This window comes from Vigna umbellata, chromosome 7 (assembly GCF_029865625.1).
Source record: "Vigna umbellata cultivar VRB3 chromosome 7, Vumbellata_1.0, whole genome shotgun sequence".
Lineage (NCBI taxonomy): Eukaryota > Viridiplantae > Streptophyta > Magnoliopsida > Fabales > Fabaceae > Vigna > Vigna umbellata.
Genome location: NC_142171.1, coordinates 439,035 through 511,123, shown reverse-complemented (window position 1 = coordinate 511,123; position 72,089 = coordinate 439,035). Strand labels below are relative to the sequence as shown.

Here is a 72,089-nt window from a genome sequence, read left to right as displayed (position 1 = left end):
CATTAACTAAGAAGTTCTTTGATAGGAACTGCATAAATAGGGTTGAGCTGTCAGCAATGCATGCACCCCCACCACGCAGAGGAACCTAAGCCCCTCCATCAGACATGCTTACTGATTTCATGCGCCAGGTTTCACTGTAGGAGAGCATGCATTATCGAGCAGTCATTATCTATCCCTGGGCCTACTAGATTTTTTGATGATGGATTGATGACTGGGACTTGTTTTGCATCCCATATCCCTTGGCCTGAGTCCAGATGAGGGAGTGCATTTGCAAAGAATATTGATCTTATGGCCGAAGATGGTGACGATGAGGAGGAAGAACTTGATCCATGTTGGACACATCCACCATAGTGGCATGAGAGTCAGTGGAGGTCCAGACAAGACGATTCTTGGTGACACAACAACAACAGATGGAGAAATAGTTTTGTTATGTGTTTTCTTATTTTAGTTATAATTGGTTATGATGTTTGGAACTATGTTTATTTTGATTATGTAATTTGGTGTTAAGACATTTGATATTTTGATTTAATGGATTATGTGATTTCTGAATTAAGTTGATATGATTTTGCAAGATGAGAACATGTATGATTGTGGTTGCAATGTGCTTTATATGTGATCTTGTGCATGAGTTGAACTATGACCAAATGTTGTGGAGAGTTTGAGAGCATGAGTGAGATTGAGAGAGAGGAGATGATAAATCTGTTTTAGATATGAAATTGATTTTTGCATATGATTGTGCTTCTTCATACACACTTTTGGTTAAGGATGAGTGTTCTTATTGACAGCTACTTGGCCAAATAGCTAACCTTGATAATATTTCTTCCACTTTGAGCCTTTTAGATACTATCTTACCTTACACCTTAGAAGACAACATGTATTATGTTTTGATTGAGGGTATGGTTGAGTTAAAGGTTAGGGAAAGAAAATGTGTTCATTAAAATGTCAAATGTTTGCACATTGAGTTCATAAAAATGTTAAATGTCTATTTTGTTTTTGGTTTTGTTATTTGACGAGGACATGAAATAGTTTTGATAGGTGTGAAAAATACTTGTTTTCATACTTATAAATAGCTTAATGTTGTATTTTTTCATGTGTTTCTTCATTGAAAAGTTGTAATAGGAAGTAGAAAGTGTGTAAACAATTGTACAGGAAATTCTACATTGTTGGGAGTGTTGACATCCCTGTTTCACTAAGCGCATTCCATTAGTCGCTCAATCGTACAACGCACCAGAACTATGTCCTGAGCGAATTGAGGCAGTTGGAGGTGTGCAGTTGAGATTTTCGCTCAACGCATGCACATTTGTGTGCTGAACGAATTAATTAAATGAAATTGGTTTTTAAAGTCGAGATAGAAAGAAGACATCTTCTAACAGAAAACAACACGAAAAATATTGGAAAAACATTAGAAGACGATTCCAAAGCTTCCAGACATCATTTTCTGCAAGGGATTGCTTAAAAGATTATGTTCTAGATGATTAGGCGTGACTGATTTTACTGACTAATGACTCATAATTAATGTAATTTTTCTGTGCAATATATGTTTATGTTCATGTGTTTTTTTTGACTTGCTTATATTATACGGAAGTATGATTTGATTTAAACATTTCTTTCTACTAGGAAGTGTATTTGAACTTGATGTAAGAAAAAGCAACCAAAAGTAACGATGTTAGGAATAGTTTTTGATCTTATGGTCATTCTTAACATTGGATTTTAATGCAAAGTATCTGTTGAATTAATTAAGGAATTAATAATTTAATAGATATCTTTAGAACTTGCTTGAAGGAATTAAATCAAGATACATTGATACAAATGCTTGAATATATATATACTATAAGAGATTATTAGTAAGTCATGAATCCAATCCCAATGAAACTTTCATTTAAATTAACAATCTTAAATTTTACTTTCATTATTTTCATGCAATTTTTGAAATATCAAATCAATTGTTATCATTACTAATTGATCTTGATAAACAAACCCGATTAGATAACGTGACTTAAATTTCTGTAGGAGACAATATTTTTACTTATTCACTTTATTGCTTGAGACGATTTTGGTACACTTGCCAAAGGGTTATCAAGTTTTTGTGGTTCCATTTTACCCTGATTATTCAAGTGAGCCATGTTTAATTTCTTCATTTTCACTTCAGTAGATTTTTGTTCTTTCAATTTTTCCAAATGTGAAACTTCCTCAACATCAAATTCCTCATCTAAAGTTAATTCCTCACATGCATATACTAATACATGCTTCAAAGGAGATTTCACATACATTTGACTCTTCACTTTTTCCACCACATCATCCAAAGCCTCTAACTTAAAACAATTTCCTCTATCTCTAGGATGTTGCATTGCTTCTACAACATTGAAAGTTATCGTCTCATCATGTAATCTAACCTTGAGATGCCCATCATCCACATCAATAATCACTTTAGCAGTTTTCATGAATGGTTTACAAAGTATAAGGGGGATTTCAGTATCCTCTCCATATCTAGAATAATAAAAACCCACTTTCCCTGATCCTCGTGCTGGTGGCCTGGTGGGTACCACTCGGCTTAGAGTTATACTTCGTTCGCTCTATGTAAGTGGTCTTGTCACCCTCAATAGTGGGGTTTTCCCTGGTGGCCCTTGCAGCATTCTCGGCTCTTAGGTGACCAACTCTCCCTTGTAGCGTTGTTGCATCTCCATAATTTGTTGTTGAAGCGCTATGATAATCTCTATTGGGTCTTTTGAGCTGATGTTTCTCGTGGTCACCATTGGGTCTTCCAGATCAGTCGATTCTCCGGTGGGCGCTAAAATGTTTCGGGTATAGGGTCGAGAATCACTACAAAGTACACCTTCACACTTTACTCCATATTAGCTTAGGTAAACCTGCAGCTTAGGTAAACTACATATCTCAATCCCAAATCCTTCTTTGTTCACATTCCAAACTATCCGGAGGTACCTGTTAAAGGCACTCTGATTCTGAAGTCAGTATTTGGTCTGACTAGGGTCAGAGAAAAATCTTAAATTCACAATAAATGAATCTACTCACCTTCTTTGGCCTCTTTCTATAGGTTTCAAGATGGACCTGACATTAGTGGAACCTTAACCACAGCCCAATCATGGCCTAAAACCTACTAAAAAATGCTTACCCATAATCTTGATTTGACATGGTGTTTAAGGATGGTTGATGCTAAGAGACGTATGTTCGACTTCCTTTCCTTCTCGACCCTTTGGTTGATGAGATGCATAATTTTAACCTGTAGTTGGTGGATTGCTTGACCGGTCAGGTTTCTCTGGTGATCTCATCTGATCGATTATCACTTGATCGTCTGGTCATGTGATACAATTTTATTAATTTTTTTATCTTCTATAAAATTTAAAAATCACTCTTTTTAAATTTTATAAAATGACCGAAGTTTGATTTTATTCCCATAAAATGATTTTCACCTCTTTTACATTTCTAAGATTCATTTTAAGATAAAATAAGTAGAGTTCTTTTAAGATAACACGCGCTCTCGTCATTATCATTGTAATGTGCACTAGTCGGAAGGATCATTTAACTTTTTCTTTTCAATGCATAAATACTTTATAGTACTGTATAATATTTGTGATCAAAAGTGATAATTTTCAATTTTAGAGAAATATGAAACAAAAAATATTCCTTGGAACTAAAATAAAAACTAACTCATTTTATAAAGACCAAAAATTAGATGTTTCTAAATATATATTAGAATAATCAGTTTATTTGAAAATATAGTGTTATAAAGTGAGACTATCATTTTAAATTGATATAGATCCAAATAACCATAAAAAACATCATAAAAAAAAATTATTGATACTAACCAAGAAACATTGACTGACATTAAATGATAAATAGGATCAACATACACCACTAATAAAAATGTTAACATTAATAATTTGACATAATTATAGTTAATTTTAATCCAAAAAGTATTTGTCAATAATACTAAAAAGAATAATATTAAGTGGACAATACTTTAACCGTGTCTAAGTTGAGATAGAACGAATATTTATCCACTAGAATGAAATCAAGAAAAGAATACCGATAAAAGTATAAATGTGAATTAAAAAATATATATATAATACTTCAAATTTTATATTTGAAGTAAAGTTTAAATAAGAGAATATTTTCAAAGTTTATAAAATTTCTAATTCTTTTAAAATACACGTCTAGATCATATAAATCTAAAAATTATTTCAAATTTTATTTAAAAAATATTTACCCTTTAATATATTTTTAAAAAATAATTGAATTTCTCAATTTAAAATATATTTACTATAAATTTCAAATCAAAATACGGTCGTAATTAAAATATAAAAGTATTAAAATTAGACTTACAAAAGAAAATAACAAAATCTTATATATAAATTATTATTAAAAAATAGTTAAATATGTTTTAATTGTTTAACTTTATTAAAAGTTAAAATTAATTTATTTAAAAAAATTTAATTTTATAATTTTAGAAATACCTAAATTTAAATTTTGTAAATAAAATTTATTGATTTTATTCAACATTAACCCCTGTCGTAATAATATTTGAATTATTTATTTATAATATATTTACTTTTAATATTAATTTTGAAACGAATTTGAAAAGTTAGATAAATTTAATTAAAAAACTTAATCAAGCATTTTTTTTTAAATTCAGAGAGTAAATTGGATAAAAGAAAGACTAATTTTTGACAAAAGCATATTTAATAAAGAGAAAAGGTACAATTATGATTAAGATTAATGGAAGAAGATTTAACATGCAGAAGGTACATGTGCTGAATGTTGGGAAAGCGAAATCTTGGAAGCTAAAAATGGGACCCACCGAATGTTACAGTTCAGCATTTATCCACTGAAAGAACGCGCGCGCACACATCATTCCCTCCAACTCTCCGTTTCATGGCTCAAACTTAATCATCTTCACGTCTTTCCCTTCTCCTTCTTTTATCATGCACCCTTTTCCGACAACTTTACGCTTCCTACACTAAAATCGGCTGTCAACTATGGCACGCGGGCAGACAATCTCCCACCGCCCTCAACGGTGGCCACCTTCCTCAAAACTCAAACCACCATCGACCGCGTCAAAATCTTCGATGCCAACCCCGACATCCTCCGCGCCTTCGCCGGCACCGGAATCTCCGTAACCGTCACGGTGGCGAACGCCGCCATCCCCTCTCTCTCAACCCTTCCTGCCGCGCAAGCTTGGCTCTCCCAAAACATCTCCCCCTTCCTCCCAGAAACCGCTGTGACGCGTATCTCCGTCGGGAACGAGGTTGTGGAAAGCTCCGATAAAACACTAATCGACAACATTGTTCCAGCTATGAAATCCCTGCACAATGCTCTCTCCCTCGCCAACCACACTACCGTCCAAGTCTCCACTCCTCACTCGCTCGGGATCCTGGCCTCGTCGGAGCCTCCCAGCGCCGCCTCGTTCCTCCGTGGCTACGACAAATCCATCTTTGCGCCGATGCTGGACTTCCTCCGGCGTACCAAGTCCCCCTTCATGGTGAACCCGTATCCGTTCTTCGGCATCGCCCCAACCCAACCCGAAACCGTGAACTACGCGCTCTTTAAACCAAACAGCGGCGTTTGGGACGCGGGCACGTCGGTGAACTATACGAACATGTTCGACGCGCAAATGGACGCGGTTTTCTCGGCGATGAAGAAACTGGGGTATGATGACGTGGAACTGGCGGTGGCCAAAACGGGTTGGCCCTCTGTTGGTGACCCGAAGGAAGGGGGTGTGAGTTCTGAGAATGCGGCGTCGTATAATGGGAATCTCATCAAGCACGTCAGCTCTGGGAAAGGGACCCCTCTTATGCCTGATCGGACTTTCGAGACTTTCATCTTCTCTCTGTTCAACGAGAATCTCAAGCCCACAGTTTCTGAGCGTAATTATGGCTTGTTTAATCCTGATCTCACCCCCGTTTACGACGTCGGCCTTTTCATCGACAAAGAGGTACATTTTTTTCACTTTTACAAAATTCCCAACTTTTCATTCAATGCATTTTTAACATGTTAGTGGAAAACTAAACATTTCTTAGTTATTTTTTCTTGTTAATGATGGAAATAATGAATTGATGGAAGAGACATTTCTAATTAGGGAAAATGCATATTGAAGAAGGTTGCCATGGTCTAATGCAGGCATCTGTTCCCACGTCCGGACCCGGACCCACATCTGGACCCACAACTGGACGTAAATCTGGACCCAGTCCCACGTATGCACCCGCATCTGGACCCAGTCCCACATCTGGACCCGCATCTGGTCCCACGGCATTAATAACACCATCAGAGGCACCTTCTTCTTCATCATCATCATCGTCTTCGAAGAAGAAATGGTGCGTGCCAAAAGGGGATGCGAGTGAAGCAGCTTTGCAGGCTAACATTGACTTTGTTTGTAAAAGCAGTGGAATAGAGTGTGGGGCCATTAACGACGGTGGGCAATGCTTCAAGCCCAACACAGTTAGGTCCCACGCGGCGTACGCCATGAACGCATATTACCAAGCATCTGGTGGTAACGATTTGGAATGTGATTTCGGCAACACCGGACTCATCACTCACACCGACCATAGTAAGTTTTGTTATTCAACATTGGACATGCATGGTGCTGTGTTGTGTGGCGTCGTGTGTTTTACTACAATCATTTTTTTTGTTTTGTTGGAATGACAAAAAGTGTTGTGTCTGTGGGTGGCAGGTTCCCAGGAATGTATGTCTCCAGATGCCGCTACTGGGCTGAAGGCCAGAAAACCCGACGGAGCTGGCTCAGTAACACGGACCTTCCACAACAATCTCTTCTTTATTTGTATTTCAATTCTAATTTCTTTCACTTTTTTCTAATGTTATTGTCTATGTCCCTATTATTAATTATATGAATGCATTCATATATATATATATATATATATATATATATATATATATATATATATATATATATATATATATATATATATATATATATACTTTTTCTTTGTTTAGTTTTTAGTTTCACACATTAGTTAAATGACCACCGATTCTGCGTACTATTCTCTGTTCTCTTCCCTTTTAATATTTATTTATGAGAGCGAAAATCATAATTTAGCATTCTCATTATTATTATTATTATTATTATTATTATTATTATTATTATTATTATTATTATTATTATTATTATTAGGCTTAATTGCTTAATTGGTTCCGGGTTTTTTCAGTTTAGTATTCGCTTTTAAAAATGCTTCTCTTTTATTTCAAAATAGTATAAATTGTATCAATCCAATCTCTTTCGTTAAATTGTTTAAACAGAGTTAAATCGTAGTGATGTGGCCATGAAATCTGATTTTTTCCCTCTCTCTTCTGTTAGCAACGTGCAACTTTTTCTCTCTCTCTCTCTTCTATTTCTAAGACAGACAACTTATCAACTTCATTAACCGATATTTCCTTATTCCCCTTATCTTTTTTTTTCCTGGGTGCACAAAACTTCTTAAGCAAGAGCTTCTTCACCATCCTCGACCCAAACCTTTTGGAACCACGATTCTACCACGGAATCGAAACCACACGCTGCCCCACGTATTCTAGAAGTAGAACCGCGATCGTCGGTGATTCCAATGGTGAGCCTCTTCACGCTCGTGACCACAATCAGCACCATCAGAATCTTCACAACTAAAATAACGTTCAAAGAGCACTTCGCGACCTGATCCGAAACCGAAACGACGACATTTTGTTCAGTCTGAGGGTTTGGGAGACGAGGATCAGGTTGCGACGGCGGCAACGGTGAAGAGTTGGCCGAAGAGGGAGGTGGGGAAGCCGGTCTCGACGACGATGGAGCCGCCTTGTTTTGGTGATTGGAGATCCGCAACGATTTAGGAGATTCGAGGGACGCACACGATTCTTCTTCTAGGAAACGACGTGGTGGGAGTTGAAGACTGGCGATTCTAATGAGGCCTCTTTGGTGAGAGAACATTGTTACCGTGAACCAATTTTTTTTTGCTCACTATGGTTTTAATCTTATAGTGAAGGAGAATGTGTGTGTTTGTGTAGTGTTGATTCTTTCTCCTTTTGCAACTTTTCAAAACAGGGTTGGATTAAACATTTCAAAACCAACAAAAACCAATACAACTTGTTAAAGGGGAGGAAAAGCAATGAAAGGTTAGGTGACCATTTACCCAGCCCAAAAACATTTTAAAAAACCCAAAAAAAATCAAACTTGATAGGTTTTGAATAACAGAAAACCACATAATGATCAGACCAAAGGAGATTGAAGAAAAGGGTGAAGGAAACTTACAGAAGAAAATGAAACAACGCTGATCTAAGGGAGAAAAATCATAGGATGACTAATTGAGAGAATAAGTAAAAAAAGCACCCCACCCCATGTTTTGTTGTGGATGTTTTTTTTTTCTTTTATTGGATTTGTTTATTCTTTCCCAGAGGTGAAAAAAAACTAAGAAATGAAAAGGGGAAGAAGAAAGAAGATCAAAGAAGAAAGGATGTTGTTGCTATTGGTGGAGGATGAAGAAATGATATCAAAAATTTATGAGATAGGAAAAATGAAAATCTGTGACGCTAGAGTAAAGAGGAGTAATAATCTTCCATTAGGAAATAAAATAAAATAAAATAATGAAAGAAGAATTATGCCAATTTAATGGAAAAAGTTATGCAAAAGAGGAATAAAAATCCTACAATTATTATACCATAATGAAAGGAAAAGCTGGACATTGCATGGAAGAGCAGAGGAGAGAGAAAAAAAAATCAGATTTCATAGCCACGTCACTACGACTTAACTCCGTTTACGTACAATTTAACGGAAGGGATTGAATTGATACAATTTATACTACTTTAGGATAAAACAGAGGCATTTTTAAAAGCAGGAACTAAACAGAAAAAAAACCCTCTAAATGTAGGGACTAAATAAGCAATTAAGCCTTATTATTATTATTCGTTAATTATTGTAATGCTGAAGATAAAGTTAAAGAAGTCTAAAATATGTAGAGGATCATAAGTTAAAGTACGTAGAAGTTGATTTTCTCTTTATGTTTAAGATTTATTTATAGAAAATAAAGTACTTATAATCATCTTGATTTATCTTTTACTACATATATGAGTTTAAGATTTAGGACTATTCTAGTAAATAAGTATGAGACCTAACGGAGAAAAAAAAATCACTTTTAAATGTTAATGAGACTTTTAAATCTATTAATAATAACAAGGGATATTATGGGTAAGGATTTGAATAAAAAATGAAGGAAACTTCTTTTTTGTAAATGACTTTTATATTTATCTAGTTAATAATGATTCAATAATTTCTGTAGAGGTTACTAGTGTTTTTGATTTAAAATAATGGGATAAGGTCTTTAGAACTGAAATTGAATCAATTTAAAAGATAACACCATGCTTTAGTAAATTTGTTTAAAGGATTGGTTGTAAGTGGATACTTAAGAAAAAGTATCATCCTGATGAATTCATAGAGAGTTATAAGACAAAGTTAGTAGCAAAAGGTTTTACTCAAACTCAACATAGATTACTTTGATATTTTTGCTCTTGTGACTAGGGTTTTCTCTATTCCAGTATGTTTAGCTTTAGCAGTTATCTATAAGCTAGTGATACACCAAATGGATGCTAAAACTGTCTTTTGGAATGATGATTTGGAGAAGAAAATTTAAATGACTCAACCTGAAGGATGTGTTGTACCTAATCAAGAGAATAAAGTATGCAAACTTTTAAAATCTTTGTAAAGGTTGAAGCAAGCACCAAAGTAATGACATGAAAAAATTAATAATGTGTTACTTTATGATGACTTTTTACCTAATGATGCTGATAAATGTGTGTTGTTCTCCCACAAAGCCTATGATATGCTTATTGTAAGAGACAATGAGGTTCTTAGACAAGTTTATCTTCAAAAAGGCCTTCTAGTACAAGATGTTAATTGAGCTCCCTTGGTTGATCAACACCTTACTAACCCCATATCGAGCGATCTAAACTGTGATGACCATGCGGTCATCTTGGTCAAGTCTAGCACCTTGAAATCCCCATATATGAATGTGACGGGTGACATTGTCTTCAGCCTCCTGCGATCTTTAGTGCCTGCACGTGTCTTTTACGAGTTGAAGAGGAGCAACCACCTCCTGCAATTCTTCTTGAGATGATATTTACGTGACCGTGCAATTGGTGGTCTCTACTCCTACGTCGACTCCTACTTCTACATCTAGAGTCGCGTCAGCCATCAATCCTAGAGGAATGATGGGAACACTCTCTTCTTACTGGACTTCTTCTATGAGAAGGACTTCTATCCTCTTGCTCGATTTTAATGTACCACTTGAGGTGACTTGCTCGGATCAACTCCTCAATCTTGTGTCGGAGGGTGATGTAGTTCTCTGTGGTGCAACCCATGTTTTTGTGGTAGAGATAGTGTTTGTTGGCATTTGCCCCTAAGGGTGTGACCCTCATCCTCTGATGGGGGATTAGGTCAACACTCAAGTCCTCTTCGAGTATCTTGGCTCTTAACGCATTCAACAGAGTGTATTATTGAAAATGAGGCACACAGAGAATGTCTCTCACCCAAGACTCACCTCTCTTTCCCCTGTTGTTATTTGACTTCTTTTCATCCTTTTTCTCGCTAATGGCAATCTCCTATGTTGCTTCTGGAGTTTGCGAAAGTTCTGCATGTCCTCTACTCACATATATTCTACAACCCTCTCTCTTAGCTTCTTCATTGTCTTTGTTGGCCTGATGCATAGACTATCAGCGAATGACCCAGGCTTTGAGGTTGTGATCACCTGAGTTAGAGCAAACTCATGACTTAAATTTTGGATTTGGTGAGCGGTCTTTCTAAATCAGTCTATAAAGGAGCTTATAAACTCCTCCTTCTCTTGCTTCAGATTGACCAACACAAGGTTAGTCAGGTGATGCGAGCTTTTTGTAGCAAACTGTGTCCCAAAGAATGGGTTAATGGCCATAAAGTTTTCGATCAAGTTGGGTGACAAGGAGTTAATCAATGCTATCACCTCTCCTTTGAGCGAAAGAGAGAATGTTCGACACCACACTAGGTCACTGGTTGTGTAGTATGCCATCTGGTTGATGAACATTCTCATATGTTTATTCAGGTCAGTCGACCCATCATATTTCTCAAACACAAGGGGAATTAGGGGCACAAAAGTCTACATTATAGTTGTTGTGAATGATAGTAGGTCGATTATCTTTGTAGTCTTCATCGTACGTACGAGCGAGTTTCCCTTTCTTGCCCTCGTGCTGACTTCATTTGTCGTTTGACATTGGTCCTCTTTAAGCCTGGAAGGGACAGGCTGGAACTGGTGTGCTGACGCTTGGGGCATAAATTGTTGAGCATTCTCTTGGCGTGTGATTGTGTTCTCGAGCCTAAGGGTCGCTATCTCCTCATGCCTCCTTTGCATCTTTTCCATCTCACGTTATAAGGTTCTCATTATCCCCATATGGCTAGGATGACTTTAATCTTCCTCTCCTACCACATTGCTAGTCATGTTTCTAGTTGTCACCATTGGGTTTTCTTCTGGTTGTTGAATACTCGGTCCCACGGTGGGCAATAGAATGTTTTGAGGTGTAGGGTCGAGGTCAACTCCCACAAGCAATATCACAGTCCAAGGTATCCAAATGCCATCCTTTCCTTAAGGTCCTTCGTATCTGTTTGTTCAATATCGTTCAAAGGGCACCTACAAAAGCTGTTTTGATACCAAAGTCAGTTTGAGTTTGACAGTTTAGATATTAAATGTGTATGATAACACTCTAGATTTACATATTTTTCTCTGTTAAAAATCATTTCTTAGATTTCTTTAGTTTTTAATTTCTTAGAATTAGGCTAGTTTCATGTTTTTTCTCTTAATTCTTTAGAATTGTAAAATTTTAGTTAAAATTAGGTTTTTAGATATAATTTTTAGTTTCTGTTAATAATTAGAAAATTAATATTTTTTTTAGAAAATCTTTTGATAAAAAATTCTTTTCTTTCGTTTGTTATTTTTTCTTTTCTTTCTTTAATTTTTGATTAATTTTTTTTTGTTGCTTGGTGAATCTGATTTCAGGAATTGGGTTGCTGTTGCAGAGTGTTGAATTGTGCTGCTAAGCCATTGTTGTTGTTGCTGCATTGACTGAACCATTGCATTGGAAGATTGGGCCGCTGTTTTGGGCCATTGTTTTAACATCAAGATGTTGCAAGTGAAATTGAAGGCAGCGCTGGCCTGCTACAATGGTGCTGCAATTGGAAGACTACTGCTGATTGGATAATTGGGCTGCCAATGCTAGTATGGACTTAAGTGAAACGGTGAGTTTCAATGGAGGCAGCTTTTGGGGGTCATTGCAGAGCAGCTCATTTGAGAAAATAACATTCTCTCGAGCACATTCATTTAGAAGAGAGTAGAACCTTCGAGCTAGGGCAGAGAGCGAAGTGAAAAGAGGAGTGCGGCACTCTGACCATAGCTGACCGGAGAAGAAGAGCTGACCGGACCTAACCGAAGAAGGTGATCGGAGGGCTGTGAAGCAAAATGAAGGATTGGTCGTCTGATCAGAGAGCTCAAAGCGTCACAGCAAGGTTCCCCTCTCCCATTTTTTTCGTTTCCCCTTTCCTTTTCTATTGTTTTCTTTCTTCGACCCTATATAAAGGGCTTTCACCATGTATACGAGACACTACTTCATACACTTTTGAGATGCACTTTACTTTTCGCTATAGTTTTACACTCTTTAGGTTAGGGTTCTTTTCCGCTTTCGTAGAAGTAGAGTTCTCGACTTTTGGATTTCTTTGAGACGATCGCAAGGGTGACAGGCCGCGAGAGTCTTGGTGACTTCCGGTAGTGTGTAAAATTTCCTTTTCATGTTAATAAAGTTGAGTTTTGTGTTTCTGTTTTGTTCTTGTTTATGTCTCGATTTTGTTCTTTGTTTTTGATTTCTGTACTTGTTATGTGTTGAGAAAATGATTTGGATTCTGTAACTCTGCAATTCTATGGTTCCTTTTGGAATTGAATGACTCCACAGTGAGCATACATTTTCGGGATGTCTTCTCGAGTCAGAGATGATTCAAATCGGTTTTGTGTTTCTATTCTTTTTCTTTTATTAATTCTGATTCGTGTGATTTTAATGCTGAAATCTCAGTGTTGTAATCCTGTTCTTGTGGAAGTGTGTATTGATTGAATAATTGAGTGAGAATTTCCATTTGAAGTTCTGAAATACGAACTCAAAAGACCCCAAGGAGGGCTTAACTTTCTCGGAATGTCTTTCTGAAGAGGAATTGAGAATCTTTCATTCAGTTTATTGCACATTTGCCTCTGTTGTTTGCTTTTTATCCAATATCTTTAGTTTGCTTCTTCATTTTCAGTATTTCTGTTGACTTTATATTAGAATAGTTTTGGTTTTGATATTGATTTTATTTTCCTTCCATTTAAGTTTTGTTATATGTTCCACTGTTCTTAGCACTCTTAGTTAGTTTTATTTTCTTGTTTTCTTGCATCATTTACCTATTGCAGTGATAATCTTTAGATTCTGTTATTAGGCAGTAATAATGCTCATTAGTTTAGGATCATTTTAGTTGCATTTAAGTTCTCATAGTAGTTTCATTTCTGTTTCTGTTTAAGTAGTTTAGAGTTCTATTCTCATTTCTTTTCTTTTATTTCAAATTACATTTTCTTTCTTCATTTTTTTTCTTTTATACAGATTTGATTCCTTCATTTTTTTTCTCTTTAATTTCATTGTTCATATTTCATTTCCCCACCTTGCATTAGTAGTTAATTAGGTGTTAAATAAATACAAGATTTAATTCTACACTTTAAACTTAATTCTAGCCGAGTCTTTGGATTGATTCTCTGGTTGTCCTATACTACATTAGTGGGGACCAGACTTTGTTCTGATTTTAAGCGACAAAAATCAGTTTAACAGTGTATTAAATGCAATCACCTACCTATTCACCTCAAACTTATATTTATAGATTTAAGAGTGAACATGTGATTAGCGACAACCTAATTATGACCTATTGATAGTAATTACACTTTTTCTTAAGTTATCTATGATTAGGGTTAATCTCATTAGAGAATAGATGCTTGATCCTCGTCCTGGACATTATTAGGTCTACGTTTAACTAGAACAACGTCGAACGAATGTTGACCATCTAGATAAAGCGCTAAATGCTATATGTAAACAAGAGCATTGAACGAAATTCTAGACGTTGTAAAACATCGTTGAATGAAATGCTAGATGTTGTAATGAAATAAAACGTTGAACAAGTACATCGTTGAACGAAATATAGATCCTCTAGGATAAGTTAAACGTTATAAAATTCAAATATCCTAAATGCTACAAATGTTACTTTAATATACTATGCTAAACGCTAATACGCAAAACATGCGCTTAGGATCGTCTAACACTTTAATGCATGTATTTTCAAGTACTTTATTGTCTATTGTGTTACGCTATCTTTTTATGTGCAAATTACCAACTTTATCATAAAACCTATTTAGAATCAGAATAACGATAAAAGATAGATATACGAAAATGTTTTCTACATACATTCTGTTTGTTTTTTTTGTACGCGCAACATAATTGTCCTACCAGGACACAATGTAACTTTTGACTCTAACTTGAAAATAATATTGGAAATAGAAGTAAAAAGTTGGGTAACGAATTTTTTTAAAAAAATTCTATATAAAAAAGTTTGCATAAGAAAATATAACAATATATATTTAAATAATAGTTATATATATATATATATATATATATATATATATATATATATATAATAAAGTTAATTTTATCCGGATTAAAAATTGTGATAAAAATTTTGAATTAATATAATATACGTTGAGAAACTTTTTATGACACTCCACAATTTAAAAAAGAAAAACAGTGTTCCTTTTTTTCATTTTTGTTTTCGAATTAGACTTTTTAGAAGGGTTGTTCTGGCTTTACAATCTAGGAAATAAAATTATATATATGTAATATAATATGGAACTATAATTCTACTATCTCTCTCACTATTAAATTGAAATCCGAACCCCTTTCTATTTTCGCAAGTTGTAAGTATCATGCCACTTGGCAAGCCGTCTAATAATGTTTAGCTGGATTAAACTTTCAAAAGGTTCTAAAACTAACCGAGTTTGGAAGATTCTAAATTCTGTTTTCAAAACAAATATCTCAAAATATATTTTTTAAATCATTCTGATAATATTAAAATATTTTGAATTATTCTGAAAATATTATTCTATGATTAAACATTATAAGGTGCTCCATAAAATTAAACTGGCTAGAATATGAAAAATAAAATCCAAATTATATATACTCTAAATGATATTAAAAACTTCCATTCCTATTTTAAACGTTCTAATATATAATGAAGTGTATTTTTCAAAAAGCCTAAACATTTGCACAAAGAAAATATATATAGCATTTAATTAAATTCGAAGTGTGGTTGAAAAATAGTTGAACTTGCACTGAAATGGTGTGTACTCTAAATAAGTAAAATTACAAGAATGATGATGAGAAGATGGAACTACAGTAGACAAACAAATTAATATTTCCAAAAGCATTCTTATATGATACTGTAAAATCTTTAAAATGAAAAATATAAGAGATCCCATATTTTTACTACATACAAAATCATGTCATCCATTCATTCCACATCTTTTCCTCATATATAATCACAACAAGGTCAAATGACTCCGTGCTTATTTTCAACAATTGAACCCACGGCAAACAGAGAGGACTATTATGAGGATCAGGGCTATCAAAATTGCCAACACAATCAGCTTTATCTTCATGTTTTGCAGCCACATTTTTCTACGGATTTTCGTCCCAGAATTCCTGAAGTCTTGTGCCTGACTCAAAAAAGGGCGAAAAGTAAAAAGGAAGCAGAAACAGTTCATTTTTAAAACACCGATAATATGTTTTATTCCGTTTCGATCTCCACCCGTTTTCTGAGATGGAAAAGTGGGTAGACCTTACCAGAAGAGACACTACAGGATCAAAGCAAATAGTAGTTCACCAAAAACAAAAAAAAAAAGAGCCCAGAAGATGAGAAAACATTCATTTATGATCTTGAAGCATGGAAGATGAGTCCCGAGTTACGGAACAAATAACCAGCAGATGCATATGTATGACATACTAACCTGGTTATGAAGATTTTCAGTCTTGTCTACCAGAAGCTCTATCTTTTCCCCTCTGTCCAGAACCTACATTAAAGTACGAGCATGTCAACATAACATGAATAGATGTCCTTCTGCATTACATAATCCGATCAAAGGTATTGCACAGCAAAATACTGACTTTATGTTTTCCTTTACTTATTTTTTTCTAGTATGTATGGTTTAATCTCTGATTTTATATTCCATACACATGTTATAACGTATTTCATTATGGCATAGAAAAATTAGAAAAAGCACAGAAAAATCATCCATTATTGCAATGCGCAATTTAAGAATGCAGAGGAATAAGTAATTGGTAGTTGGTGAGGCGATTAACTACTACAAATCCACAAAAAAACCTTAGCTTATTTATCTGACAGAAAAAAAAAGGTGTACTTAAAGGCACTCGGATCCTTTCTTGTTATTTTGAACATGATATGATTGTGTTAGAAAGGAGACACTTATTACCAAATATGAGTACTATAACTAACATGGTAGATTCTTATTGGATAAAAAATGGGTCTTATCCTCTCCAACATTTCTCTCCAAATTTCAATTTGTGTGCCTTCAAAACTCTCCTAAAATATAAATTACATATACATTTTCTTCAAGAAGAAATCACATTAAGTGTTTGGAACTGGTGTCATCGTAGGTAGTACAAGATCAATGATAGAGCAGTGATCTAATTACAATACGATAAAAAAAAAAAAAAAAAAAAAAAAAAAAAAAAAAAAACAACTGGCAGAAGCTTATGGAAACAAAGAGAAACAAGAAAAGAATTGGAATGCCACCCTGTCCATAGGCCGAAGCTATCCAATAACAAATCCCCCTCCTCCCACTCTCCCCTTGCTTCTCACACGCTTCTCCAATGTCCAGCTGCCACCTATCCATTCTGTTCACGCCTTCCCTTCCCCAAAAATGGATTTCTCAAACATAATTCCCTTCCTGACCCTTCATTTCCTGCCTCCCCTCTAGAACAAAAGAACTAAAATTGGAGGCCTATCGAAGAGTCTAGCTTTCAGTCAAACTAATTTTAGCTAGATTCACTTTAAGAAAGTAATAGGCTAATAGTCTCGAGGAACATAGCATAGAAAAAGGAATACACAAGTCAAAATCCTACTTCAAAAAGGATCTAGAATCATCAGTAAACCAGAGGTAGGAGACCATTATCATGGTCCGTACAAAGACAACCCCTTTGCCTAACTTCCTGATGTCCACAAAAGAAAGCCCATGGCTCACACTAATCACAATCCGAGAAAGATCGATACAGACATCTACATTTACTTTCTCAAACTATAATTGAAGTACTTCACATTCACAAAACCCGATGTATAAAAGCCTAACTTACCCGAACATACGGCTCCTCATAGTCAACTTCACGCTCAACTACATATTTTTTTCTTCTACACATCATCCACTACTTCATTTGCTATTAAACCAGAAAATCTTATATCCATTTGCTGCAATGAAGACATTTTGATTCTGAGTTGGCGTCTGACTAAAAAGAAAACACTAAAATATGACAAACAAGAAAATGGACAACCAATGTGGGAAATGTGGTTCAATGTGAAAAGGGGATGGAGGACCTACTAAGTTCAAATTTTCTTAGCTCCTCTTTGGCTCCAGTTTGGATGAACCTTCCTTTCCCCTTAGGTAACCAACTACTTGTATATAAACAAAATCCCCATTCATCTTTCAACTTGTATTCAATAAAGTTTCAAGATTACAAATATGAATCCCAGTTCATTTGTTGTTTTTTCCTTTCAAAATTTTGGTGATGAAAAGAAACTTTCATGTCTACCAGAAATAGTTCATATCTATCCTGGACAGTAGTGTGCAGCAGTCAACTTCCAAACTGCTATTATAAGATAGTGGATAGCAAGATGACTGCAATACTGAATATTCTAAATACAAGTTAAATATATATATATATATATATATATATATATATATATATATATATATATTAAATACTAAATAATTTATACCAAATATAGAAAAGCTCAAAAGTAGAATATATGGTAGGATAGCAGCCTCAAATTACCACAATTTCGGGTACATTAACTATGGCTCACTATTTTCAATAACCATCCAAAAATGAAATGAAAAATAAATGGATGAAACTATCCTAGATCCCCATCTGATATACCTAAACTGGACTTGTAGAAATATAAAGACTTTAGAACTTTAAAACAAAAATCACAAATCAAATTTTGCTATTTTTGAATACCAAATTATAAGATTTAAAGACACAATGAAAAACAGTTTGAAATATATTGTATTATATGGTGAATAGTTCTCAATGTTGAAATTTTAAACTACCAATTAACAAAATACCCTTAACCATAAATCTCAACAAAATCATTAGTCATAACTGAGTCTCATGAATCTATAGAGAAGATAATATCTAGAAAAGTTAACATAAAACATAAACAGCCACCTAAATTCACAAGTCATAACTACTTGCGTTCCTACTAAATGGTAGTTCATCCTAGCAAACCACCCCATTTGAATTTGGAAATTGAACATTTATTACATTTTGTGTAAGTGTTGCCTATTTAAGGGTATTATTTCATCAGGTAAGCATACAAAAGGAAGCATTCGCTTCATGCATCAAATCATAATTCTGAGTGATCCTACTAAATATCACTTTGTTTCTTCTTTGCCCTTGGAACCACAATTGTGAATGAATGAAGCCTTGCTTTCAGAAGAATTAGAACAAAGATATACCAAAATAAGGCATGCATAAAGTCAGTAAGTGGCTGTGTAACTGTGAAGCCTCTGTTTCAAAAGAATAAAAACAGAATTAAAAGGAACAACAAAAAAGGATAAGAAAGTGAGTGACAGCAAGGAGTACTAAAAAACAAACCAAAAATGCAAAGGCCAAAAAGGAGCAATTTTTTATTGGATTGGATTTTGGCTCCAATTTAAAAGACTAATATAATCCAATCCAAACCAAATTAATATATAAATATGAAATTAGCTTATCAACTATATTTATACAAAATATGCATTTATGAAATTACTGGTTTGTCTATTCTATGATCTTATCATCTAAATTACATCTTATTATTTTAATATATATATATATATATATATATATATATATATATATATATATATTAGCTTAAAATTGTTCTTATGCTTCTTTTGTGCAATAAATTATGTAATTCATGCAAAAGTTATTGTAAAGAAAAAAAACAAAATAAAAATGATTTATTTTTTCCTAACCACCAAAAATATAATTCAAAACATTTTAGATTAGATCCTATCATATTTAAATTTAGAATAAAATTGATTGGACGGTAAACAAATAAAATAAAATAAAATTCTGAGATTGGATCCAATAGTTTTTCTCGTTGGATCTTATATACTCCTGGAACAACCCCATATGTGAGATCTTCCTCTTAAGAATGAAAACCTAGCAATGGACTCTAATAATTTTTATGAAGGTGCATTCAGTAGTATTCGTTTAACTTACTTTCATTTAAGATTTTAAGCTCATATAAACTCGAATTTACTTTTTTTTTACGAAAATTGACAAGTAATAAATATAACAATGTGCTGATATGAGGGAGTCGCCCTGGTTAATGCACATATCACAGCAGTTAAAAGTCGCGTGTCATTTTAAACACTCCATCTGCAATACAGCACGAACACAATGCCGTATATTCTAGAGAATGCTGACCAGACTATTTTATAAGTGCCATACAAGAGGTTTACGTAGTCACACGTTTAAGTTTTCTCAAAGATCCCATTGTGTTTATTATAAAAAAATCCAAACAAAACCACAATTATACTTCCCTCTAACACAACTCTTGAAATTTCTCAGTACAACTAAACTTGATCTACAAAAGTTAATGCTAGATCTATTTAATTTACGCAGTACAGTCTTCTGAATATGCATCTTTACCTTTTCAATGTTCTCCATCATGACACCTTTAACTTCAGAAACCTGAGCCTTCACCTTAGCAAGCTTGCTTATCTCTTCAGGGTGCTCAACACAGTACTGCATATGCTCCTTCAACTTGGACCTGCAGCAAGCACAAATCAGACCACGTACAACCTTCCCCCAAGCAACACAAATCACAATCACCACAAATCCGGCATTATCAAGCTCACACAGCATAGACTCAATACCCGAAATCCTTGTTCAGGCTGTTGGCGGCTGCCGTCGCCGCCTTCCCGCCGCCGTACTTGGCAATAAAATCATCCTTCACGCGCTCCAGAAAAGCCACAGGCACCTGTCTCCCAATCGACTCATCCGCAACAACACAATACGCTACACAAAGCGAGTGCAAGCGACAGATACTTTCAATTCAGCGCAGAAAACAATTCACAGCAACACGAATTTCATTTCATTTAACTTCATTTCTATTTTCAATTCATTTGCCTAAAGCACGTTTGCTCGATTTGAATTTATGTTATATGGATCGGCAAGAGAAGTACTCACTGAATCCGTTGTCGACGAGGTAATTGAAGGTGTGGCCGTCGCAGTTGTAGGTGAATTTATTGTTGGAGGCAGGGAGCTTCTGGAGGCACTGAAAAGCGATGGTGTTGAAGTTGCCGCTGAATTCGGTGTACTCCGCAAGAATCACGGTGCCGCGAGAGACGAACGCGTAGATCAGAGATCTCTGGTTCTGATCGTGTCCCATCCTCTTCTCCCAGATCTGTCTGCAGTGCGCACTCTCTCCACCTACACTCTCTTCTTTTTCTTTCCCTTTTCTTTTCCTTTCTTTTTAGAGAGAGAATGTAGGAAGGAAGAGAAATGATGAGTGAGAAAAACGAAAAGAGTTTACTACGCTTATAAAGCAGGTCTTAACTCCGATGTGGCGTTTAATCCGTGAAGATTGATTAAACATGTCTTTTAATTATAATTATATTTTAATTAATTTAAGTAATTATTCCAATTATCAATAATCTCGCGGTGGCGGTGGCGTTACGACGACATGGAAGAGTGGTAGAACCGTGGGGGCACAGAAAAAATTAGTGAAAAATAAAAGCGATGATAATTTATTTTATTTAAACATTGGTCCTTTCGATTTGAAACATCCAACTCACCCTCCTGACTGCACCAGCTAATCCAACTACAACAATGACATTTCAATTTTATGACATTCACTAAAATAGTAATGCGATTAGTATTCATTAACTTTTAGGTTAAATGTACTTGTAATCCTAATTAACACTTCCTTTTCAATCTCTCAGGTATAATTGTAACTAACTTTTAAAGATTATATAATTGTATTTAAATACATTTTGATTTTAAATGACGATCTGCTCTAGCATCACGCAATTTATATGTATGATTTATTTTATTAAAAATTTAAGTTGCTGTAAAATTTAATATAGAAAAAGAAATAAGAGGGCGCTTGTTGTAAGAAGACGTGAATTGAATTTGTGTCTGAATTCAAAAGAGAAAGAAAAACCAACATGTAACACTTTTATTCTAATGAAATTTGAATGATTGAAATGACTTTTCAACCACGCATTGCATATACGAGCAAATATGTTTCTTTCAAAATATGTTTCTTTTTTAAAATCTGAACGATATCATCTCTTGAAGAATGCGATTTCTTAAGATTCTACACAAGAAATTTTTCAGGTTAGAGGTGATTTGTATATCAAGTTTGAATTACATTTGAAATTTTATATGATACTCTTACATTTTAGTATTCTTTTTGAAATAAATAAAAGTTATAATAAAATAGATATATTAAAACAGCAAAATTCTATTACTATATATTAATTGTTTAGTAAACTTTCTAACATAAATATGGTTTTCAATAATAAAAAAATAGCAAGAATTATACTTTTCCATAGAGTTACCTTCTTGTATATAATTGGTATTAAAGTGGTGGTATTTACAAAGTTTGAGATAGAGAAATTTAGTAGAAAAAGTAATTTCAATCTATAAAAGGTGAACATAATAGCTTTACTTAGGTAACAAGAATCAAAGTTGTCATTGGAAGGGGAAACAAAGTTACCAATGATTTTAAATATTCACAAAGTGTGATAATGAAATATATGTCTTGAGAAATCTCTTAAATAATACTACGATCACCGGGTGATGAAGTCCTGAGAGAAATCTCTTGAAAAAAAGACAATTACTATGTTTTGAGAAAAGAAGTTAAAATGTTAGTACATGATAAAGTAACTTACAATTGTCACTATTTGAAAAAAATAATTATACACCATGCAAATACATTAAGGTGACTATATTCATAAACATATTGATCATTTCAACTAAAAGAAAAATAGTTTTAAAACATTGATGTTGTGGTGGATATCAATAATAAAGTACTTCTCTTCAATTGGATATGAGCTTATGAAAGTTTTATAATATTTTCGTAGAGAAGTTTATTTTTCACATAAAATGAATTTATAATATTGAAAATTGAAAAAAACTAATGATCAATGTTAATTCAAGTTTACTTTTACGTTTGTTATTTTAGATTTTTTTTTATACATATATATGATAAGTCATTTATATTGATTGATTTAATTATAGATGTAAATTTGCATTTATAAGAGACATAATTTTATGTTTCTTGTAATTGCTTTTTTTCTTTGTTTTTTTAACCAAATTTTGAACGAACACAAGAAAAAAATAAGTTTTATATAACAACTATTTTTTTTTCTAAACAAATATTCATTAACTACTTAATATCATAAGGTGTATGTGAGATTAATAATTATAAGTGAGATGATTCACAAATCTTAAACTAGATAATATTATATTTCCAAATACATTAAAAATAAACTCATTAGTACTTCAAGATACTAGGAACTCATTAAAAATTAGTTTCCAACTAATTTTCCAAACTCATTAATAAACTCATTAGTTTTCAAATACATTAAAAATAAACTCATTAAACTAGGAACTTAGTGTAGTTTTACAAAAAGATTAAACTAATTATCTAAGATACTAGTATATTAATCCTTCAGTTCTCCAATCCAACTCCAATGTTAATATTACTATCAGCTCCTATCTTTGCTCCCACATATAATATATGATTAATGCAAAAGAAAAAAAATAATAGATATAAACGAAAAATTGCTAGAGTAAGCTAATTATCACAAAAAATAATAAAATTTAAATTTGAAGATATCGTATTTTTTACCAAAATTTGTTGAAATAACTCTTTGAAAGTTAGCTTAATATTTTGTAGTTTTCCTTTACTACGCTATAATAGGTGTAGAGAATATCCAAATCAGTCTTACTATGATCTTGTTTTAATTCAACAATCACATTATAGCCCTCAAGAATTAAAGAAACCCTCAAGTTATTTCATTCAATGAACATTTTCAATAAAAACTAGCCAAAAAGCACAAAAATAATTTTCATTCATCAAAATCAACTATCAATGTCAATTCCCACAACTTTATCCAACCAGCTCATTCAAATATCAACCTAAACTTCTCAAACAACTTACCTATAGAAACTGCTTCCAGAAAACTAGAGTATTGAATAGATTCATGAAACTCCACATTTGTCATACTTACTCCCAAATCCCTCAATGATGTTGACCAGCAGCATCGCAAGAAAACAATTTTATTTTTATGCAGCTTGAGAATTTCTCATCTCCCTAAAGTCTCCATTTCTACTCCACATGTAATAATAATCACATAAGCACATTACATTCTCAAAACAAACATTAAGCTAAATAAGCTCATAAATTATGTAACCATACACCCAAAATTATTGGTTTTTTATATCTCTTTAGACTAAGGCACTCAAGTATTCTAAAGATGGTAAGAAAAAATTATAATACATAATAAAAAACATTCAATCCTTCAAACCTAAATAGTAACTTCACCATAATATCAAAGTCATGCCCATTCATTTCTTTTCTTATAAGCAAGTTCTCCCATACACACACATAAACTTTCCTGTTACTACATCATAATCACACTTAAAACTTTTCTATTTCAACAATTCTACTACAATTCTATAACTTAAGAGTCCAAACCAACTTCTCTTTCATTACATTTCTATGTTATTATCAAACATCACGACTAATTTACCGTCCAACAACTCATAATTCTTGAAAATGAGTTCTCAATTTCAACAAATGTAAAACCAACATCTATCACACAATAGTTATCTTCAATAGTAAGACATAAAAATCATCATAAATTAGCTTCTTTTACTAGATAGAGTTTGTCTAATAGTGCTCTCCTCTCTTAAATAGCTTCGTACAATAAATTACTCTATCTACACAATCAGAGGCTCGATTAATGATCAAGGCAAAATTTCTAGGAACATAAACTAAGAAAGTTTCATTAAGAGAGAAAAAATGCAACATGCACTCAGAAAATGAACCATGTAAGTAAACATAGTGTTCTCGTAAAGATAAAACATAATTTGAATTCACCAAGAGAATAGAAGAAAATTCATCTAAGCTTTAATATAGTTTTATGCACTTATCATTGTTGTGGTGTTAAATCATCAAAAGGATGAAAGTTGAATTATAAATTTTTGGAAATTTTTGGGAGAAGTTTGAGGTTTTCACATTATCTATTCATAATATAAAATACTTTTTATATTTCTATAATAATTATCTTAAAAGCATACAAACTAATATTCAGTATAAATTGTAAGACTCGTGAAAAATATTTATAATAATAAATTTTACCATTTTATTTGTAATAATAATTTTATGTATAGAAAAAAATTAAATTTTTGGATATAAAATTATTGTAATTTTAGAGGTTCAAATTTTTAACTTATTCAAAATTTTTAAGAAAAGTGAATAGTGAATAGTGAATAGTGAATAGTGAATAGTGAATAGTGAATAGTGAATAGTGAATAGTAAAAAGTGAATAGTAAAAAAAAAAATAAAAATAAAAAAAAAATAAAAATTTGAAAGGATAAGAATTCCTACGTAGCATGGAAGGAGATATGATCAGATTGATCAAGTTGTTCATTAAAATATTATTTCTAAAATAATATTAAAATAATAAATAATATTAAAAAATTAATGAATAGTAAAAATTTTTACCTATAAATAGAGATCAGAGGAATGAAGTTTTTGCACCAAGAAGTAGAGAGAAATTAGGAGAAGAGAAGAAATTAGGAAGTTTTTGGAGTAGGAAGAAATTTTAGAGTAGAGGTTCTGAAGAGTTTTCGGGGAAGCAAATTCAGAGCAAGAGAAGTCTGGAATAGAGGTAGGGGAGCTAACCTTTCTAAGCTTTTATATTCTGATTTAGTATTGTTTTATTACTATTCATGTCTTGAAATTCTGTGTGAATACTGTTAATGTTTACTGTGCATCTATCTATATTGAATTTCTGTGTTAATATTATATGCTGTTATTTTGAATCTGTAAATAAGAAATTTGTTAAAACTAGTTGAGGAACACTTTGGCTAAGGAAAGACTTGGTACTTAAGTTGTCCATTGTGACGCACCTCTCTTTCCTGGAAGTCTACTCGACAAACTTTTAACTTAATTCTTGTTGAACAGATTATGTACTGTTAAACTATTGTTGGAATGAATTCATGTTATTGTGGTAGATACGAAATTTATGAATTTTAATTGTAATTTCTTATATTGGATTTGAATTTATGCGTCGGAACATGATATGAGTATTATGGGGAGATTTCGTAATAGTATAATGTGAGTTGAGGAATGTGAGCATTGTATGAGTCTCGTGGAGAGATTCTGTATTGATGTGGTAATTGTGTATATGTTGATGTTGAGGGTCCTGTAGTTGGAGGTTATCCTGATACTCTAATAATCATCCAGTCTCAAGTAGAGAAGGATGAATTATGTGGTGAGAGGAGCAGGAGGTCCTGGTCTATGTGCCGGTTTTGGACATAGTGAGGGGACTAACCTTGTGAATGGTATGAAGTATTTTGGAAGTGTATTTGTAAGAAGAAGTAGAAGTCATCACAAGTGCATAACCTCCCGTGACCGCTCATCAACGTATCATCCGGATGAGTGTCTTTTTGGGTATTGTGGGATGAGTGTCTTTTTGGGTATTGTGGGATGAGTGTCTTTTTGGGTATTGTGGGATGAGTGTCTTTTTGGGTATTGTGGGATGAGTGTCTTTTGGGTATTGTGGAACGAGTGTCTGATATGAATTATGGTATGATGGTTTGAGGGTGCATGACATAATTATTATATGATGTCAATATCAAATCAATTATGCATGTTTTATAAATGAGTGTTGCATGTTAGCTCACCCTACTTGTTTGTGTTGTTTGTGTTTGGGTATGTACGATGATCGTATAATTCGTTATACGGGAGTAGATGAAGGAATGTCATATGATCCAGTACCAATGAAGAAAGAGATTGAAGAATAAGTTAGAAGAATTCGAGTTATATTTAGAAGTTTATAGTTGAAATCTGAGTTTAAAATATGTATAGATATATATCAGCTGGAAATCTTTAAGTGTGAGATTACGGAATGTTACCGTAAATGTAATGTTACAATATATAAATTATGAATTATCCAGTGTGAGATATTGGGATGTTACATTAATGGTATCAGAGCCTAGCCTCTCCCAGTACGGTGTGGTTCGAGGACGAACCAGAGTATAAGCTGGTGGGCATGTGACACCCGGGCACGGAGACGAGGGCGGGGAGTGACGCCGGTGCAAGAGGCATGGTGCAGGGGGCACAGACAAGGAGCGGCTCCTGGCAGCTTCGGGTGGAAGGGGTACATGGACGAATCGAACATACACCGGAATGAGAGGGATCTGGAGACTGTATAGGTATGGGACTATACGGTTGAAGGATAGCTTAAAGGAATTGATTTGACTACTCATATCACCAAAATGCATTTGCTTTTCGGTAGCCTGACTCATAAGAACTCCATGGTTAAGCGTGCTTAGCCTGGAGCAATTCTGGGATGGGTGACCTTCCGGGAAGTTTTCCCAGAAAGTGTGCGAGTGAGGACAAAGCACACTGGAAAGCCTGGTGGTGGTCTGTGGGGGCAGTCAACGGTCCCTGTGAGTTGCCGGGGCGTTACAGATGGTATCAGAGCGGTTCGTCCTTATGACGACCTAAGAGTTGTGGATTAATCCTTCTCTGGATAAGGAACATGGAAAAGATTTTTGAAGCAAAGAGGTGTCTACCCGAAACTAGGTTGGCATACTCTGAGTATCAACTATCTGGGGAAGCAGTACACTGGTGGAACAACACAAAGCTAGTATTAGAGGAAAGTGGTGAGATTGTGACTTGGGAAATTTTTAAGAGTAAATTTTATGCTGAGTACTTTCCAGATAGTGTGAGACATTTGAAAGAGGTGGAGTTCTTGCAGCTGGTGCAAGGCAACAAATCTGTAACTGAATATGCAGATAGGTTCAAACATTTGGTTCGTTTCTACACCCAACCGTCAAATGAAGAATGGAGGTGTAGGAAATTCAAAAATGGATTGAGAGCAAACATTCAACTAGCTGTGAATCCTTTAGCTATTAAGGAGTTTGCTGCTTTAGTGGAACATGCCAAAGCTGTGGAAAGGTTAATAAGTGAGATTGAAGTTCAGAAGTTACCAAGGGTAGGAGGACCATCTGGGTCACGAGTTGGACAACATGTAAGGAATCGACCTTATGACCGACCGCAGCCTCAGAGGAATCCTCATCAGCAACAACACCAACAGAGAATAATCCGATGTTTCGTCTGCGGAGGACCTCATCTGAAGAGCGTTTGTCCACAAGTTAATCTGCACAACAAATGTTTTCTTTGCGGAGCTGAAGGACATTTTGCTAAAGATTGTCCCTCTAATAGAAGAGGAACAACTCAACCTCAACAACCACCTCAACAGGGAAGGACTGACAATAGACCAAAAGCGACTGGAAGAGTCTATGCCTTAACTGGAGCAGAAGCTGCCAAATCAGGTACTCTCATCATTGGATGTTGTAATATAGCTGGTAGAGACTTGAATGTGTTGTTTGATTCTGGAGCGACACACTCCTTTTTGTCTGAAACTCTTATTCAAGAGTTGAACCTACCCGTAAAAGAGCTGCAATATGATCTTATAGTATCTACACCGGCCTCTAAATTGATAAAAACATCGAGGATGTGTCCTCAATGTCCAATCATTGTAGAAGGACGTAGGTTCAAAGTACATCTTATATCTTTACCTCTACAAGGTTTAGATGTAATCTTAGGAATGGATTGGTTATCTGCCAATCGTATCCTTATAGATTGTAGCAAAAAGGAGTTGATTTTCCCTAACCCTGAAGAAGTGGAGTTGTTGTCAGTACAACAAGTGTTAAAGGAAGTCAAAGAAGGATCTCGGTGTTTCATTATCTTGACTCATGTGGAAGTCGAGAAAGATGAACAAAATCTTGATATTCTCATAGTTAATGAGTTTAGTGATGTATTTCCAGAAGAAATACCAGGATTACCACCTCAACGAGAAGTAGAATTTTCCATCGATTTAATACCTGGAGCTGGACCCGTATCGATATCTCCATATCGAATGGCTCCAGCAGAGTTGGCAGAGCTAAAGAAGCAAATTGAAGAGCTATTGGAAAAACAATTCATCCGACCAAGCGTATCACCATGGGGAGCCCCGGTACTGCTGGTGAAGAAGAAAGATGGTAGCTCTAGATTGTGTGTCGACTACAGGCAGTTGAACAAGCTAACCATCAAGAACAAATATCCTCTACCTAGGATTGATGATCTGTTGGACCAGTTACATGGAGCTCAGGTGTTTTCAAAGATAGATCTCAGGTCTGGATATCATCAAATTTTGGTTAAAGCTGAAGATGTACAGAAGACTGCTTTTAGATCAAGATACGGACATTACGAGTATGTAGTTATGCCATTTGGGGTAACTAATGCTCCAGCTTTGTTCATGGATTACATGAACAGAATCTTTCAACCCTTCTTAGATAAGTTTGTCGTAGTCTTTATAGATGACATACTTATTTATTCCAAAAGTCGAGAAGAACATGAGGGGCATCTAAGAATTGTGCTTGAGATCTTGAGAGAAAAGAAACTATATGCAAAGTTGTCAAAGTGTGAATTCTGGATACAGAAGGTGCAATTCTTGGGACATGTTATATCAGCTCAAGGCATAGCAGTGGATCCAACCAAGGTGGAAGCAGTGCTACGGTGGGAGAGACCAAAGACTACGACGGAAATACGAAGCTTTGTGGGTTTAGCTGGATACTATAGAAAATTTATAGAAGGTTTTTCTAAAATAGTAGCGCCTTTAACACAGCTAACTCGCAAAAATCAACCGTTTGTTTGGACGGACAAGTGTGAGAAAAGCTTCCTGGAATTGAAGCACAGGTTGACAAGTGCACCAATATTGATTATCCCAAATCCAAGTAAGTCTTTTGAGATTTACTGTGATGCTTCACACCAGGGGTTAGGATGTGTGCTCATGCAAGAAAGGAAGGTAGTGGCTTATGCTTCAAGACAATTAAAGGTTCATGAGAAGAACTATCCTACTCATGATCTAGAATTGGCAGCAGTGGTATTCTCTCTGAAGATTTGGCGACACTATCTTTATGGTGTTCAATTCCAAGTATTCAGCGATCACAAAAGTTTGAAGTACTTATTTGACCAAAAAGAGCTAAATATGAGGCAAAGGCGGTGGATGGAGTTTTTAAAGGATTATGACTTCGAACTTTTGTACCATCCGGGAAAGGCGAATGTAGTAGCTGATGCTTTGAGTAGAAAGATGATACATGTTTCGCATATGATGATGAAAGAATTGGAATTGGTGGAGAAATTCAGAGATCTGAAGCTACAGATGGAGTATGAAGTCGATTTCATTAGATGTAGTAGTTTGACTATATCTAGCGACTTTTTAAGTTTAATCAAGGAGAAACAATTGGTGGACCCTAACCTGAAAGAGATATCAGAACTGATAAAAACAGAATCAACTAAAGAGTTTAGGTTAGGACCTGATGGAGTATTAAAATTTAAAAGTAGAGTGTGTGTACCAGACAATGTTGAGATAAAAAGATTAATACTTGAAGAAGGACACAAGAGTCGTTTTAGCATGCATCCCGGCATGACTAAAATGTATCAAGATCTTAAGGAGTCCTTTTGGTGGCCAGGAATGAAGAAGGAAGTAGCGCAATTTGTAGCAGCTTGTTTGACTTGCCAAAAGGCAAAGGTAGAACACCAAAGGCCTGGAGGAATGCTACAACAATTAGACATACCAGAGTGGAAATGGGATAGCATTGCTATGGATTTTGTTACCCATTTACCACGAACAACGAGGGGTAATGATGCCATCTGGGTCATCATTGATCGATTGACAAAAAGTGCTCACTTCTTGGCAATAAATCTGAGAATGTCAATGACTAAACTGGCACAATTGTACATAAAAGAAATAGTGAGATTGCACGGTATACCTTCTAGCATTGTGTCAGACAGAGACCCAAGATTTACTTCTAGATTCTGGCAAACCCTACAGGAAGCTATGGGCAGCAAATTACGAATGAGTTCCGCATATCATCCCCAAACTGATGGACAATCTGAAAGGACTATCCAGTCATTAGAAGATCTGTTGAGAACTTGTGTATTAGATCATCTTGGTAGTTGGGATGAAATACTTCCTCTTGTGGAATTTACCTATAACAACAGTTTCCAAGCAAGCATAGGTATGGCACCTTATGAGGCTCTGTATGGCAGACGATGTCAAACTCCGTTGTGCTGGTATCAAGATGGTGAATCAGTTTTAATAGGACCTGAGCTACTACAACAAACCACCAACAAAGTAAAGTTGATACGGGAAAGAATGAAGGCTTCTCAGAGTAGACAAAAATCGTATGCAGATCAAAGGAGGAGACCGTTAGAGTTTGCGGCTGGGGACCATGTTTTTCTACGAATAACTTCAACCACGGGTATTGGAAGAGCCCTTCGCTCCAGGAAACTTTCTCCTAAGTTCATTGGTCCATACCAAATTTTAAGACGAATTGGGCCAGTCGCTTACGAGATTGCGCTACCCCCTCAGTTGGCCAACCTTCATTCAGTTTTTCATGTCTCCCAACTAAGAAAGTATGTACCTGATCCATCTCACATTATAGAAATAGAGGAGATTCAAATTCGAGACGACCTCTCAGTAGAAGTACAACCTGTTTCTATAGAAGATACTAAAACAAAGGAACTTAGAGGAAAAACTATCAATTTAGTCAGGGTAGTTTGGGATAGGAGAACAGGTGACTCTACATGGGAGTTAGAAGAAGAAATGAAGCAATTATATCCTCAACTATTTTCTTGATGTATAGAATTTTCGAGGTCGAAAATTTTTGTTGTTGGGGAGAATGTAAGACTCGTGAAAAATATTTATAATAATAAATTTTACCATTTTATTTGTAATAATAATTTTATGTATAGAAAAAAATTAAATTTTTGGATATAAAATTATTGTAATTTTAGAGGTTCAAATTTTTAACTTATTCAAAATTTTTAAGAAAAGTGAATAGTGAATAGTGAATAGTGAATAGTGAATAGTGAATAGTGAATAGTGAATAGTGAATAGTGAATAGTAAAAAGTGAATAGTAAAAAAAAAAATAAAAAAAAATAAAAATAAAAATTTGAAAGGATAAGAATTCCTACGTAGCATGGAAGGAGATATGATCAGATTGATCAAGTTGTTCATTAAAATATTATTTCTAAAATAATATTAAAATAATAAATAATATTAAAAAATTAATGAATAGTAAAAATTTTTACCTATAAATAGAGATCAGAGGAATGAAGTTTTTGCACCAAGAAGTAGAGAGAAATTAGGAGAAGAGAAGAAATTAGGAAGTTTTTGGAGTAGGAAGAAATTTTAGAGTAGAGGTTCTGAAGAGTTTTCGGGGAAGCAAATTCAGAGCAAGAGAAGTCTGGAATAGAGGTAGGGGAGCTAACCTTTCTAAGCTTTTATATTCTGATTTAGTATTGTTTTATTACTATTCATGTCTTGAAATTCTGTGTGAATACTGTTAATGTTTACTGTGCATCTATCTATATTGAATTTCTGTGTTAATATTATATGCTGTTATTTTGAATCTGTAAATAAGAAATTTGTTAAAACTAGTTGAGGAACACTTTGGCTAAGGAAAGACTTGGTACTTAAGTTGTCCATTGTGACGCACCTCTCTTTCCTGGAAGTCTACTCGACAAACTTTTAACTTAATTCTTGTTGAACAGATTATGTACTGTTAAACTATTGTTGGAATGAATTCATGTTATTGTGGTAGATACGAAATTTATGAATTTTAATTGTAATTTCTTATATTGGATTTGAATTTATGCGTCGAAACATGATATGAGTATTATGGGGAGATTTCGTAATAGTATAATGTGAGTTGAGGAATGTGAGCATTGTATGAGTCTCGTGGAGAGATTCTGTATTGATGTGGTAATTGTGTATATGTTGATGTTGAGGGTCCTGTAGTTGGAGGTTATCCTGATACTCTAATAATCATCCAGTCTCAAGTAGAGAAGGATGAATTATGTGGTGAGAGGAGCAGGAGGTCCTGGTCTATGTGCCGGTTTTGGACATAGTGAGGGGACTAACCTTGTGAATGGTATGAAGTATTTTGGAAGTGTATTTGTAAGAAGAAGTAGAAGTCATCACAAGTGCATAACCTCCCGTGACCGCTCATCAACGTATCATCCGGATGAGTGTCTTTTTGGGTATTGTGGGATGAGTGTCTTTTTGGGTATTGTGGGATGAGTGTCTTTTTGGGTATTGTGGGATGAGTGTCTTTTTGGGTATTGTGGGATGAGTGTCTTTTGGGTATTGTGGAACGAGTGTCTGATATGAATTATGGTATGATGGTTTGAGGGTGCATGACATAATTATTATATGATGTCAATATCAAATCAATTATGCATGTTTTATAAATGAGTGTTGCATGTTAGCTCACCCTACTTGTTTGTGTTGTTTGTGTTTGGGTATGTACGATGATCGTATAATTCGTTATACGGGAGTAGATGAAGGAATGTCATATGATCCAGTACCAATGAAGAAAGAGATTGAAGAATAAGTTAGAAGAATTCGAGTTATATTTAGAAGTTTATAGTTGAAATCTGAGTTTAAAATATGTATAGATATATATCAGCTGGAAATCTTTAAGTGTGAGATTACGGAATGTTACCGTAAATGTAATGTTACAATATATAAATTATGAATTATCCAGTGTGAGATATTGGGATGTTACATAAATTGCTTAATATTTTCATTTGTAAACAAAAATATTTATTGTATTTTATTTAGAGTAACACGAAAGAAAACAAATTATGATGTAACCGTGAAAAAGATAAATGATAATAGAAGTTATATAATAAATAACAAAAAGTAAATGGTTTATGGTGTGTTATATTATTGGAATATTTAGAAATTGTAAAATTATAAGAGGTAATCACAAAAATGGAATAAGATATACACAAGTGTATAAACTTATCTTTCCTTATAAAGCACAAATAAGTGTTGTTAATATAATTTTAACATCATTTGAGACATTTATTATGTAAACCATGTTAATGAAAATAATAGCTATTTGTATAAAATCCTAACATAATTAACTTGTTACATGAATATGGTGTTTTGCATTTTTTTTAATGAATTTTTAAAAGAAAACTCATCAACAAGTGTTTAGTTTATTGCATGAATTCAAAGTAACATCCATGCATTTCCGTTTGGAAACTTATAGTATCGAATTAAATTCAGACCTCTTAAAAAAAATTCACTTATTTTTACATGTTTCTTTTATTGAAAAAGACAATTTATTTGACATTCCATAAGGTACTAAATGTATGAAAAAAAAACAAAAATAGACATTTCAATCACTTAAATACCAAGATTTGTAATGAAATCGATTAGGAGTAAAATAATTATCATCTCTTTCTCTCTATATATATCCCTCAACAAAAATGTGCAATACATAGAACAAGATGATAAAAAAAAACCCAGAGTTTTGGGTTAGCACAATTAAACATTTAGACATAGATAAAAACAAAATTCAAAAAGCATTCTTATCATACTCCGAATGGTGTATATGCCAAAGATTTGACATTCAATCTTAATTAGAATTTTAGCATAACATTGGGTTGACTGGAAATATAAGGGAGTATATGATAATCTGTGAACACGTTTTGCATCTCTATTTAGAAAGTGCTGATTTTTTCTTGTCCAATACTTATGTTGGTGCTCCTTTATAAGGTGGAAGAGATAGAAACATTTGAATACGTACTCTCACATAACTAGGATGAAGTTGTAATAGGCACTCCAAAACAGAAAGAACATAAGAAATAGTGTACATCAACATCTACGCAAGACAAAGATGTTTATATTATAATGGAAAAGACATACTCTTAAATAAATGTGCAAAACATTTGAAATCTTGTAAGAATGATAGTATACCATTTATGGGGACAATGGGGTTATAAAAGCCTTTGGTACTACCATTGTTTTTCCTATATATGTATTTTTTACTTTGTATACAGGTTAGTTAGGCCTCTTTTATTATTTTATTTATACTTTTGATTTAAAAAAAACAATACTAACAAAAATGTAAAAGATTAATATGAAATATTACATTTCGAATGACAATTTTACAAAACAAAAGTTATAATTATAGATTTAAGAAATGAAATATTTTACTCCCTCGTGAAAAATATATATATTTGGTTAAAATTACTTTTCATTAGAAGTATTAAAAAAAATTATTACAAAATAATTTCGCGAATAGAATAGGTACGAGTGAAAAGAGAACAAACGAATGTTATAGATAAATTTGAATCCATCTCTTTTATAATAAATAATAAATTTGTTTTAATAAACCTTTTCATAAAAAAATTTAACAAAAGTAAAGATATGAAAAACGAAATCAACTACATAATTAAATTAACTCATATAAGTTTAAAGAAAAAATAGATAAACTAAACGATATACTACTATAATTTTTCATATTTTAAAGAGATTCTTTTACAAATTTCTTACAAATATTTGTAAGAAAACTATTTCTAGACATTTTTCCTAATTTTGATCACTAGAAAATATCTTATAAAAGATTCGCAGCAAATTTTCTTGCAAAAACAAAATTCACAATAATTTTTCTTGCGAAAAAATCAATTTAAAAACTAACATATACTTTTTCTTGCAAATTTAAATTTTGCAAGTAAATTTTCTTGCGTGTTTTAAATTCGCAAGTAATTTCTTGCAATATAAAGTCCCAACTAGTAAGTATATTTTTTCGATTAATAATTTTGCAGAAAATTTCACAAAAAAATTATAATAAATTATAAAATATATAACTTTTATTTTCATATTATTTTTAAATGACAAAATAAATTATAAACGATTTATTTATTTTATTTTTTATTAATATTTAAAAATAAATTTTAAAATCAGTACTTGAAATAAATAAATACAGTATTGAAAGTAGCCAAATATTTTAATAACTTAAAATATTTTCAACCTCAATAACCAGAAATAATTAGTTGTCATATTGAAAGTATTACATAAACTTAAAACACTAATTTCAAACCATTCATGCATATTTAAAATAAATAGTTAAGTAAATTGAAACCATTAATTACTGTACATGTTCCTCGTTGACACAATTTGGCAATTTGTCAAGGAGCTAAGTTAATTACAAACTCTATAGTAGAATAATGTTTGGGACACACACCCATGAGATTTAATAAAATTATAGTAGTATCCTGCATATAAACATAATAACTCTGCCCTCGTCATTCTTATGCTTAATTAACTGGAGCATGAATTATTCCTGCGTCAATGCCTCCAATAATTAGTACATTAGCAGCTAGAATATCAGAATTTAAATTGCTAATGAACCTTAGCAGTTGTGCGAATTAACACTTGTTGATCTTCCTTTGTTGACCTGCAGAAAAACACTAGGCATATTAAAAACATAATTCATTAGACAAATTTAAGAAATTATAAAAACGTTTTAATCCATAGCATACATGTTAACTTTTATCCTGTATTTGCAATAACTCAATTTAATATGCTTCTATTACAATAAGTTAACAATGATCTATTGTTATTCACTAGACCAAATACGAAGAGCACATAATGTTAGCTAGTAACACAAAGATTTAATGAAGATGGATCAACCCATACAGCTAAATTAAAAGGCAATAAGAGCAAAACTGCAAGGTGTATTGCGTTCATAACAAGAATAGTAGGCTCTAGCAACAAATATGACGGTGATGTAGTCCTGCAGAATTTTCTTCAATAACTAACAGTAAAAATAGCACTTAATTATCCATACGACGTGGAAACAAGGAGTGATGGCTAATTGCATAAAGGTGTATAGGGGTGAATAGCAAAGAGACAGAGTTCATCTTCTAAGCCACAGCTAGAATTGCACCATTAATACTAAAAGGAATATCAAAACAAATGTAGAGGATTAAATAATTTGGAGCACAAACTGCTAATTCTAAATGCACTAAAGCATCTAACCTGAAGAAGCTCTTCGATGACATCCTCCATTATAATAACACCAACAACCACTTCATTGGGTGGAAATACTGGCATGAGCACATTATCAAGGTCCAGGGTGCAATATGAACTTCCTCTGATTAAGGAGCAACTCCCTTGAAAGCTTAAGCTGAGCAATGAAGACAGATTAACAGTGCAAATTTCTAACATGTCTCCACACCATGTGGTTGTAAAGGCACTAAAACAGTGATATGGACTACGTTTCCCACAGACATAAAATGTTAGGTGAAAGCAATGAATGATCATAGCAAGAATAATCTATAATCATATTTCTTAAATTAAACTATAACCTGAATTTCTAATTCTTCATGAAGATAAGTTCACCCTTTGTTCCAATTGTTATTTCTGGTCTAGTAGTTTTCCAAGGAAGAGGATCATAAGCTTTATTGAAAAGATGAAACTCAAAGCTTTTATTCGGCATGCATAAAAGACAAATTTCGACATATCACCATATTCAATCATTCGATTACTTGCATTTATTCAAGAAGATTATTCCTATCCCGTTCCTTCGAGTAGTTACAGCCTAAAGCAGAGGAACGAAACTCCGCAAACTCCGCACCGAAATCAGAGTTTATAAAACCCCAACCTAAACTAGAAGAAAAGTGGAACAGAGAGAAATGGTTAGTTACCATAACAATAGGAGCCGAAGGTAGGAGCACCGTAATTGGGTTTGGGATGCTTGTCGTCGAGCAGAATTTGTTCCACGGCATTGCGAAGGCTGGTTCCGTTGTGAATGAAGGAGGTAAAGGCGGTAGAGGCACAGTCAACGTCATTACTGGCAGTGGATGAAACAGCGGAGTCTCCAGATTCCTTCACGTGCTCGGGGCAGATGTACTTCTCGTGATTGGAGAGCAAGTTGAAGTCGAAGGCCACATTCCTCTAATCGAACCTGAGCTTCATGAAGGCGTGCTTTCCGTGACCGTCCTCGATCTTGAGGACGAAATTGCAAAACAAGTCGACAACCGGCTCCACCACGCTGGCCAGAGTACACAAAGCGTGCGGAATCAGCCCAATAGGACTGGAGCCAATCATGGTAGTTGTAGTTTGCCGAGGAGGTGTGCTGCAGGATCCTGCAACAGTCTCTAGGATTGTGAACAATTTAAAAGAAAATTATAAATAATAACATTTTTGTAGCAATGAAACCTAAACAAGTTAAAATTTAATAGATGTTTTAAATATAATAAATTAACATAATATTTTATTTTACTTTCCTGCACAAAAGTAATTTACAAAAAACTTGACAAAAATATTAGCAAATACTTTAATTTTTTTTTTTAATACTTTTACGGGAAAGTTTTATTGGCAAGAAAAAGTTATATAATTTATAAATAGATATATAAATTCACAGCTAATTTTAAATTTTTTTCCTATTTCGAAATGTTTCCTGTGAATTATATTTTGTATCAAAATCAAATGAACTTTAGAAAAATTTGGTAGAAAACATGTGCATGCATTTCTTGGTATAATATTTTTTGGCTCACGACTTATTTTTTTTAATATTAAATGTAATTCTTTATATCGTAATTTATTTAAATTTAGTCTTTTTAGCTAACAACTTTTAAATCGTTAACGACATAGTGTCAAAGTCAGCAATCAGTAAATGATATAACCTATTTTATCTGATATGGATGTCTCTCGTCATCTTCATCCTAGCTACTTCATTATCTTTCATCTTCAACGTCATAGAGCGTTATAACTTGCTGAAACTAAATCCAAAGTTTCACTGTGTCAGATATGTTTTGTGAGATCGGAATTGCATAATCATTCCTCTAGCAGAGAATGTTATGCCTGAGGTTGAAGACAGAAGATGATGAAGTGACCAAGATGAAGAAGGCAACCACATCAGATAAAATAGGTCACGTCATTTATTGATTGTTGACTTTGACATTACCGTTAACGATTTAAACATCGTCAGTCAAAATGACCAAATTGAACATAAATTACAATACGATGAATCATATTGAACATTCGAAAAAATGAATCCAAACAAAACTCACAAAAATAGAAACCAAAAATAATATTAAACTAATATTTTAATAAAAAAAAAGGGTTAAATATGTTTTTAGTCCCTAAACTATTGGTCGTTTCTGGTTTTCGTCCCTCTTCCAAAGTAAGGTACAATTTGGTCCTCAATCTTTAAAAAACGTTCGTTTTAGTCGAAAAAACGAACGTTTTGAGGACTAAAAACAAAATTTTGAGGACTAAAATGAACGTTTTTCTAAAGAATGAGGACCAAATTGTACCTTACTTTGGAAGAGGGACGAAAACCAGAAACGGTCAATAGTTTAGGGACTAAAAACATATTTAACCCTAAAAAAAATTGGCATGAGTAATTTTTTTAGTGATAGACTTTAGGCGTGATTTAAAGTTTCCTGATTTTTTAAAATTCATTCTATAAATTTTAAAATTTCAATTTCTTCAAAAACTTTCGATGTGTTTCCATTCTTAACCAATCCCTTTATTTAAGAAAATTGATTGTCATAAGAATACTTGTCAGACCCATTAAAAATCCACCCAAAACCCCAGTTGAGTGGAAGACAAGTGTCGAGGAAGGAGAGCTGGAAAACAGAAAGTGGAAGACATGTGTGAGCAGTGAAGTGGCCGTTCGATTTTGACGGTAGGAGTAAAACTCTAGGTTTTCAAACATTCACACCACTCTCTGCATGCATCCATCTTCTTCAACATTCTGAAACTCCATTCTTTTCCTCCTTCTCTCTAAGATTTCTTCATCTTCTCTCTACGAGATCTTACTCTTTTCTTCCTCCGATCATCAAACAGACCACACCTAAGCATTCCCGGCGTCGAGGGCGTTCGTTTGAACCGATCATTTTTCGATTCCGAGCTGGTAAGTTCATCTCTCCCTCAGCCGTGTGGTTTCCTGGTCATGCAACCCAAGTTCTGGTTTCATGTGTTGATCACTCTTCTAAAAAGAGTGATTCTGATAGTGTTTTGATCTTTACTTGATCTAGTTTCGGAAGTTGTCGAGCGTTGAGGGTAGAAGGATTTGTAGAGGTGAACCAGTGACCATATCTGTGAGCGTTCGATCACGTTAAGAGGTAAGGGAAGCTTATATAATTTGATTTAGTTTCTTAATTTGAATGGATGCATGTTCATTGATTGCTGAATGAATATGAAAAATGATTGTTACTGCATTGTTGACTGTATGAGAAACTGGAATGAGATTGTGTTTGATGATTTGGTTGATGATGAAATATGGTATGTTGTTTAAAAGTATTGATGATTAATGAAAGACATGAAATGGGTAGGGATGTTGTCGAGAGTCAGTATTGACCATTCGATTATACAAGCGTTCGTTCTTAGTAGCGTTTGTTCTTAATAAGTGTTTGGTATTAGACCAGCGCTTGTTTGATATAGTGTTCGGTTTTCTTATGGACTCGGTTGGAACTAGATTCTTTCATTTAGAGAGAGTTCTAGTTGAAGACTAGCGTCTTCGTTTCGTTTTGTAATATTTGTACTTAAGCGTTCAACCAAGGATATTCATTCCTTGGTATTTAATTATAAACTTCAGTATATCTATATGTATTTGTATATTTCGTTCGTTCTTGAACATTAGTTAAATGATATCTTATATTTATCAAGCCTTTATTCTATAAATTAAGTAGTGTTCGGTCTTACACCAAGCGCTTGGTCTTACACCAGGCGTTATTTCTCATTTCCGTAATCTATCTTTATAATAAGAGCGTTCGTCCAAACTCAATAGTGTTCACTCTCTACAGTGCCCGGTCTTCGACTGGCATTCGGTTTCCTTGATGTTTAATTCATTAAGAAGCTAAGTATTTATTGGCGTTCGATTTCTTCATATGATTACGTCAAGTGTTATTATTTGATGTCCTACAGTATCTGTCTTAATTGGTTTCGGCCTAGAGTCTTAGCACTTGACCTATGCTTTACTGTGTTCGGTTTGAAATCTCAAGAGTCGGTTCATTAAATTGGCTCACTTGGAAAATAACGTTCGATTCTATTGGTCTCTAAGGAGTATTATTGTATTCGGTCTCTTTCACAACAAGTGAGTAACTCTCTCGATTTGATTAGTTTTGAGTTGGAGACATCTCGGTCTCACTCCAAGTGTTCAGTCTTGTTTTGGGTTAAAAACTAACGTTCGGTATTTGGTATCCTACGGGATCGTTATTCAAATTGGTTAAGTTGAAGTTTTAATGATGAAAGATGATGGAATATGATATAGATGAAATGACTTTGATTATGAAAAAGTATTCTGGGGAGGAATATCTCATGAATGGATATTGGAATTGGTAAAGTATGAAAGTGGGCACGCTAAGCTGGCGGTTCATCCTGATATTCCGTGATTACTCATTCTCACGTAGAGAAGGATAAGTCATGTGTGGAAATGGCAGGAGGTCCTAGTCCTTATGGTTAATTTGGACAAATAGGACTAACCTCGGGTGACAGCTGTTGAGGTTATCCCAGTTACTACCGGATGCACGAACATCGTAGCTACACAAAATTCATACAGTCCGGACAGTCAGAGTCTAATATTAGGCTTTGCATGAAGGAGTAAATGATTTATCTTGTTTAGTTGATTGTGTGAAATATATGCTGATACATAAATTAAATTACATAAGCTTACCATATTTTTCTGTCTTGTCCGTTTTGTACATTTAGTTGTTTGTCCTGTTGCAATGATCATCCGTGTGGATGTGAGCAAAAGGATAAGAGCTACTGAAAGAAGCGCTAGAAGAAAAAAATTTGATCGAAGTAGAAGTTAATACAGAACAGTAGAACCATTCGGTCAGTAGTTAGTTTATTTTACTTTTTTCTTTTGTATGACCGTGCGATATAGATCTTTTATAAATCGTTCGATCTAGATGGCTTATTTGTACAGTTTTAATTTTCTCGTTATTCTGTAAGATCGTTCGGCCAATCTTTCGTAAGACTAATCTGTAATATTATTAACATGTGATTATTCTATGTGATTATTTTATGTGATTATTTTATATAATTTTATTCTGTATTTTTGGAATGTTACAACTGCTTTCAATGAAATATAATTTATGCAATTTAAAACTAATAGAGATAAGTTATAACAAAATCTTTAATTACCAACTTTACCTTTAAGAATATTAATGTTAATAATTAATTTATTATTTTTCTTTATCTTCCTCTTTAAATTACAAACCATGAGTATGTTCAATATCCACCAATGCTTAATCGACATAATTAAAAATATCCAAGTATATTTCAAGTGTATCTTTGTTAATATATTACAACATTTGATAATTATCGCCAGTATGCTAAAAAAGGAGAAGAAAAGATTTGCTCTAAGAAACACTCTCATGTGGTCACAAAACCAGAAAAACAAAAATAAAAAACAATTAACTAATCACAATAACCTACATCTTTCAGCTGAACTATTGTAGAAGGATGATACAAATTAATGGGCTTAAATTAAAATATATCAATAAGCCGATGAGGCTCTAAGACAAGAGACTTTTCCATTCTTCTCTCTCAATGATATCAAACTATCACAAAAATACTTCCATTTGTTTTGGTTGGAAGTGAGGAGAGGGAAATCACATGATGTTCACTCAATTTTAGAAGTATTGGTTGGTGCAGAACCAACTTCGGCAGAAGAGGTGTCCATATCATTCAGACCTAATTCTTCATTTTGTTCCCATGACCTCTCGTATTCCTCAACTGGAGAAACATTGTGTTAACAACATTTCCAAACAGAAAACCACAATACATGACTATGTACATGAAAACTATGCATCACAGTCTAGATAACCACAACATCAAACAATCAGAATCATATTTTCACATTCAGCACATTAGACCCATTCGTCACATGAAATCCAATTTGCAGCCTACTCAGGGCGCACACTTTAAAGCAAAAGGTTGAAGCACGAATACCTAAAAAGGGGAAATCTCTGAAATAAACTTATTTTTGTTTTTTTTTTCACATGATGGTCTATACTGAATTCGGGGTTTCTAGCAACTCCAATAGTTGAATCGAATCAGATATTTTATGGAATAAAAGATCAATGTTTCAACCTTTCATTAGAAAAAGAAAAAGACAAGGAACATTTCTCAGGTCTATGAAAATATGGACAGTGAATGAAATCGGTATAACGATAGAAATGGAAAGGGGAAAAAACAGATTCACAAATTCAACTCAGAAAATGTGAACTTTATCAACACAAAGTATAGCTTTATTTATGTCAGAGCTGGAAAACTTACATGCTAATTGTTTGTCCTCTTTCAGATCATCAGTTGCAGGTGCTATAAAAGAATTGGCTAATGCATCATCAAGAATTAGAGTCCAAGCTTCTTCTAAGCTAAGAAGCTGCATACAATGAAAGGATGGAGATAAAAAAAATTGGGATTAAGACCTAGAACCAATAAATTTAATTCGGTTAGGTAAAATTCAAGCCTTCAAATTCAAAGATAGGACCACAGGTCTTTGTTGCTCAGAATGGGACCCATCTTGTAGAATACATTTGGTTAAAATTTAATAGACCCTTTTCTCTTTGTTGTCCATTTCTTTTTATGATAAAATTTATCAAACTGAAGTGTCAAAACAGGAACAAAACAGGACAATGTCTCCTGAACCAATGCCAAATGTTTGCAAGCTTCCTTCTTTTCCCAATTGGCCACAAAACATGGTGCAAAAATAAATATAAAAAATTGAAATAATAACTGATAAATAGTCATGTGTTACCTTGTTTAGTCTTGTTTTAAAGTCTATCCACTTGCTTCTACTATTTTCATCAAGACTATCTCCAAAAGTAAAGCCATGGACCCTCTCAAGGCCTGAACAAGCAAATCCCATAAAATTAAATTCTACATTGATACATTCTAGAAAAAATAAATAGATAATAGGGATAAATATGTTTGTAATCTCTAAAGTTGGACACTTGGAATTCGTCCATATCCCAAATTTCAAACTTTAAAAATGAATAAATGTAGTCATTTTAATCTAATGATATTAAAAAGAATTAGTGTCAAACGAAAGGCATTCCAATCTGGCATTTGAGACAGAAAATGTTAAATAATGTAAATAATTCAAACGCTATTTACCACATGTTCTATTTAACACGTTAAAACGTAGGTATGTTAGAAAGACTATATCTATTCAATTTTAAAGTTTGAAGACCAAATTGTATCCAAGTTTGGCACAACGAAGAATTCCAATTTTGCATCAAAGTTTAAGGATATTTACTCTTAGATTATATTAAAAACTAAATCACACGACAGGATCAAGAACATCATAAACATGATAAAAGATAACCGTTTAAACTCCACCCTTCCAAAACAAATACAAATTTGGCATTTAGACGACTTTCAAAACATATTTGAGATAGATTTTGGAATGAAAGAAACATATAATGACGATAAATTGGTTGAAAAATGAAAGATCTATTGAAAAGAAAAATGTTTTCATCATTTTGTTACAATTGAAGCTAAACAAAGTGTATGGGTACTATGATGTCCTTTCCTTTCACAAAGATGACTCCTAATCCTTCTTCTATCTCATTAGGATGCTGCCTAGATTATAGTTTATGTGATTGATAGAAAGGATACTTACTTTCACCAATTCTTGTGATTAAACCTTCAACAGTTGTAACTATTCCTCCAAGGGTTCCGCTTGCCAGCTCCAAGTCAACTTCCGGAACTTTTACACTTGCAGTATCAGACTAATCAAACCAAACTACTCAGTCATGACATTTTTGACAGGTTATCTTTACAAGCAAGACTGTACGTGTATCATTACAACTTTTGACATATCATTGAAAACAGAACATGTTCATGTTAACACTTCTAAGTTATCTTTTGATGAATCATTTCAGCTTTCTGATAACCCCGAAATGCAAATTTAATTCCTTAAAATGCTATAGATGTCAAAATACATTGAAGAATAAAGCAAAATTTTAAAGTGGCACTGAAAGAGCTCTCATGATTAGTTTCTATACTTGGTTACTTTACACTTTCAGCAAAACAAGTTTGGAAGCTTACATTTTTCCCCACATTTGAAGGCTATATAACCTCAATAACCAAAACACAAAGTACCTTCTTTTATTTAATGAAATTTCTTTTACTGATCCCAATTTGCAGTAATTGCATACTAGAAATAAGAAAATTACATGCTCCCTAAATGCAAGGATAAACTACAAGATCCATCATTCATCCCTTAACATATAAATAAGAAACTAATGGGTTCAGATTAGTTAAGATCACGAAAAGAATTACAGACCTTTATTACATCACGGCTAAGGTCATTGATATTCTTCACAGAAAGAGTAATTTTTTTCCCCTTTTCAGGAATTCGTCCACCAGGTTTCAACTGCAAGGTGAAAATTAATTATAATCCAGCCCTAAAAAGACAGTCACACTCAAGAAATCAGAATACCTCAGAGTTGCGGTAGCCACAGACATCACATGTGGATGCCATAACAATTACTTCTTGAAAGTAAGGAATATCTGTCCATTGTTAAGCTCAACAGTGTGGAAGAAATACCAAGAATTGTTCATGCAACAATATAAAATATAAAATTGGGATGTGGCATTGACACTGCTATCAAGAAAGTAAATAAATATTATCTAGTTTTTACCTGATCAGCAATTGGAGTACATGTCAACATTGTAGACAGATGTTTCATTTTGAAATTAATTTTGAGAAGATTAAATCCATAGTCAAGTTTCTGAAATTTGAAAGTAGATCATTTTCATGATTTTTAATTGAACACATGGTTATCCGAAAAATATTCAGTCCCAAATCGATGATGCTAAGCTTCCAGTTTCAACTTAAAACGTGAAACATAGAATCAAAACAGAATTTAAAATAACGAAAAGCCATCCCCTATAGTTTATACAATTACAGTTTACTGCAGACCAAAATAGTGAGTAAAGCTCCAAATTTCAACTGGAATACAAACATGGAATCAAAGAAAAATAAGTCCCAATAGTTTATATAATTTTATTTTACCCCACAAAGTTATGTACTCTTGCATACACAAAATATAAATCCTCTTTAACCCAATAAATTTTAATTATCGAGTTTAAAATGACAGAATCCTTCTAAAGAAATGTAACATAATCAAACAATACCCCAAGGAAAGTATTGAAAATGCTGCTAAGAGGATACTGGTGACAAACATTCGAGTCTCACACTTGGCAGCACAGGCACCACAAGTAGATGGGAAAGTCATCACCTGTCAAGAAAAATCAGAAATCTGACACCGAGTGAACAAACAAATAAGGGCAAAGCTCAGTACACATAACTATACTTCAGCAATTGTACCTCTTCTGGTGCCGTATATCGAAACAAGGCTTCAGCCATTTCTGCACTGTTACTCTGAGCAATGGCTCGATGCCCAGCTGTCGCCCCTATTGATCCATGTGGTTCTGTCCTTACTTGATCAGTAGGCACACCTTCTCCCCCTTCAAGGGGGTCAACACGAGTTCCTTCAATCTGTGTGGAATCAACAAGGTATCCCAATGATGCTTGCTGCTCAGGAGTTCTCTCATAAAACTTGATCGTCAGTGATGGATCAGATGATGGTGCAAACCTATTCAATGTGTTCTCCATTTACTTAAAATAGTACCAGATAGTGGACTAATATTACCAAGTACCAAATGCCAGCACAAGTTTGCCTAACCAACAAATATATGTTTGTCTTGACCAATTTCAAATAAGTTAAAAGATACAGTATGGTATGATTCAGAAAGGCATGCATCTAATCCAAAGTCACGCACAAGCACAATGTGACTAAATTTGAGCCTATACAGAGGTCAACACAATTTACAAACTAAACCACACTCATCTCTTGAACAAAAAATCCACAAGGCTACTCCCTATATGTTATCACTGAATCCCTTGTGTCATTTACTTGTATGTGAAGAATACCTTTATAATCTCTTCTGATAGGCCTGAAAGGAATAGGTGTACGAGAGAAGAAAGAAGACTAACTAACTGGCTGTTAGCTTTTAACGGCTTACAGCAGTTAAGGAGAGGCGGGAGAGGTAGTTATAAATAGAGGTTTAGTTAATGGGGAAGGGACTTTTGGTGATTGGACTTTTGGTGATTGGATTCTAAAACAGGTATTGACCTGGGGAGAGGGTTAAGCCTCTATCCTTCTTGCTGTACAAACATTCTTTTGTCAATAATACCCTTTTTCCTTCATACCTTGTGTTGTTTTGTGTCAAGAAGCTAGTTCTTGATTAGGTTCCTAGTCCGGAACCTATCAATTGGTCCGACCTGCCGGATCTTCAATAGGAAGGGTGACGTACGCACGGGATGGAGGGCAGAGTGTTGGCGTTAGAGGGTCAAATGGAGGCGGTAGAGATTACGTTGGCTGAGATGAAGGCGGATACGGTCTTTTTGCGACATGAGACTGGAGCATTGAGGCAGAACTATGAGGCAATGCGCCAAGACGTCCGAGCGATTCTGAAATTGTTGGGAGATCGCAAACAAGACCCACACGGGCAGCGCCGGGAGGGTAGTGAATCCTCCGTAAATGATAACGACGGCAGGCCGGAAAGGGAAAGTGGAAGACGGGAATAGGGCATCAGGACGGCCTGACGAATTGGCGAAAATGGGTGGACCTACCCGTGTTCGAAGGAGGCGAACCCTGGAACTGGATTAGTAGGGCGGAAAATTTTTTTGAGGTGTAGAAGGTAGATGATGAGGAGAAATTGCAACTAGTTTTCATTAGAATGGAGGGATATGCGGGAAATTGGTTTAGGTTTTGGAGGGAGAAAACCAAGAACTATTCTTGGGAAGGATTGAAGAGAGCCCTAGGAATTAGATTCAGAGGAGGGACGAGGGGAACCGTTTACGAGAAATTGTCGACCATCAAGCAGGTCGGGACGGTGGAGGATTATGTCAGGGAGTTCGATACGCTGGTGGGACAGACGTCCAAGATTCCAAAGGAGCAGATTCTGGGTTACTTCATGGCAGGACTTCAGGCCGCACGACCCACCAGACCTGATGACGGTTATGCGAAAGCGCAACATGTGGAGAGATTTATAGTCTCGAGAATGGGAGGAGGATCGGCGTCCAAGAATCAAGGTACGTGGGGACGATCGGCGGGGTCTGCTACGCGAGTCGAAACCCATCGAGACACGCCAAATAAAGGGGGGATCGCCAAAAGTGTAGGGTCCGTGAGGAGAGAAGCAACCCAAGGGGGCAGCAAAGCAAGGACGATCGGTGACAGGAGGGAGAGGAACACTCACAACTTGCCGTATTCGGAGTACGTGAAAAGGAGGGAGGAAGGGAGATGTTTTTTATGCGGCAGGCCTTTCAGCCTCAGCCATCGTTGCCCGAAACGGGGATTGCAGATGTTGATCATGGCCGAAGAGGAGGAGGAAGTTGGAGAAGAAGTGGAACCTGAACTAAACCTCGTCGAAATGGAGTTGTCGGCACTATCGACGGGGGGCTATCTTCTCCCAAGACGATGAAATTAAGGGGCCGAATAGACTGGTGAGAGGTGTTGGTTCTTATCGATAGTGGCGCTAGCCACAACTTCATCAGTCGAAGGGTGGCGGAGGAATTGGAGTTGACGGTAGTGGACACCCATCCTTATCTGGTGAGCTTAGGCGACGGACAAAGGAAGACGATCAGTGGGTGCTGTGAGCAGATGGCATTGAAGATGGGGAATGCAGAAATTGTTGAACGGTTCTATTTGTTCGAGCTAAGAGGAGTGGAGTTGATTCTCAGTGTTGAATGGTTTGGAGAACATGGAAAGGTGACCGTTGACTGGGGTACGTTAACCATGTTGTACCAACAAGGGGAGGAGGTAACAATAAAAGGTGACCCCACGTTAGAAAGAAAATTGGTGGGACCCAAGGCTTTGTCGAAAATAAATGAAGTGGAAGTTTGCCTATTAATTTGGGAATTGGGCTCAGTAGAGGCCCAAGAGGGTATACAGAATTGCCAGGGCCTCACCAAGAAACAGAGGGAAGTGATGGAGCAGATATTGGGCCAGTATAGCTAGGTTTTTTCTGAACCCACTGGGTTGCCGCCTGAATGGGGAAGGGTACATCAGATATCGCTCAAGGAGGGAATAGATCCCGTCAACGTTAGGCCTTACCGGTATCCACACGCGATGAAGGGCAAGATAGAATGGCAAGTCATCGAGATGCTTCGGACGAGGGTGATTCGACCAAGCCACAGTCCCTACTCGAGCCCTGTCATTCTGGTTAAGAAGAAGGACGACAGCTGGAGGTTCTGCGTCGACTACAGGGCACTCAATCGAGCCATGGTGCCGGATAAGTTTCCTATCCCAGTGATTGAAGTATTGTTGGATGAGTTGAGGGGGGCGTGTTACTTCTCTAAAATAGACTTGAAGGCGGGGTACCATCAGATTCGCATGGGAGAGAAGGATATCGAGAAGACGGCATTTAGAACGCACCAGGGGCATTACGAGTTTATGGTGATGCCCTTCAGGCTCACCAACGTGCCAGCAACATTTCAAAATGCGATGAATTGTCTCTTCCAACCCTTCTTGAGGAAGTTAGTCCTAGTTTTCTTCGACGACATATTCGTTTACAGCCAGACTTGGAGGGAGCATCTGGAGCATGTAAGAAAGGTTCTTTCAATGTTGGAACAAGATAACTGGGTGGCCAACAAGGGAAAGTGTGAGTTCGGGCAGACTCAAATAAAATACTTGGGACATGTGATTTCACACGGAGGGGTGGAGATGGATGCTGATAAGGTGACAACTGTTCTGGAATGGGAGACGCCGAAAACGATAAAGGGGTTAAGAGGATTCTTGGGGTTGACGGGATACTACAGAAGGTTCGTCAAAGATTATGGCAAGATGGCTAAACCTTTGACGGAGTTGCTGAAGAAAAGAGGGTTTGTTTGGAGTGAAAAAGCAGGAGGCATGGCAAACTTTGAAGAGAGCGATGACCACAGCCCAGTATTGTCACTGCCAGATTTCCAGCAAACATTTCACATAGAGAATGTGACGCTTCTAGCCGAGGGGTGGGAGCGGTTTTGATGCAGGAAAGAAAACCCATAGCCTTCTTTAGTAAGGCCTTATCCGAGGGAACGTTAAATAAATCTATTTACGAAAAAGAGTTGATGGCACTGGTAATGGCTATTCAGCATTGGAGGCCTTACCTCTTGGGGCAGCGATTTGTCGTCCACACCGATCAGAAGAGTCTCCGAGACTTGCTTGAGCAGCGCATCACTACCCAGAACCAACAAAACTGGATTGCCAAGCTGATGGGTTACGACATCGAGATCGTTTATAAAGCTAGAGCTGCAAATAAGGTTGTCGATCCTCTGTCAAGGAAGAGTGAGGGGGAAAACACAGAAGAAAGAGAACTGAGGATGGTGGCCAGACCCTATTGGCAGGATTTCGAAGAAATAACACGGGAAGTGGAGGCTGATGCAATTTTATAGAAGGTGGTGGAAGAAATCAAGAAGGATCCTAATACCCATTCGGCCTACACCCTGGAAAACGCGAGACTTCATCACAAGTCCGCGTGGAAAACGCAAGACTTCATCACAAGTCTTCACCCGAGAAATTATTAGGTTGCATGGGATTCCCCAGTCCATTGTAAGTGACAAGGACCCCTTCTTCTTAAGTGTTTTCTGGAAAGAATTGTTTAAAGGACAGGGGACAAAGTTGAAGATGAGCACCGCATACCACCCAAAAACGGATGGGCAAACTGAGGTTGTAAACAGGGTGCGGGAAGGGTATCTCAGATGTTTTTGTTCGGAACAGCCGGGAGGATGGATGACAGTGTTACCTTGGGCTGAGTATTGGTACAATACCAGCTATCAAGCAGCTATAAAATGCACTCCGTTTGAGACGGTTTATGGGAGACAACCCCCCTCGCTGCATAAATTCATTCCAGGTGAAACGTTAGTAAAGGCGGTAAGTCAAGAGCTTCATACCCGAGATGAAGCCTTGAGGCAGTGAGGTTCCATTTGGAGAGGGCACAGAAGTTGATGGCGCGGCAAGCCAACAAAAAGAGGAAACCAGTGAATATGGAGGTAGGTGATTGGGTCTATCTAAGGATAAGGCCTCATAGGCAGACTTCAATGCCAACTAAATTTCACCCAAAGTTAGCAGCGAGATATTTCGGGCCATTTCAGATCATCCAGAGGGTGGGGGAGGTAGCTTACAAGTTGCAGCTGCCCGATACAGCCCGTATTCACCCAGTTTTTCATGTGTCCCAACTGAAAAGGGCTATATGCGAGCAAAGAGTAGAGAAGGAGTTGCCGCGAGATTTACAGGTAGAAGAGCTATCATTTTGGCCAGTGGGCGTCCTGGGAAGAAGGCAAGCACAACAAGGGAAGAAGACCGTGCCACAGTTGTTGATAGAGTGGCAAGAAGGGGGTCCAGATGGGGCAACTTGGGACGACGAAGTGACCATCCGAGAGCAATATCCCGATTTCAACCTTGGGGACAAGGTTGAGTTTCAGGCGGAGGGTATTGATAGGCCTGAAAGGAATAGGCAGAGATGGATAGTGTACGAGAGAAGAAAGAAGACTAACTAACTGGCTGTTAGCTCTTAACGGCTTACCGCAGTTAAGGAGAGCCGGGAGAGGTAGTTATAAATAGAGATTTAGTTAGCGGGGAAGGGACTTTTGGTGATTGGATTGTAAAACAGGTATTGACCTGTGGAGAGGGTTAAGCCTCTATTCTTCTTGCTGTACAAACATTCTTTTGTCAATAATACCCCGTTTCCTTTATACCTTGTGTTGTTTTGTCTCAAGAAGCTAGTTCTTGATTAGGTTCCTAGTCCGGGAACCTATCATCTTCTCTAATTAAAATAATTTTATTCATTTAAAAAACATCAACAATGCATAATCACTTACGGGTTATCGATGAAGCTATTTCCAGCAGGATCATCAAGAATAAAGGTGATGGCTGATTCTCCTGTTGCACAGGCTCGCAGTTTCACCAAGAACTGATCAATTGCGTCAGCTGTCTCTGGAGCCACTTTCTAGCAGATAGAAAGCATATCATTAATTAAGTTACTTAAAGAGAAACTCATACTTCAGATAAAAATATTTAGCACAGAAACAAGTAGTACTTTGCGTTCCTCTTGAAGGGCCTGAAGTTCATCACCTGCTCTCATAAGTATCCCTTCCACCTATAATTACAGAGCAAAATATATTGTTGAATCATTTCACTACAATTTTCAACAGTTCAATGTTCATGAATTTTCACAAAGAAAGCGTTAGAGTTCTCTGATACCCACAATTTACATTTCCAATTGTAGAAATTAAGAATATTATTCACGATGAGCATCATCCTGGCTACAAAATACAGGGTGCATATGGAAATTGCCAAAGTTATGATATGATTGAGATGGACCTAGAGCTTCAGAAATCTAAACTAAATCAAACAAACTAAAAATCAATAGACTAAAAGGATAACAATCTCTTCTTATTAATTCAGAAATTGTTTTGACCAAGTACAAAGGACACATTGACATCTTTATTCACTAGATAACTATACACATGCGGAGTAAATTTAACCATCTTAAAATAAAAATGCAATGTTGAGAATTGAGATTTTTCTTGACAAGAAATAACAGGTAACTCCCCGTCTTACCCCGAAAAAAATTGAAGCAAACATGTTGTTAGAATAATTATTAAGTCTACCTATGATTAGTAGAGCAGGGCCTAAAAGTAGGTAGTTGTGTGTTGGGTTATCTATAATGATTGTTCCTAGCAGTCTAGGACAATCTCTTCATCTTCCATCTATCTATTGTATCAGTTTTTTATCTATATAAATAATAGAACTGAGAAGGGTCTTTCAAGCCCTTTAGAACTATTTTTCTCTGTTTTAGATCTCAAGTCATGTCATTGTCAGGAACAGAAAACAACAAAGTAAATTGAAATATGTATCAGAAGTACCGTTGACAGACTACCACGCTGAGCCTCTGGTGGAATCTCAAAATCCAGTTCAGGTATCTGCACAATCATACATAAAAGCAAGGTGTCCTTTGAATAAATTTATTACATAGACTTGAATTTTCAATAATAGAGCTAGTCACTAAAATTTAGAATCAACATTTTAAATTGTTTCCTTCATAAAAATATCTATCTTTCTATCTATCTAAATAGACAGCATATAGATAAATAGGTAGGTAGATAATATGAGCTCAACTAAGACTATGTGCCTTAGCCCTAAGACTTTAAAGAGACAAGAACCAGGGTGTCAATGAATTAAAGAATTTTTAAGATTACAATCTAAATAGGAAACAGAGTAAACAAGTTTAAATAAATATAAAGAACATATACAACAAATTTAAATACCTTAATGGTAGCAGATTCTGATTTAACCACTTGACGATTTAGCATCTGCATTCAATAAACTTGTCAGACACTTGTATAAACAAATTATCATAACGGTAAGCAAAAAAGACAAGCTTACAAACAAAAATAAAATAATACCAAGGAAGCATACATAGGCCATAATTTATTCTATACGGCTATTTCCTGGAGGATGTTCTGTTTCATGCAATAAGACTACTGGTTAGTGAAAAATTGATTGTTACAGATATGATTTGTTCCTTATTGATAGTGATTTTGTTCCTTATTATTGTATCTCTTTTGTTCCTTATTATTGTATCTCTTTTGTTCCTTATTATATGTAAAACATAACATATATGTCACATAGATGAGTTGATTGTTACATATATGATTTGATTACATTAAATAGGGAGATATCCTGCCAAATATTTCCAATTATTAGATATTGATAGTGATTTTGTTCCTTATTATTGTATCTCTTTTTCATTATAAATAAGAATACTCATGTGTGTACCCAGCACACCGTACTCACTCCATTATTTCTCGATTTCTCTCTCCTCAACATGGCACTAGAGTGGCACAGTCCTCCTTGACTTATTTTGTCACTAATCCTTTCAACAATATATCATATAAAATAGTCAACTTAAGAATGAAAAAAAAATATCTTGATTTCGCTTTAGCCCCTTAAATTTTTTATCTCTAATTTTGGTCTTCCAAGTTTAAAAAGTTTTAGTCCCTTAAATTTGAAAAATATAACATGAATTCAGTGCCTAGACATCAAATTTCGAGGAACCAAAATAATCTGTAGAGAACTGATTTTAGTCCCTCCAATTTAATGACTAGGGAATAAAACCATCTCTTTTTTCTTTTTTAATTTAAGGGACTACAATGAGCTTATTTTAGTTTGGGAGACCAAAACCAAATTCACCCCAAAGTTTAGAAACTACAAACATAATTAAACCTAAAAAGCAAATATAAAAACTATTTACAGCATAATATAGACTATGATCAACATAAGAATAAAAATAATAAAAAATATAATAAGATATTTAAAGCATAATATATAATAGAATAATTTACTTGTTACTTTACAAACAAGAATTAGTGATAATATTTTCTTTTTTAATTTAAGGGACTACAATGAGCTTATTTTAGTTTGGGAGACCAAAACCAAATTCACCCCAAAGTTTAGAAACTACAAACATAATTAAACCTAAAAAGCAAATATAAAAACTATATACAGCATAATATAGACTATGATCAACATAAGAATAAAAATAATAAAAAATATAATAAGATATTTAAAGCATAATATATAATAGAATAATTTACTTGTTACTTTACAAACAAGAATTAGTGATAATATTTTCTTTTTTAATTTAAGGGACTACAATGAGCTTATTTTAGTTTGGGAGACCAAAACCAAATTCACCCCAAAGTTTAGAAACTACAAACATAATTAAACCTAAAAAGCAAATATAAAAACTATATACAGCATAATATAGACTATGATCAACATAAGAATAAAAATAATAAAAAATATAATAAGATATTTAAAGCATAATATATAATAGAATAATTTACTTGTTACTTTACAAACAAGAATTAGTGATAATATTTTATTTTTTAATTATTTGATGTAGTTTAAACTTATTTAGTAGAAATGTATTGACAAAGCAAGATGCTTTACTATTGTAATTTACTTTTTGTAACGGTGTTTTTATGGAATTCAAATGTTACTATGTTATTTATTGTTAACATTTTTTACGGTAAGCAAACTCTTACAAGTTTGAGACAAGTCTACAAAGCCTCCACGTCTTTCTATGAACTCTTAAGTTTGACAATCTTGATTGCATACCATCTTGCTTCATATAGTTTCATATCATTACATGATAGATGCCTTTTACAATGTTAAACTCTATAATCTACCTAGGATAAGGAGGGAGAATAAGAACTCGTAAATAGGGGATCTTAACTTGGATGGTAAGATCTTAGGATTTTACCTAAAATGCAAAATTATACATATATAGTACATATGCATAAGAATATCATAAAAAAAGAAAATAACCTCTTAAATCACAGTATAAAACAAAAGTAGATTTAAAAATTATAATAATAGTAAGTCATAGTATCCAAATAGTATAATCAGGAATGTGGGAAAGAAATTCTTAATTCTATTTTTTTTAGTTGACTAGAAAACTATGCTGTTGAACTTTCTTAGAATTTAAGTTTAGGATTTAAGTTAACCACACAATACTGGTTTGTTAAGTAAAATTTTCCGCCTTATGCGGGATTTATACTCACCCACTCACACCTATCACAATGAGGGTTCGCAAGGCTGCAAATTATGGTGAGCCAGGGTTGTCCTTAATTAATGTGCATTTGAGCCGCCAACCCCTATTCCAAGGTCTATCAGACTGGATTCGGCCAATGCAGGTGACCCGGCAATGGATTTAGGATTGGCTTTGTTACCAAAACAGAATATGAGCCCACAAAATTAACTTGTATGGTAAGGATTACTAAGCTGAAAATGTTTCTACAGCCAAAGGAATGTGAAATAATAGAAGTTACATGTGGCACTGGTCTAAGAAACAACGGAATCACAGAGCCAAGGTATGCAGTTGTGACAAAGAAAAGGTTGAATCACTGCAAGACGAAGAAGGTTATTAATAGGTTGGGAAGGGCTTCACAAATGAGAAGAAAGGGATTTTCCAGGGTGTATTTAACTCATGGGACAGTATGATCCTACAAGGTAAATATTGATTCTAACACCAATGGTCTTCTAACTTAAACATGGATGCTATTTAAGAGAAAGACATCGGCAAAAGTGTGAAAATTCATCCTTCAAACTAGGGCAGTCACTAGTGTCAAGAACCTCAGCATGGACATTAACTGAATGGGAAGAAGCTAGATGATAAAGAGTATTGGAGTACCTGCACCCAAATCAGTATTATATGTACCCTGGTTACTACAACATGTTTAAAATTCATCTAGGGGCCATATATGTTGTGTTATATCATTTACAATAATCATATGGGGATGGGGAGTTGAAATTTGAATAAACCCAACCTTCTGCTCGCCTGATGGGATTGCCAAAGTGTAACGACAACCACGTGGTTGAATTTCACCAGCAAACTGTACTTCATTGTTCCTAACAGATAAAAATCAATAACTTTTGAGAAAGATCAAAGGAACCAATAATAGTCAATGCACGAGAGGAGGGCATAGACTAAAGGGTTTACCTCTCACCACAGTGTGGACATTCAAAAGCTGATAACAAAATCTGCAGGAAAGGTAAATGTGGGGAGTTATATTTAAGAAAACAAATGGACAGACAAAACAAAAGAAAACAGCAGATAAAAATAACAGTATGCAATATGATTCGTTATCTAATTTGTGAATAAAAAATGCTAATTCATTTAATTGAAATATGTAACAGAAAACATCAGGAAAAAAAAAGTGAATGAGGCCTAAGCATAAAGATAACAGAAATAAAGGTGAAATTTAACTTCATATATGATATATCCCAATACCTACCAATGAAGGATCAAAAACAGTAACCACTTGCCAATCACAAGAGTAAATGGAGCAATAGACAAGACATACCTTTCTGAAGTGAGGAATTAAAGTCAATAAAAATCTTGTAATCCCCTGACAAACATGACAGAGATTCAGGTCAGGTGATAAAATTTAAAAATTTTGGATGAAGATACAATATTAAAGCTTAGGGTGTACTTGAATCATTTCTTCACTAATAAATAATTGTTTCATTGATTTTTAACGTGGCCATGGATAGAACAACACAAAAGATGAAACACACAAAGTGTCATTACTCAATTACTCGGGTAACAATGTCGCTTGTAAATAAATGAAGTGCTAACTATTCTACTACTCCTAGTCCGTAATTAAGAGCTTAACTAAGTTCCCATTACATGAAACTTCAAGGAATAAGTTTGATTACTAAAATAAACTAGAAAAAGACTTATATTGATAATTTTCTGCCAAAAGCTTATGCTAACCAAATAGTACTATTACAAGTAACTTTTTCAAACTTGAGCAAAATGAAAACTAAACTACCTCGGTTCAAGAAGTTGTAAGTTCAAAGCGGTGTTCACTACCACCCCACAAACCCCAAACTAAACGCATTGATCGATAAATTAAACACACCACCGACTCAAATTAAACGCATCGAAGCAAGAGGAGAAAAAAATGGTGCATGGTTTAGAACGTGAGAAGGTTCACCAACAAGAGCAAAAAGAATAGTGTACTGAATACAAATTAAAAGCATTGACGCAGAGGAAGAAAAAAACAAGCTGCATTATTTAAACTTCGTCAACGTTCACCGAGTAATTACGAGGGAAGAGAAAAAAAAAAGAGTAAACATGATCGGGCATTGTACATATTATATTAAAAGCAATGACGCGAAGAAGAAGAAGAAGAAACAAATGAGCAGGGCATGTACTTCTAAAGCTCACCTTGTAATTACGAGGGACGCCAAAAGAAGGAGTTAAAGTAATCGAATATTGAATACAAATTAAACGCATTGACGCAGGGGAAGAAGATAACGAAACGCTAACATCGCAAAGTTCAGAGTAAAGAAATAAATGTAAAAGAATGGAGAATTGAATCTGTGAGTCAATCACGCCGGAGGTGCGCGAAAAAGTAGAAACGAACATGGTGAATTCATTGAAAAGCCATAGGAAAAGCAAGTGGTGACGGAAAATGGGAGAAGCTTACGTTTTCACCACATCGCATGCAAAGACTTTCGAGGCTGTAGAGAGGAGCATCACCGTCATCAGCTGAAACAGCTTCGACAACCGCCCCTACATCCACGATTTGCTCGCTTTTCGCATTCCCTTCCATTACTCAATTCCACGATTACCTTCGCGTTATTGTGAAAAACTTCTGTTTCAACCGGTGACGAAAGTACCTGAACCGCTGGAAAAGAAGGAGAATTCTGAGTTTTATTAGCCTGTTTTGTGTTGGGGAAGACGCTGGAAGGAACTAGGGTACACGTCATCGGGTTAAGTTATTTGGGTCGGGGCATTGTATTGCCCAATTACTTGTTGGATTCAAATGTTGAATTTACGCGGTTCACATTTAAACTGTTCGATGAGTTCCCTCACCAGTTTGAATATTCGATTGATGAGTTATTCAATGTAATATGTTTAAATAAAATACGTTTTAAGGATCATGTTTAATTTTATTTGTAAAAGCTAACAAGTTATGCTCTCGCACCAGTTTTAAGTTCAGTGGTTGAAAAAATATTTAATTTTACTAATTCATATCTACATATATTTACATTAATTTTTTAATTCTATCTTTTAAATAAAGTTTTTTAAAAATATTTATTTGATTTTTTTCTAAACTTAACTATTTTTTAATTAAAAGATTTTCAACAAAATAAAAAAAATATTTATAAACATAGATAAATAACTATTTAGTTTAGCAAAGATGAAAGTCACACAATCTACCATTAAAATTTTTAAACGCTAATATGTTCCATTCTATTAACAACCAAATTCCTCATTTTTCAAGTCTCTTGTAATATACATGAACTGTGGAATAAATACTTGACTTACTGACATAATAAGTGGCAACCAAAGTAACATTACTACTCATCCATTTCATTTAGTTATCTATTTCTCATTTCAAACTCATCTTGTATAACCATTACGTGGGCAAAATTCTACACATTACCATAATTTTTATTTATCATAACATACTACATCCCCAAATTTATTTTTATACACTAAACCACCAAAAACCACTGCACAAATACAGTAAATACTCATACTTAAAATCTACACCAAAAAATAGTATAATTATCTTTCAAAAACAAAACAGCAAGTTATTATACAACGAGTATTTATACCCTAAAATATGTACCAAAAATAGCATGTAACAATTATTTTTCTGAATAGAAACAACAAGCTAAATACAGCAACCAACATCACATTTAATTCTGCATCAAGACAGTGTGTACTTTTTGTTTTTTGAAAGATATAAATTGAAAGTTTGTTGGGTAGACTTCTAGGAAAGAGAGGTGTATCTCAATGGACAACTTAAGTACGTTATATTCCCTTAGTCAAAGTGTTCCCAACAAGTTTCACAAATCTCACATTAGTTTGCATACATCATGTTTCTAACAAAATTTCATAACTTACATTTTAAAACACTCTATATATCATCACTATATTGGCCAAAAATCAATAAAATCTCATACTTAACAGAAAAACAATTGCTCAAGAAGTATATTTGCTAAATAACAACCAACATTCATGTCCAAACAACAAGCTCATATCATCATCTTTTCACAAAAATAAACATACATGATTTAACTCCCCTTACCTCTTGATCAACTACGTTGATCCTTTCTCTACGAAATTTGGGTAGCGCTTCCATTCTCTAACCTTCAAACAAATTACTACTCTGATAGCTTTAATATGTAAAAACTCTAAGATATATCGTTTAGACTATGAACTAATTAAACGTTCTAAACCACATAGTCTAGCATCTATCTAAAAGATATAATTATGCTTTAATCAACATCGTCTAAATTTTTCAAAATCCTCATAAATATATTTCGTTTAGCATGTGTATTTGTTAAACATAAAAAAAAATTGTTAAGACAAGATCATCTAGAAAGACTAGAGTGTCTAACAACCTATATTTTGAAGTTTAACATACAACACTTAATGAAATAAATATCTTTTAGTGAGTAAAGCTTATATAAGAAATGTTTAATAAAACACCGTTGATAAACACAAACAAATTATTATGACGTGTCTGTTATAAATGTTAGACAATATTTGACAAAACGCGTGTCTAGAACAAGTAGTATTAAATGAGGAATATTTTATTGTCAAAAGAAATACTATTAATAGAGGATTATCTCCTAAAACATACATGTGAAGAACTTGAAAAAGAACAATTGGAATTCAAAGAATTTATGATAAGGTTAAAGATCAAAACATGTCTCCTTGAATCTTAAATCTTATAATCTTCATGAAGAGAGGAATTTAAAGAACGTGAAGATCATTAACACAATTGAAGAATAATTTAGGAAATTAAATAAATTGTATTTTTTTATATTTTAATTGCAAACAATTTGTTTCTATTTTTCAAGTTATTTTTGGACCCAATGTCTTTGGGCTTTCTTTTAGGATTTTTTAGGTGCCTTAAACATTTGTACCTATATATAGGGGCACAAAATGCATATGTAGACACTTTTGAGTCATAATATATACATTTTAATTTTTTAGAGAGGATTCTCTTGGTTCTTTGTTTAGAACTTTGACTCTTATCAAAGATTAACATCTTTGTGGCGAATATTCCTTGACTTATCAATTTTCTAGATTGTGACGTCCCCATCTTTGTCTTATTCCACGTTTTTCTTTGATTTATTTTTATTATACCCCTTGAGGATTCAAATTCAGAAAAGATCGTACTCTTTCCTGAACAGAATCGTATCAACTACTTAAAAACAACAAACTCATGCTAAACGTTTCAGACTAGGAATCATGTCTAAATGTTCTCTAAACGTAAGAACATTAAATTCATGAATGTACTACACCTATTAATCTACTTTGCTTTTGTTCTCTTTATTTATGCAGATAATGACACTACCAAACTTTATTTAAAAGCTCTGCACAAGGACTAGAAAAGACGTTAAGTGATAGGAAGACATTATGGGAATGTTTCCTTAAATCTTTATGTCCTGACATAGCCATACAAGCTCACACTGATAAAGCAATGTTGTTCTTTTTAAGATGCAGAATAATACAAATCTTTGTACCTGAAGTCACCTACTCGCAAGAAGGTCAACTCTATATGAATAACGTATCTTTCTTGAACATGGCTATAAAAGGAGGACTCATGAAGAGAAAAAATGAAAGAATTATTTATTGAGTCTTTACGTTGTTATTCTCCTTCAAAAGCATACATCATCTATGTATTTCATTGAACTAGAAAAATCTTTTGAACTTAACATATTTCATTGTATTGAATGTATCCTCTCTATGAGAGTTTGTTGAATATGCATTTGTAAACCAAAAACACCTTAGTTGTGTTGGTAAATTCAAAAGTGAATCAAAACACTTGTTTGTTTAGTTCACGAGAGCTAAACAGTTTAATCAGGTAGACTAGTTGGAACCAGGAGTGAGTAAACTCACCATTCCACTTGGATTGTTGTAGACCATGAGTGGTTTATACGCGTTGTAATCTTTGTAAAGATTAGTGAAAACCCTTTAGAGTCTTAAGGGAGAATTGAACGTAGCTTAGATTGAAGTGAACTAATATAAAAATACTTGTGTTATTGCTTTGCTTATTAAACGCTTAGTTAAAAACACAAGCGTCTCTAGATTATCTAACCCCTGCAATAGTCATTAAACATTATCTTGCAAAAAGATTTTAAAACACTATTCAAACCTTTCCCTTTCTAGTGTTTTCATGTTTTTCAAAACCTTTTGAACTCATTGGAATTAATTTCTCCTTTGGCGCACAACTATGTTGTGTGCCTAAGGTCAATGTAGAAACTCAAAACTGATATACATATCGAATTGATCCATTGGTCTATTTGAGTTATTTTCCCTTTCTCTGGTGTAAAATAAATCTAATCCATATAAAACTTTGCTCAAATAACACTAATTGATCACCATGATGTAATATTCACAAATTTAGATTTTACCAATCCAATTTCATTCATAATAACTCAGTCATATGTAAATAATACATTCCAAAAGAAAACTTCAATATCACAAATATCATAGAACACTAATTACAATCACCATAAGCCACAAACCATCAAGTAGATAAAAATTTGAGCAATTATAAACTATAAGTTTCTCTTACTTATAATGGAGAACCTCTAACTAAAAAGGGTTCTAAAGCTTTAATCCTCACAAGATACTCTAACTACCTACACAAACATTATATTATAAAACTAAATGTATCACTATGATCACAACTAAACAAATATTTGTTTTAAGTTATTTTGAGCCACATGAATGAAACCTAAAGCCACATACAGTTCAAAAGTGTTAAAATGAGTCAAAAATAGAACAAAAGGTAAACATACCCTATTTTTAATAATTTTGTTTGAAAAAATACATAGAGTCTTTATTATGACTTTATTAGTGATTATTGATTATTGAACAAATATTCAGAATACAACTATTGATGAATTTTCAAATATTCAATTATCAACAAATTTTTTAAAAATTCAATTATCCACCAATTTTAAAGAAAATTATTGACTAATTTTACCACAACATATTCAAAACCTCCCATTAAAACTTTAGTGTCCATTTTACCGATAAAATTTATTAACAAAAATATTGACAATAAAAATTATTGATGGTTTTACCAATAGATCCATTGGGTTTTTTTTTTCTAGTAACTAACAATCCAAAATTTGTCAATACATATACATGTAGAATATGTGAATAAATTTTATTTTATCAACAAATCACTAAATATTATTTTATCGATAGAATTTTTTTTATTGATAATTTTTTAACGATAATATGATATTTTTCTTAGTATGTAATAGTTTTTAATCTCATGGGATGCAAATCTAACTTTTAAATAACCCCGGTAAAACTTTGACCATTAGTAATATTTTTTTAAAGGATTAAAAGTAAAGTTCAACAAATATTTAACAGACAAAAAAACATATAATACCGATGAAAAATTAATTTGATGCTAAAAAAGTAATATTTTTAACAGAGAAAACATTAAACACAAATAAAAAGTATAAAAAAAATGTGAGTTGTTTAAGGCTGTCATCATTGATTGAAGTGATAAAAATAGACCTTCTAATATTTTTGTTTAACACATTCTCTTTCTCTAATTGAAACTACAAAATCAAGAGAGATCAATGCTTAATATTGTAACAAAATTTTGTAATTTCAAATAAATTTCAACTTATGAGAGAGAATGCATTTAAATGTTATCTTGGTTGTTATTGATATGATAGAATTCACTTTGGTCTCACATAAAACCCTGGTTGATTGCTAATTAAGCACAATTAAAATGCAATTACTGTAGTTTTTCAATGTTATCTTGATGAGTTGTGAAACATTAATCTTTTTTAACTTTATTTGGTGAAGTTTTAATAATTTTATTTGAAAAATTAATATATCATAAATGTTTAGAAAACAATAATAATAGTCTTTATAACTTCCAAACATCATTAATTGATGCAAGTCTGTCAAGTTAGGAATAAAAACGTTTTCTTTTAAATGAATGGCATTTTGTTTGATAGTACTACAATTGTTTGAAATTTTAAAATCTGAAAACAACATTTTAAATACATAAATAATTAATGAGGGTAATATTTTTATTATTAAAGTAATAAATTATGCTAGTTAAAGAAAATTTTCTTTTTTTATAACAACTATAAAAATATTTGAATAAAAATTTTGTACGTTAAAAAATACATATCAATTTTGTAATAATTCAATGCAAAGATTTAAAAAAAAGATATAGTACGAAGGAAATATCTTCTGCAAAAGTTTCAAGACAGAAAATGTATGCTAGTTTTTTTCTTCATGTTTATTTCTCTGATCTAAGATAAATTTCACTTTATTCTTATAGTTAGAGAGACATTGACTTTATCCTAAATTTTTCATGTAACAAAAAAATTATTTTAATTACATTTTTCCATATTTTTTCCCTTTTTTTTTCAATGTAAAACCATAAAATATATAGTTTTCTTTATTGAAATTATCTCATAATTTACTTTTTCATTAATTTTTACTCTTTCTTATTTGTACATCTAAATATAGGACGTGTTTCACCAAACAAAATCATAAACTAGCTTAAAAATATTAGATAGCAGTTAAGAAATGAACAAATCATCATTAAATTAATTATATTTGTATTTTGTGTTTTTAAACCTTTTCTTTATTTAAAATTTTACATATATAAATCTAACAATATATCATGTAATACACAAAAATAGTTTATAGTATTTTTTTGAGAAAAAAAAATACTTATAAAACTTGCATAAGGAGAAGCAAAGAGGATATGGATAAGAAATAAATATGTACTTTAGAGTGAAACTCACTGTCAAAACTAACTTGTTTAATTGACTAAAACACAACCATAATAGTACATTAGTATATGTTTAACCAATATTTATACCACTCTTGTAAATAATAGTTCATTTTGTTGTTAATTAGCACTATTACCAACAAATAGTTATTTTATATTATCAATGAAATATTTCATATTCAATGAAAACACATATTAAATATTTTTACCTTTTAAATAACGTTTTTTATTTCATATAAAAAATTTCTTTAATTTACATCAAAATTTGTGTTCATTATCTACTAATCAAAACCAAAACTAGAATGAGGAATGAAAATTAAAATACCCAAGCAAGTCAATTTAAAATAACTATTCCAAATGTAATATATGAAATATACTGGTCAGAGTTACAATGAGAATCAACTTACCGATAGGTGTAGCCGATCTGTCGAGGCAACCACTTTAGGTAATTAAAGACTAATTAATAGTGCAACGATCATTTATGGCAAGTTAACAAGTATATTAGCATACATTAATGGTTTGATTACCATATCAATATACGATATTAATGATTAATTAATGGGCTTGATTGCAAGTCCTATGAGTATAGAATTGATGTGACACATTATTCTATCTTAATAAAATAGAGATCTTTGAAAAAGATATCTGACTTGAGCATCACAGTGTTTTCTGCAGGTCAACAACCCATCATAGTGGATTGTGTTCTTGAAGAGGATTGAACGATCAGAGCAAAGCAGAGTAAGGTAGGACAACCGACCCTTGGACCTTTTCAACCGAAACATTTTGGCGCCCACCGTGGAGCAGAGCGACATCCCTATGAAACCACGAGAAACCAGACGCGCAACAAGAACAAAAAATTCCATAATAAATTCTAAAGACATGTATTTTGTTTTGAGAACTTTCAGGTAACTATTAGAGGTTTACGAAGCAAAAAAAATTAAATGCCTCCACAACAAAGAAAATTATAAAATATTCAAGCATTTACTTTATTTTGTTTAACGCATATTTTTGTGAGTGAAAATATCTTGCACAAGAATTTAGTCCCTTCTTGCTTAGTTAGTTGGATCACCTACGTTGCAGTCTTGTCAGGTTCTAATGGCTTTTCATTATAAAAATAAATTATAAAATATTGAAGCGTTTACCTTATTTTGTTTAACGCATATTTTTGTGAGTGAAAATATCTTGCATAGGAAAGTTCAGTCCCTTCCCGCTTGGTCAGTTGGGACCACCTACGTTAAGTCTTATCAGGTTCCAATGACTTTTCATTATAAAAATAGATTATAAATTATTGAAGCGTTTACTTTATTTTGTTTAACACCTTTTTGTGAGTTAAAATATCTTTCTCATGAAAAAGTTCCAAAGAGAACTCCTTGTATTTCTGCTCAACCTAGGAAAAAGTTCCAAAGAGAACAACCAGCGTTTCCTACTTAACCTAGGAAAAAGTTCCAAAGAGAACTCCTAGTGTCCCCGCTCAACCTAGGAAAAAGTTTCAAAGAGAACTCCTTAGCGTTTCTTGCTCAACCTAGGGAAAAAGTTTTGAAAAGAACTCTTATCATTTTTGTTCAGTCTAGAGAACAGTTCCAAAGAGAACTCCTAGAGTCTGCCGGTGATTCCAAAGTGAATTCACTTAAACTTTCTCGGCCTACGAAATGATTCCAAAGTGAACTCCTAGAGTCTAACGCTCGGTGCAGAGAGGAATGGGGACTTAAAGCGCATCGAAAATAGACTCCCTAAATACAACGTGAGCGATCTCTCTTAAGCTCATAATAAATACGTGAGAGAATGTTTTCTGCATATCAACAACCTATCGAAATAGATTATGTTCTTGAAGAGGATGAAACGATAAGAACAAAGCAGAGGAAGGAAGAACGAACCCTCGTACCTTTCCAACCGAAACACCAAACAAAAATATTATTTTGGATAAGCCTAAAATTGAGATAATTTATTAAAAAAATTGAGATAATTTATTAGAGAAGGTCCACAATTTTTCTTTAATCAAATGCATGGTTCAATTTTATTATATTTATTTATTTATATTTATTTATACTTCAGTTACATTTAAAGTTCTTCATTCACTTGTCAACCATAATTAATATATGTCTAACCTTGATGAGCTTTAAAAAGCTCTTTTTTATCACATTCAAATTATCACATTTCTTCTTTCTTGTTTTCTCTTTCTGTGTGTTTGTTTCATCATTGATCAGTGGTGTGAATGGGTCCAATTTCCACAGATGAGCTTCATCTATTTCACAGAAATCACCGTGAGGTCTTCTGTTTTCTGATCTTCAGACTGCGACGTGACTTGACACAATCCCTTCTGGTCATGGCATTGTGGATTTGGCTTGAACACAATGGATACCCCAATATCACTCACAAAGTCATGGCTTTATCTCATGCTTCTGCTATCAATGATATTGTCGATGAAACTGTATCGTGTTTAAAATGCTTAGAGAGAGAAAACTCTGCCACCCCAAAAAATGGTGCTTTGCCCTCAACACAAAACTTAACACAAAAACGCATATCCCTTAAAATATTTAAGGAGAAAAGGTACACCATAATAGCTGGTATAAAAAGTGTACTAAAAAATATCTGTGCTCGAATTTTTGCTGATGTTTTGCAGATGATCTTAAGAAGCAAGAACACCAACAGAGCTCGCACATCACGAGGTAACATATCAGACACTCCTGTCACCATCCCGGGTTTTCCACACCCTTTGTTTGGTTCCTTCAACATTAATCCACCAGACGACAGTTCTACGAACATGGACTTGTTTGATATGAGAATCTGGATGAAGGGGCCTTGCGATGATGTCACCACTGATGATAAATCCATGTTTCTAACATTTTCTAGAGGTTTCCCTGTGTCAGAAGGTGAGGTGATAAAACTGTTTAAACGTTCATTTGGAGACTGTGTGGAGAACTTATCTATGGGAAACACTGGTGCGCAAGATCAATCTTTGTTTGCCATAATGGTTTTGAAGAGTGTGAAAACAGTTGATCAAATTTTGAAAGGGAAACATGTTGCGAAGCTTCATATAAACAGAAAACATATTTGGGTTCGCAAGTACGAGCGTCGTGATTAAAACTATTTATCATCTATTAAGCCTACTTAATCAATTTAGAAGTCAAAGACTATAACCAAGTAGATATCATGCGTTTCCTTTGTTTTTGTATTTTGCTTATGTTTTTTGCCCTATCTTTATTTTACCTAAGTGAAGCCTTCTCCCAGTATGCTCACGAGTAATGACAAATCTTTTTCTTTCTTTCATTCTTTTTGAGTTTTTTTTATGAACTTCTTAATTTATATGGTCTATGTTAATAATGGATATATGCCATAATATAAATATATATAATAATAATAATAATAATAATAATAATAATAATATAGCTTATAAATCATAATTGTGTGTGTGTTTCTTTTTTCTTTTTTAATTTAAGTGGGTATTTTATATATGCAGCCTTTACTAAAACTTCAAAAACATGACTTACAAATAAAATTGGGTTTAGTTGAAAAAACTGTAATGTATCTTTGATAATAATTAATAAGTGACATTTCATATGAAATTGAAAACCAATACTTAGCTTAGGAAATGAAATATTTTAATTATAATATTAATGAAGGTTACTTAATTACATTTGATAATGAAATTAATACATATATCTTTAACGTCTGAGGTCACGTGTAATTAATTAAGTTACGAAAAAATCACGTTTGATGTTATCACAAAATAATAAAAATTAAATATTTTATTTTATTATTGTGAAAATAATTAAAATCATTTGAAAATAACAATTAGTTCAATTACAATTTAGAATGTTAAAAAGATTTAAACATAAACTCTTTTACTTTTTCAAAACATGTCCAGAATTTACATACTGTTATGTAGTAAGGATATTTATGTAATAACATAAATATCTTAGATATTTGTCAAAGCCACTAACCACATTTTTAGGTAAGGTGGTTATTCTTATTTTGCTTATAAATACAGTGACAGGACCAAAGTCCAGGTACGTTCTCTTTATGCTCTAGAGACCCCAAAATATTATTTCAGAGTAATATCCAATTACTCTCTTGAGAGCTTCAGCTCCATAACTCACATCTGACTTGAGCGTCGGAGTATCTTTGCAGGTACCTCCCCCTCCTTTGGCGAATATGAAGAACAACAATGATTGGAGAAAAGCACGCGTCCCAGACAACCAGCAAGCAACCCAGACAGTCAAGAGCAACAAAGACACACAGGAAAATGTACACTGAAACATTTTGGCGCCCACCGTGGGGCCGAGGGCCAACCCAAAGAAGCCACAAGAGGAGCCTCGGCCTCAATGAATCACTCCTTCGAATAGAACTACTCCATCAAATCGCTGCATCGCCATCAAGATTCCCCTCCGCGAGCCGTTGACATCACTGTCACTACCAGATCAAATGACGCCTCCATCGGGTTTCTCTCCTTCTTCCCCCGTGAGCCATTGATGCCAGTAGACATCAACGAAATCACTCCCCTTTGTGGGTCACATCCAGTGCAAAAACATGCTTAAATTCATCATTCACCTCCCTCAACGATGGTGGACAAATGAGAGAAAACTTCTTCCACTGCCTCTTTGAATCTCGACGTCGTCATCCCAGTCTTTCCTTCCAATGTCATGAAAGGGCTGCCGCCTTCATCGTCGCTACTGCAAAGATCAAAGCCACAAAACCAAAACTGCAAAAACCCAGAAACTAGGAAACCATTATCAAACCACCATCCATCTACACCTGAACCACTGAAACGCAATAATCCAGGACACAAAACTCAAACCCAACCTCTGAAAACTCGATTCGCACATCCTAGTTCAATCTTCGAACAACGCCGTCGCGAAATCGTGCCTTCTTCATGGCGATCTACACCCAAATTGTGATTAGGGACAACCATTTTCTCAATGCAACAGAACTCCAAATCGTGCAGCCATGGAACCCTTAGACGCGAGTTCTCCATCGCGCATCTTCACAAACTTCCTACACATGCAATCCAACAACATGCAACCATTTTCTCCAGGGAACCCTTGTGTCTTCTCCTTCTGCAAACAAAAGCCACGCAAGACCACAATTCCTAATTTCCCAAATTCCCAATTACATCAAAAATCGGAGAAGAACAGGAACCCTAAACCCAAAGCTCCATGTCGCCGCCGTCTTTTCCAATCACAGCGTCGCTGCCCTCGCCAACTGCAAGCATCCAAAATTGCGAGCTCTTCACACATGAATCGAAAACCCCAAGATCAGAATCGAGACTGAGAACAGAAAAACCCCAACCCGGGCTCTGTCCAGACCACGCATCACCGTCGTGATTCAAGAGCCACTGTCGCGCTCTTATCCTCTCCGGTATCGCAGCGGTGGCACCACCTCCGTCATGTCCAAACTCCATCAGGTGCGGCTCAAGCGACAACCACATCAGGGCCATCGCCATCAAAATGCCACTGCAAAGCCGCCAGTTCATCCCAAGCCTGGGGACTCCATTGTCTTCGATCACCTCGGATTGCGGCAGCCTCAGGATCAGCCGTTCCGCAATAGGGCTAATTCTAGGGTTTTTTGGGGCAGAAAGGATTCTAGGGAGACCTATTCTCCACGTCTTCCGCAACCCTCGCATAATCCACGCGTCATTCAGTTCTGCCTCAACGTCATCCAACCCAATTTCTATTCCCAAACTTCAAACGCAAGACGACCGTTCAACATTTGTACGAGCGTTCAACAAAATATGTGTCGAACATTCATACAGCTCAGCCTCGCGTGCGACAGTAACGTTCGTTCTGCCGGCCTCAACGTTCGATCACTAGATTTCTCTGACGTTCGACCTCACATGCTACTCGATCGCTCAACAACTCATGTGTATGAGCGTTCAAGCCATCGGCCGTTCGGCCTCGACCATTGGATTCGAACGCTCGACAATCAATGTGCACGAGCGTTCAAACAGTAGACCGCTCGGCCTCGCCCTTTGGATTCGAACGCTCGACGATCAATACGTGAACGAGCGTCCAAACAGTCGCCCGTTCGTCCTCGACACTCGGATTCGAACGCTCGACGGTCGGGGTGTACGAGCGTCCAAACACCCGGGCGTTCGCCCTCGCCTTAGAATTCGCACGCTCGACAATCACTGTGTGCGAGCGTCATTGCTGTCGGATGTTCGGCCTCGAAGATGTTCGACCATATTTCAACACGAGCGCTCGTCAACACTTGTAAACGAGCGTTCACTCGTCAAACCCATGTCAACGAGCGTTCAAACACTGCTCGACAATCCATTGGTACGAGCGGCCAAGATGTCGGCCGTTCGGCCTCAAAGGTTTTCGCCCTTTCGGTTTCGAGGACGCCCGACATTCAACGACTACCTACACTCCTCGACGCCTGTCACGTTCGTTATCTCGGCCTCAACGTTCGGCCATCCCTCGCCTTAAGAATTCGGTCACCAGTCTCAATAACGCTCGGCCATCCCTGTCTCGACCGCTCGACCATCCCTGGTCACGAGCGTTCCAGCGTTCGAGCACCACTGTCGTTCGAATACCGCTCGACAGTCCATATCAACGAGCGTTCAAAAAACCGCTCGACAAGCCATGTGACGAGCGTTCAAACCGTCCTCACGCCCAGCCGCTCGACACTCCACTTTAGGCCGCTCGACAAGCAATGGGACGAACGTTCAAACCATTCCCGACGTTCGTCCACACGTTCATCAACAATCGTTCACTCCGTCACCAACGTTCGGCCATCGATGGCCTCAACCATTCGGCCATTCTTTTCAATAGCGTTCGGCCAACAATGCTCTCTCGTGGACGTTCGGCCTAGAGCGTTCGGATTTTCGCTCCTCATTAACGTTCGGTCTCTAGCAATAGACCTCACGTGCCCCTCACATGTCGCTCGGTCACTGCTGCTCGACAATACCTCAACACGATCACTTCAGCGTTCGAGCACCACGGTCGTTCGAACACCGTTCAAACAGTCCTCAACGTTCACCAACTCGGTCAACAACGTTCGTCCACTCGGTTCCCGAGCGTTCGCCCACTCCAATAAATAACGTTCGTCCTCGCCCTTCGGATTCGAGCGCTACCGCTCGACACTCAATGTGGCCGAGCGTTCAGACAGCAGACCGTTCGTCCTCGCCATTCGGATTAAAGCACTCGACAATACCTGTGGACGAGCGTTCAAAAATTCAGCCGTTCGGGCAATGGCTTCCTTAACGGTCGACAATTCCCGCAGGAAACGTTCGGTCATTCTGCCTCAAGCGTCCAACATTCGGCCTAATGAGCGTTCGGTAACCAGGTTTGCAACTCGACCACACGGTCTCACCTATATGTTTAATATTATTTCTTACAGTGCAGATAAGCATATCTTGTACGTAAAAGCGGACACCTGAGCGCCGTTCATCCAGAAGCACTCCTAAACCCGGTAGATGTTCGCCCAAGAACACCCGGGTGCATAAAGGGATACACTCCCGCTGGTAGATGTTCGCCCTAGAACACCCAGGAGCATCAAACAAAGGGACACACTCCTGGTAGATGTTCGCCCTAGAACACCCAGGAGCATCGAACAAAGGGACACACTCCTGGTAGATGTTCGCCCTAGAACACCCAGGAGCATCGAACAAAGGGACGCACTCCCGCTGGTAGATGTTCGCCCTAGAACACCCAGGAGCATCAAACAAAGGGACACACTCCTGGTAGATGTTCGCCCTAGAACACCCAGGAGCATCGAACAAAGGGACGCACTCCCGCTGGTAGATGTTCGCCCTAGAACACCCAGACCATCAAACCTAGGGGACCATCCCCATAGCCCAGCTTATGTTCACCCAAGAACATCAACTTTCCAAAGATTCTGTCGTTCAACATCGAAAGCGTTCGTCATTTGGTCTCAAAGCTCGACATTCAGTTGTCAACGAGCGTCCACTCAGTCAGTCGTTCGGCCTCAACGCTCGACATTCAATTGTCAACGAGCGTCCACTCAGTCAGTCATTCGGCCTCAACGCTCGACATTCAATTGTCAACGAGCGTCCACTCAGTCAGTCATTCGGCCTCAACGCTCGACATTCAATTGTCAACGAGCGTCCACTCAGTCAGTCATTCGGCCTCAACGCTCGACATTCAATTGTCAACGAGCGTCCACTCAGTCAGTCATTCGGCCTCAACGCTCGACATTCAATTGTCAACGAGCGTCCACTCAGTCAGTCATTCGGCCTCAACGCTCGACATTCAATTGTCAACGAGCGTCCACTCAGTCAGTCATTCGG

General features: G+C 34.9%; 4 protein-coding genes and 1 long non-coding RNA gene across 5 annotated transcripts; 2 read left to right on the top strand and 3 right to left on the bottom strand.

Moving 5' to 3' along the window:
• The first annotated feature begins 4,774 nt into the window (after nucleotides 1-4,774).
• On the top strand, nucleotides 4,775-6,835 carry LOC124824944 (glucan endo-1,3-beta-glucosidase-like). The gene is made up of 3 exons (XM_088095423.1): nucleotides 4,775-5,950; nucleotides 6,136-6,562; nucleotides 6,686-6,835. Exons 1-3 carry the CDS (start codon nucleotides 4,820-4,822, stop codon nucleotides 6,826-6,828), a joined length of 1,701 nt encoding a protein of 566 aa, XP_087951549.1. The 5' UTR covers nucleotides 4,775-4,819; the 3' UTR covers nucleotides 6,829-6,835.
• An 8,631-nt stretch (nucleotides 6,836-15,466) lies between these two features.
• Nucleotides 15,467-20,877, bottom strand: LOC124824943 (vesicle-associated membrane protein 721-like). Its single transcript, XM_047297464.2, has 5 exons — nucleotides 20,545-20,877; nucleotides 20,232-20,373; nucleotides 20,005-20,125; nucleotides 16,077-16,139; nucleotides 15,467-15,785 (listed from the first exon to the last, which is right to left on the bottom strand). The coding sequence occupies exons 1-5, from the start codon at nucleotides 20,744-20,746 to the stop codon at nucleotides 15,642-15,644; spliced, it is 672 nt and encodes a 223-aa protein (XP_047153420.2). The 5' UTR covers nucleotides 20,747-20,877; the 3' UTR covers nucleotides 15,467-15,641.
• A 14,690-nt stretch (nucleotides 20,878-35,567) lies between these two features.
• On the bottom strand, nucleotides 35,568-37,601 carry LOC148194897 (uncharacterized). The gene is made up of 3 exons (XR_015781065.1): nucleotides 37,158-37,601; nucleotides 36,490-36,637; nucleotides 35,568-35,905 (listed from the first exon to the last, which is right to left on the bottom strand). It is a non-coding gene; the product is annotated as an uncharacterized LOC148194897 (long non-coding RNA).
• A 4,120-nt stretch (nucleotides 37,602-41,721) lies between these two features.
• Nucleotides 41,722-57,750, bottom strand: LOC124841360 (uncharacterized). Its single transcript, XM_088094931.1, has 16 exons — nucleotides 57,524-57,750; nucleotides 56,393-56,437; nucleotides 56,029-56,069; nucleotides 55,856-55,937; nucleotides 52,790-52,834; nucleotides 52,388-52,444; nucleotides 51,559-51,618; nucleotides 51,341-51,468; nucleotides 45,806-46,073; nucleotides 45,650-45,716; nucleotides 44,915-44,985; nucleotides 44,759-44,848; nucleotides 44,093-44,201; nucleotides 43,226-43,317; nucleotides 42,745-42,850; nucleotides 41,722-42,201 (listed from the first exon to the last, which is right to left on the bottom strand). Exons 1-16 carry the CDS (start codon nucleotides 57,647-57,649, stop codon nucleotides 42,089-42,091), a joined length of 1,500 nt encoding a protein of 499 aa, XP_087951057.1. The 5' UTR covers nucleotides 57,650-57,750; the 3' UTR covers nucleotides 41,722-42,088.
• An 8,306-nt stretch (nucleotides 57,751-66,056) lies between these two features.
• LOC124840185 (uncharacterized) lies at nucleotides 66,057-67,055 on the top strand. Its single transcript, XM_047316201.2, has one exon. It carries the CDS (start codon nucleotides 66,057-66,059, stop codon nucleotides 66,924-66,926), a length of 870 nt encoding a protein of 289 aa, XP_047172157.2. The 3' UTR covers nucleotides 66,927-67,055.
• Nucleotides 67,056-72,089: the final 5,034 nt, after the last annotated feature.

Bases quoted from the DNA above. Each gene is read 5' to 3' on its own strand.
- LOC124824944 (XM_088095423.1), top strand. From the start codon at position 4,820: ATGTTACAGTTCAGCATTTATCCACTGAAAGAACGCGCGCGCACACAT. The intron at 5,951-6,135 runs GTACATTTTTTT...GGTCTAATGCAG, and splicing joins GCCTTTTCATCGACAAAGAG to GCATCTGTTCCCACGTCCGG. The intron at 6,563-6,685 runs GTAAGTTTTGTT...TGTGGGTGGCAG, and splicing joins CATCACTCACACCGACCATA to GTTCCCAGGAATGTATGTCT.
- LOC124824943 (XM_047297464.2), bottom strand. From the start codon at position 20,746: ATGGGACACGATCAGAACCAGAGATCTCTGATCTACGCGTTCGTCTCT. The intron at 20,126-20,231 runs GTATTGAGTCTA...TGCTTGCTGCAG, and splicing joins AGCCTGAACAAGGATTTCGG to GTCCAAGTTGAAGGAGCATA. The intron at 15,786-16,076 runs GTTAGTATGTCA...TTTTTGAGTCAG, and splicing joins CTGAAAATCTTCATAACCAG to GCACAAGACTTCAGGAATTC.
- LOC124841360 (XM_088094931.1), bottom strand. From the start codon at position 57,649: ATGGAAGGGAATGCGAAAAGCGAGCAAATCGTGGATGTAGGGGCGGTT. The intron at 51,619-52,387 runs GTACTTCTGATA...CTGTAATTATAG, and splicing joins AGCGTGGTAGTCTGTCAACG to GTGGAAGGGATACTTATGAG. The intron at 51,469-51,558 runs GTACTACTTGTT...TCTATCTGCTAG, and splicing joins CCCTTCAAGAGGAACGCAAA to AAAGTGGCTCCAGAGACAGC.
- LOC124840185 (XM_047316201.2), top strand. From the start codon at position 66,057: ATGGGTCCAATTTCCACAGATGAGCTTCATCTATTTCACAGAAATCAC.